The following is a 72,089-nucleotide window of genomic DNA, read 5'->3' as shown; positions in this document are numbered from 1 at the left end:
ACAGGCAGCGGGACAAAACTTATTCACAGTTACATTGTCATTTTCTTTCAGCCAAGTCTCTGTTAAAAATAAGAAATCAAGGTGATGAGAGTTAAAAAAGTCTCTTATGATGAAGGGCTTGTTACAGACTGACCTAGCGTTAATTAAAGCCATTTTAAAAGGAACAGACTTAATGGGAGGAGCTATAGGTAAGCAGTGAATGTGAGTGAGGTTTGATGGAGTGACTGTACGAGGGGTGATGTTGTTGAGTGAAGAGAGTCTGGTCCTGATAAGAACAGGGATGGACAAAGGGCAGAAGAGGGAAATGGAATCAGCATGACCAAAAAGGAGATGCTCATGGTTATTGCAATGTAAAGCTACAGTAGTGGGATCATGCTGGGGTGCATGTCACTTGGAGCTGCAAGCGATGAACTGGATGTAGTGAGTGATTAATAGATTGGTGCCTTTTGAATTAAGGTGCAGGCCATCACGTTTATACAGGTGGTTACTGGTCCAAAACCTGTCAAAATTACTGACAAAGCCAGCTCCAGTAGCGTGACAGAAGGCTTTTTGCCATTCATGCAGGCTCCAGAGTCTACTAAAGTGTTCAGGACTTTTTGAGGGGGCTGGGATGGGGCCAGAAAAGACACATGTTTTGCCCAGGCTCTGTACAGTGGTGGCAAGTGATTCGAGATCTTCCCTGAGTTTGACCGAAAGTCTGTTTAGAACATCATTCGAGCCAACATGAACAAAGAGAGTATGTGCAGTAGGATGACGATCTAGGACAACAGGGGCCAATTCAATGAGATTATGGATTTTGCCACCAGGGAGACAATAGGTGATGGCACCCGGAATAACAACAGCTCTGATGATAGAGTCACCAATAATAACAACTTCTGGGGGCCTGTCCTTGCATCCTCCCTTATAGATAGAGAGTTTGGACCAGATTGGATTGTCCTTAAAATTATTGGCAACGGTGGCGTTGGTGACGTCACGTTCCGCAGCAACTGTGTCCATCGCGTCGTTGGGGGAACCCCCATTAACGATACTGGCAGCTGGGACAGACACTGGAGTCTCTGCTGGGATTTCCTTGCCGATGGTGACGTCACTAGATTTCGTGACGTCACGATTGTCCACAGCTGTGTCCATCAGACCGTTGGGCAGTGGGGGAGAAAGCTGCACGACGCTAGTAGTAGGGACATGCTTGGACACACGGACAGCAGGAGGCGAGGGGGTTCTGCGACGAGAGCGTTTATGGTGGACTCGAGGGGTCGAGGGACAGGAACGCTTTTTGTTCGATTTGGAGAAGACCTGTTGCTGATAGTCAGCTGGCGGAAAAGGGTCTGGTAGCAACCCGTTACCCACGCATCGCCCGGTGGTAGATATTAGCATCCCATTTGCCACAGCTAGCTCGCTGCTAGCCGTTAGCTCCGGGGTAGCTTGTTGTGGCTCGGGTAAACTAGCCAGTGGAGTAAAGAAGTTGGTCAGTGGAATGGGGCTATCGGCACCCCCAGGAGAGAACCAGGGAAGAGAACGCTTTCTCCCATTCCTGACGACAGAGGTCCAGGAGCGGCCCGGAGTAGGACTCGAAAAGCGGGGTCCGTTCGGAACCAATTTGTCCAGCCTGGACTGCAGCAGCGTCTTCCTCCGGAGGACATCCTTCAGGACTCCCTCAATGGTCTGGAGCTCGGACCTTAAGGTGACCAGTTCGGATTCATCTGCGGTAAGTGGCGACATCTATGGAGAGAGAAATAACTGCCAGTACACAGTCCAATAGGTCGATAATGGTGTTGTTGTTAGCCACGGGCTAAGCAGTTTAGCAGCGGCTAGGAAGGCTACTTACACACCTGGACTCCAAAAGGAGTCCAGTGCGTTGATCAGATGTTATAGATGTTATAGTTGTACACAGGTAGGATGAGATCCAGAGCGGTACTTACACACAAGGGTCCCGAATAGGGACCCACTGCGTTGAACGAGTCTAGCAGGAGTACACAGTTGTACCGGTGTCGCAGGATAGTGAGTGATTTCAGTGGTTATTGATGGTGATCTTCGACCATAGTGCAGTATGGCCATCAAACAATCAAAGTTTAAAAGCGTTGTTAAAAACAATGCATAAAAATAGGATAAAACAGGCTAAAAAGTCATGAGACAGGACCTCTAAACGCCGAGACGCAACGTAGTGGCACGAAAGAAAACACTGGGCCTTAACCATCTGTGGGTGCCGACATCAAATGCATAAAGCATGTTGGAGTAGTCCCCCTGGACATATATGAAGTCGTCACGCTTCTCTATCTGAAAGTTCACTGCACCCCCCCAGATGTAGACGATATCTTCTATGAGCACAGCTGTGTGGAACACACAGTTGGAGGGAACCTCAGGTGGATGTTCTTCTCTTCCAGTTGCACTGCAATCTGGTCCCTGTCATTCAAGTTACAGTACCCTCCAAAGGAGTACAGATTGTGTTCCACTGCTACAGCAGCATCGTAGGATCTCTTTGTTCCTCTGTTCAGATGCAAGGTTCAGTGCAACATTTTGGACAACAACAACAAAATGTTTGAAAGGGAAGTCTTCAAGTCTCTGTAAAACAATGTAGTGCTGTTCCACACACTAACACTTATATTGGTACAGCCACACAAACACAACTCCATATTTGGGCAAAACTAATATCATATTGATGACATCAGTGTGGAAATACATATTTGGGCAAGACTGGGATCAGACGATGATGTCATATGCTGGATGGAAGGCGTGTCTGACTTTATTTTTTGCCAAAACAACAACAACATCATAGTCGCCATTGACAGATTTGAGTTCTTTGGCCTGCTGGCAGCATGCACAAGAAATCTTTATAGTGGTTTGTGAAACTAGCTGCAGAAGTAAGTAATAATATTATTACTTACGTAAGTAATAATATTATTACTTACTTGGGAACGATGCAAGTTGGAAATGCATGCCCCAACCAGAACCTTAGTATAATTGCCAAGAGGGTGGGTCGGTAATCCAATCTGCCATGACAATAGTCACAACAGGGGCCATGACCACCCAAGGGCCCCTGCTGCTATGTTCATGCACCTTATGTCTAACCTCATGTAGCCTACATACTGTACCAGCTAGATTATGCTGTGTATATGTTACAGTACGATGCCAGGTCAATTCATTGAACAGTTGTACGGCCCGACAAGCCTTTTTCGTGGCACTTGGACAATGTTGCAGTAACAGCATGTGAATCACTGTCAACTGGAATTCTCCTTTAAAAGGAAGATTTTCTTCTTTTTATACGTACATTATATGTTGTTTTTTGTATAACTCTGTATTGTATATAGGTGTATGTACTATGGATGTACCCACGCTACTTTGATGTTTTTCGGCATCTTCAGGAAAAAATATATTAAAAACTATGATAATAAATGAATACGTGCCAGAGCCTCCCCGAGTACCGGCAGAGTAGTTCCCGAGAAGCGGAGTGAGTGGCCCTGTCTTTCCCAATAGGACTGACCGTGGATAGCTATACTGGGACGTAAGTTGGGGCTTGATCAACCCCGGCTGGGTCACCTAGGCGAGGGTGTATGTTGTTGCGAGACCTGAAACACCCTATGACCCCAGGCTACAACACTGATGATACGTCCCAGGTGCATCCATGTGATGTTTTCTTTATAGATAAAAAAAATTGTTTAGATTAGAATAAAAGGTTCTAAACGGAGTAGTGAGAAACTGTATAGCTAAGTTGGTTGTATATATTTATTGTCAATAGCCGCTGTATCCAGGTGAATATGTTTTAAAAACCCTGTTATTGGAACGGAAATATACAGTAATACATGTCTTTCTTCATGGCAGAAAGAACTTAAAACTGTATACTTAAATATAAGTTTACCTGCGAGTCATAATGTCATCAAAATATTGTTAATATTTTGTTAGGCCAAGTCCTAATTGTGTAATTTGTGAAACAGTGAGAGGACCGGCACACACACACACACACACACACACACACACACACACACACACACACACACACACACACACACACACACACACACACACACACACGATGAATGTGACTTGTGTGTGCTAAGGCGCAACAAAATCAACCGGCTGTATGTAAGGCCGGACTTACCGTTGGGCTAGGGTGGGCTGCAGCCCAGAGGCCCCCAGCTGGGGGTCCTCCAAATTTTTGGTGAAATGATTTTTTGAATGATTTAATTGTAAAGTATTGCAATCCAATTCAAGTGAGATTTGTGTTTAGTTATAGTATATGTAGTTGTTTTATGGTTAAAACATTGAGAGCTTCTGCTCTGCTATCCACACTGCAGACAGTGCCTGTGGTGGCTGTCAAAGCCTGATCCGGTCTAAAGCCTGCCTACTGTATCCAGAAGGCGATGTTAACATACATTAGACGTGCATCAGATATTGGAGTAATTGACACTGAACTGAGAAAACAGCTGGAGTCGCATTATACATACTGAAATGACTTGGGTATCCTGGAGATAATAGGTGAGTTTGACCCATTTTTTAAGTCACACATAGAAAAATATGGTAATGCTGGATCAGGTACCCCGTCTTATCTTTCCTCGGCCATATGAGAAGAATTTATTCAGCTGATGGGTGATGTCAGCTGGGTGATGTCTGTGCTGTCAGATATTGTCAGTGAAGTTAAAATGGCCAAATACTTCTCAATTAGCGTTGATTCTCACGTTCATTTTACTAACGCTTCTTAAAATATCTTCCTATACAAAGCCACACAGGGGAGGCTCTGTGTGAGTCTGTGATCACTGTTTTACAGGAGATGGATATTGACATAGGCAATTGCAGGGGACAATGCTACGATAATGCTGCAAATATGTCCGGAATGTATAACGGTTTACAAGCTCGCATCAAAGAGATAAATCCACTAATTGAATGGGTCCTGTGCGCAGCGCACACACTGAATCTGGTTGGTGTCAACAGCGTCAACTGCTTAGAGACAGCTGATTTTTTTAACTTTGTGCAAACTTTGTACAACTTCTGTTCCAAGTCAACAGCTAGATGGACAGTTGTAACTGCAGGATTGCAGGCCAATGAAAACAAACGCATTGAAACACTGAAATCTCTCTCTGACACCAGATGGGCTGCACACGCACAAGCGACACAGACACTGTGCAGAAATTATGCAAATATTCAAGAGCATTGCTGATAACAACAACCAAAACCCTGCAACTCGAAATGAAGCAATATCAATTTACAAAAAGATGAACAAACTCAAGGTTGCTTTTCTGTCTAATATGTGGAATTGTATTCTCCAGCGTTTTCCCACTTCAAGTGAGGCTCTACAGGCTGTGCGTCTGGACCTGTGTAATGCAGTTGATTTAGTCAGATCGTTGAGGGGTTATGTCGCAGGCTTGCGAGATAACTTTGATGTGTTTGAGGCCCAAGCAAAAATGATGTCTAAACAATCTCACAACTTTACAAAGAAGACACAGAGAGACAAAGAAGACGTAGAATTCAGAGTTCACAGCACATGAGGTTAACTTATCAGACAGAGAAAAGTTCTACTCTAGTGTATATTTGACTGTTATGGATAGGTTAATTGCAGAACTGGATCGCAGGTATGAGTCATATAATGACCTCAACAACACTTTTGGCTTCCTGAACAAAATCGCTACTCTCTCTGCACATGAGCTGCGCAATAAAGCAGCTGACTTGGAGTTAGACTTTGTGGAAGAGGTTGTCCAATACAAAGAATACATCAGCAGTGATGATACTCCGTCTGCAAGAGAGCTTTTCCAGTCCCTGAGAAAAAAAAATCATCAGTCCTACTTCCCAAATGTGGCCATTGCTTTTAGGCTTTACCTGACATTACCTGTGACTAATGCAAGTGGTGAGCGCAGTTTCTCTAAGATGGCACTGTTACATGTGAGGGTTCTTTTTTAATTGTCTCCGCCAGGCCGAAAGGCATGGCGAGAGAGTATGTTTTACCCCCTGTCCGTCCGTTTGTTTGTTTGTGTGTCCGTTTGTCCATCTGTCTGTGAACAGCTAATCTCAGGCACCGTTGGCCCGGTCGCTGCGAAACTGTGCACGCACACTCCCTGGATGCCAATTCAGAACCTCTGCCCCATTTTTCACATGGGCCTGTTATAGCGCCACCAGGAGGCCGATTTGTGCAAAACCCTTTTACTCCTACAGATTTTATCCAAACGTCATGCAAATCGGTACACAGTATCTCTATAGTCATGTGATCAACACGGATATGTCCGATTGTCCATATTCCATCCTCATTGGCTAAGATTGGCTTCCAAAATTTGCAGGATTGGTCATGAACGCAGCTTGCGCTTTCCGTGCAATTTCACACACAAATTCCCATTAGGCCGAGGAAGAAATGCCAGCCTTTTCACATTGGCCTGTTATAGCGCCACCAGCAGGTCTAATTTAGCAAACACATTTTTGGAACAAAATGCCTCAAATCATGAATGCAAGGTCCGATTGCCGTGAAAGGCCTAAGAATAAATGGCACCCTTTTCACATTGGCTTATTATAGCGCCACCAGGAGGCCATAATAACCTACCTAACCTGGCGGAGACCTGTGCTCCTACAATAACTTTTTCTAGTTATTGTATGTATTACTATGGATTGCACAGTTATTTGGTAGTCCCACTGACTCTTGCTCATCCAGCTCAGGTCCTACGTGGGAGGAGACCTGGTTGAGGAGGAGACCATCTGTCAGACGATTGGACCAATCAGGAGGACGCCTGCCCATTATAAAAGAACTGTCATCAGCTGTGCTCAGTGGCAGTGTGTATAGCATGCAAGCAGTGCGGTCACACGCTGTCCTCATACATGTATCACAGTCAATACTCTGGGGGCTAAAAGTTTGGTACCCCAGGTATTTTGTATTACCCTGTTTAAGTGCACCCTGTTTGAATTGAGCTTGCTAAAGTAGCATTGGGTCAAAGATAAGTGATAATCTTCAAAGGAGTAAAGGTATCGTATTCACAACTCTGTTGTGTATTTGTGTTGACCGCCAGTGCCAGCTTTTTGTTCACCGTCCTCTTTTTGCTTAGTTTAGATTAGGGAAGTTAGATTAGATTAGGGATTTTATGTCATTTTGATTTGGTAGAGGTTAGGTAGATAGGGGTTTAAAAATAATAGGTTAGCGTGTTATATTTGTTTATTGGTTTTTGCACTGGGGGTCACTTTATAAAGTTTATATAATTTAACCCATTAAGACCGGGAACGCATCTGTGTCATTTTAGATTTCTTTGGCTATTCAAAAATAGCAGATATACAAGCTCATAGCGCGGCACTCGGTGCCGCGCTATGAGCTTGTATATCTGCTATTTTTGAAAAATTTTGAAAACATTTTTTGAATATTTTTTTCAAATATCTGTTAGGATTTAGATTTTTTTAAAGAATCGCCTCAGGTCACTCACCCGTATATCTGTATATCACTTTCTGTACCATAACCAAAAAAGGCTCAAAGCAATAAAGCGGCATTTCACTCACCAACCTTATGTCATGGTCCTTTACTCCTCCCTAGACCTGGATTGTAACAGGCACTAATAAAGAATAGACTGAGATCCACAATGGGACAGTACAGGCTAAATAGTCTGACTCTAATGTCATTCTGAGGAGTGACGTCCCCCGCAAATTGGATTTTACTGACCTGATTAAGGACTTTTCTGCCAAGAAATCCAGAAGACACAACATCTAAAATGTAAGCATCATGCAGAATACAGTTCATATTTCACAGGTGTCATGTTCATGTAGACTGTTTCTGTATTGCCTTTGTATGGGATATTATAGCGTACAGTTAACAATCCTTGGTCAGTGATGGTTTGTGTCCTGTATGCAAACAGAAAAAAATGAGAATGTACTGGATCACTTCTTGTTAGTGTTGAACACACAGCTTGCTTAAGCTTATACTGTAGAATGGATCACTTGTTATTGTGTTTGTAACACAGGTTGCTTGTGCTTACACTGGTCTGGATCACTAACTGTTATTGTGTTCTTGCTATTAAGAAGCATAAAATCAAGCTTTCACATTGCATAGTTGCGAACGCGGAAGGAGGCCCTCCGACCAAGTGGAGCTTACTATGTAACCCTGCTCAGGTTGTGTGTGTGTGATTCTGTCTGTGTTCATGCTCTCATTGGCTCAAGCCCCCATGTGACTCACATGCGTGCACTGCCTGTAAGCAGCCTCCAGAGTGCGCCAGAGTGCAGGAATTTAGACAATGCACACACACACACACACACACACACACACACACACACACACACACACACACACACACACACACACACACACACACACACACACACACACACACACACACACAGTCAATGTTCTCTCCCCATCACGGTGAAATAACACTGATTACAAGTCCGTAAATACACAATATTTTCGAGCTGCGTTCGCTTCCAGCGTTCGTGCGTCTTACTTGTGCATACTCTTTCTTTATTGCTCATCTCTGTTACAGTGATTTTTTTTATTAGAGCACATTGTGAAAAAAAAAGGTATTTTGCTGTAAAACACCAAGTGGCTGCATTCAGCACCATGGACAGCGACTCTCTGTCTGTCTGTCTGTCTGTCTGTCTGTCTGTCTGTCTGTCTGTCTGTCTGTCTGTCTGTCTGTCTGCCTCTCTCTGTCCCACCTTCATTCTCTCTCTCTCTCTCTCTCTCTCTCTCTCTCTCTCTCTCTCTCTCTCTCTCTCTCTCTCTCTCTCTCTCTCTGGGACTAAGAAAAAATAAAAACCTCCGACGAGCCATTCCACCATTCCGGGTGGAAAACGGAACCCTCGTCCTAAAACACACTGCCCCGTTTTTTGGGGGATTAGACCCGGGGCGAGGGTGTTTTAAGACGGCGGTTCTTCTTCAATTCCATTTCTGAATGGAGAGAGGTGCGCGATGGAGGGAAGAAAGACCGGCCGATGTTTCCTTTTTGCTTGATATTGTTTGATAGGGAAACAATCATGACTGATACACTTGAAAGAAGAGTAGACCCTTCACAGCTAATAGATTTTTTTATTTTAAACATCGGTTCAGAATTGAATGAGTATGGCTATAGTTAAATGTGAAGCTCTTTCTGCTATAAATATGCATCCATACTACAGACTACTCCACTTCATGGAGTACATTTTTTTGGACCGAATTAACCGAATTAAAGTAACAAAAACCCGAAATAAAAGGGGGGGAAAAATGCTGCGCGTGCGTGCATGCGTCACAGGGGGGCCTAAAAAATTACTCTAGCCCAGGGGCCTCAACTCCTATAAATCCGGCCCTGGCTGTATGAAGAGAACAGGGAACTGAAGGATGCACTTGCCAAGAGGAAGTGGGATGAACATTTCCTTGACGATGACAAAGCAAAGTACTACAGCGGACTTCCAAGCCTTGCGCTTGTAATGGGTTTGCTTGTCAGAGTTCAGCCCTTCTTATCTAAGAGAGCCACAGCATTGACACCTTTTCAGATGCTCTTCATAACTCTGACGCGTATGAGACTGAATATGCCAATCAATCACATGGCTCACCTTTCATGTAAGCCGAACAACTGTGTGTCCACTGTGTTTCTTTCCACCCTAAATATTTTGCATACACAACTAAAACCTTTTGTGTACTGGCCAAGCAGAGAAGCTTTGTGTGAGACTAAGCCGCATCAGTTTGAGGAGACTTTTTTTTTTTTTTTTTTTGCTGTAATCATAGACTGTTTTGAGTTCTTCACAGAGAGAGTGGGTGTGTTAGTAGGTGTCCGTATACCAGACCCTGCCCTGGTATCACAGTTCAGTGCTTTCTTCCGGGCAGCAGGAGAGGTAAAGATCATGTCACGTCCCTCCGCTGCATTGACCGTTTTGATGTTTGATGGGACAGGCCATTACGCAGACACATCTGTGACCGATGTCTTTATTTTTTTGAATTCCTATTCGGTTAACCTATGAATTTTGCCTAGTCCTGCACTGTAAATACTGCACAGGACTTTTGGTGTTTGTTGTTTGATAGAAATAAATATACCCAAACCTACATTCTGGACTTTTTGGAGCCTTGAGCCATTGGCCAACTTTCACAGTCAGGTAAGCCCGAATAGAGAGTCTTGGCCAGTCTAAGACGTCATGTTGATAACATCATTGTGCTCCATGTATGGGCGGGTTTATCATTATTTACTTTAGATCCGCTGATCTGTCGGGTCCACGCCGATACAGAGCTCAGTTTAGAGTCAGTCGGTGCCATATGGGCATGCCCATAAATGAGTATAGGGATCAGATTGGTGGGTTGTGGACAACCAAATCTCCAAATATGCCTATATATGGGCGTATCGGTCGGATTAGCGGTCGTGGACAACCACCTATCTAACCGAATCGACGCCGGGCACGGCACTCCTTCCGGTCGTCTGCAACACTCACCTCGAGATACGTGAACTACAGTTATACACACAAGACGAACAGCTAGAGATTTTGCACATTTATAGTAGGATTAGAAATGCAATTCCTAAAAAATATATATATATATGTTAAAGATACTTATTTTATAATGAAGATTTTCCTCTTTTTATGTAGTATGCATATATTTTTATTTGTATATCATATGTGTATGTATTGTATGTATATATATATATGTATATACCATGGATATACCCCATTCTACTTTGATGTTTCTGCATGTTTAAAAAAAAAAGAAGCAGAAAATCAACAATAAACACATTAATTCAATGTCAGTGTACTGGACAACGTGCTAGAAAAGTAAAATAACAATACATGGGTACAGTAAATGGAACCTGTTACAACTCATCTGATGGTTAGGTCCATAGGATCTGATCTGATCCTATAGTCTGAATGAACGAGGTGACATTCTGACTTTATAATTCAGAATAGACAACGTAGTTATCATTGGTGGATTTATTATTGTCTCCGCCGGAGGCGGAGAGTATGTTTTCGCTTTGTCCCGCCGTGTGTTCACCTCCCTCCTAGCCAAGCTAACATTGGTCAAGCTCCACGTGACATGTGTCAATATGTTGACACCAATGCCTTTGATTGGCTAGAGGGACGCATGACGAAATAAAATCCTATAAATAGGTGTGTCACTTCAAAAAGCCATTTATGTTCTTTGAAGTGAGGTAAGACAGGATCAATCAGTCTTGATTGGAACAGTACCTTCAAGTACAAATCACCCGTCCGTGCGTGTGTGTCCCTCTGAGAACACCTAACATTGGTCAAGCAAAGGCACAGAAGGCCAAAGCTAAGAAAGCATACTCATCTACAACAGTAACACAGAAGAGGACTATAGAGTTGAATTGATCCCACAACAAGGCCGAAGTCTTAATACTGTAACAATTGGCCACCTTGATCAAATACATTATGTAGCACTAGAGAAAACTGACATAGATCAAACACAACAATCAACTGCTGAAACTGTTCAAGACAATGAAGATGAAGAAGACAGACAAGCATTTGAACAAACCAGTCAATTACGACGACTCCCATATGACACATTGCTTCAAGAAGAACATTTTTTAGATGCAGACACTACATATTCAGTCGCCCCTGCAGAACACCAAAAACCACGCGCATTCTACCAAGACGACCCGTTCTACCAAGACGACCCGTGCTATTAAAATATCACGGGTCTGCTGGCGGAGACTTGTGCTCCGAGGAGCACATTTTCTAGTTTACTCTGTTGCTGTCATGGCTGCCAGTTCCCACCTGATGTCATGTGGGAGTTCTGACTGATCTAGACCATGCTGAATAACTGCTAGCTTACATAACATCTTCAAACCAGGATTCAAGTCTAGCATGCACAGGACACTGGGTTTGTCTCTGTATCCTCTAAAGAGGATGATACAATCTCCCACCATGCAACAGGACATACAACTCATCTGAAATGGGAATTTCCCCTTGGGCTCAACCTTCTTCCAGGAGAAGGTCTCTGGATTATATTTCCAAAGATCGTCTAATCTCTGCTTCAAATGACAGTTGTATCCACCAAATATGTACATCTCTCCATTGTAGGTAAAGGCTGAATGACCCCTGCGTCCTTCTGGAAGAAGCTGTGCAGAAGGCATGTTCAGCCAGCAGTTGGTCTCTGTGTCAAACACTCTGATGTTGTTGTCGTGGTCCGGATAGCCCCCAAATACAAACATCTTTGTCCCAATGATGGTGGCAGAGTGATGTGATGAAACAGGTGGTGGAGTGCCTGTGGTGTTAATTAAAGACCAGACCATTGTGGTGGTGTCCAACTTGTAGATGTCATTAGTGCGTCCAGTTAGCTGGTTGTATCCTCCATAGATATACATGACCTTCCCCAAGACACAGGCTGAGTGGTCGCTCCTCCCCTCTGGAACTGTCCCAGAAACACTGGGCCTTAACCATCTGTGGGTGTCGACATCAAATGCATAAAGAAGGTTGGAGTCGTCCCCCTGGACATATATGCCGTCGGCAGCCTCCTCCATCTGAAATTTCACTAGACCCCCCCAGATGTAGACGATATCTTCTATGAGCACAGCTGTGTGATCCACACAGTTGGAGGGAACCTCAGGTGGATGTTCTCCTCTTCCAGTTGTCACAGGAGGCAACTGAATCCATCTCAAAGACACTGTATTGAATACGTGCACTGCAATCTGGTCCCTGTCATTCAAGTTACAGTACCCTCCAAAGGAGTACAGATTGTGTTCCACTGCTACAGCAGCATCGAAGGATCTCTTTGTTCCTCTGTTCAGATCCAAGGTCCAGTGCAACATTATGGACAACAACAACAAAGTGGATGAAAGTGAAGTGTCCGTAAAACAATGCAGTGATGCTCCACATGCTAACACTTATATTGGTACAGCCACACAAACACAACTCCATATTTGGGCAAAACTAATATCATATTGATGTCATCAGTGCGGGACTCCTTATTTGGACAAGACAGGGATCAGACTGTCAGACATATTCTTATCTGATCTCATATGCTGGATGGAAGGCGTGTCTGAGGTTATAAATTCATCAAAACAACAACAACATAGTTGCAGTTGACAGTTATTTGGCCTGCTGGCAGCATGCACAAGAAATCTGACACGCATCATTATAGGTTTGTGAAACTAGCTGCAGGACGGACGGACGGACGGACAGACGGATGGACTGTTGGGTGGGTGTAAAGTTTAACATGATGTTTCATGTTGTCACATTTTGTACAGATGGACGGTTTAAAAAAAGCTATGATGATAATGATAATCCTACAATAACTGTGCAAAATCTCTTTCCGTCTGTCCATCCGTCCCAGGGGCGTGCTGGGACCAAAATTCAGCTCTGGGATTTTCCGAAATTTTTTCCAATAAATATTTTTTTTTTTTTTTGTATAAAATATATATTTTGGGTGGCCCACCGGCCGTTTGGCGGCCCGTAAATGGCGCGGCCGTTCTGGAATTTTCCCGAATTTCCCAGTGGCCAGCACGTCCCTGCGTCCATCTGTGTGTCTGTGAGAGTGCCGTGCCCGGAGTCGGGGCCAGGACCGCCTACCTGACAAATACACTTATCATATATTGGCGTATACAGAGATCTGGCATTCCAGAACTGCCGATCCGCGCTATGCCTATATATGGTCAGGTCCATATATGGGCATGTCCATATATGTCTCTGTATACCAAGAAGACCAACTGACTTCAAACTCGCCGTATCGGCAAGGACGCAAGGGAGTGATGAGCCAAGTGGGAAGTGGGTTGGATCATTAGAACTCCAGAAAATGTATAAAACCCCATAGAGTACAGTGATGTGATCAATATGATGTCATAGATACGCCTGTCACAATTATTACATAATCGTCTAATCGCAATTATTTGAGATAATCGCAATTATTTTTGCATAATCGTTTCCACGTTGAAAAATGTTCATACATTTTCAAATATAAAAACAAAACAGAAATAGCTGATCTACAAGCTTACATTTTTAAATATATAAAATTATTTGTATATTTAAGTTATTTGTCAAATCTGGTCTGTGCAATTTTTTATTACGAAGCCTAAAAGGCAAACAGATGTGTTCCAATGTTTGATGCCAAACACACAATCAAATCATTAATCGCAATTATTTTAGTGACAATTAATCGTCAACTTAAATTTGTATTGCATCCCCCCCCCACCCAAATAAGTAATACTAATATTATCACTTAGGCTACTTGGGAACGATGCAAGTTGGAAATACATGCCCCACCCAGAACCTTGGTATAATTGCCTAGAGGGTGGGTGGGTCGACCGTGGACCACGGACGTCATAAACGTAACGTGGACTTGCAACGCACAGCCTTCGACCCCAATCCGCCATGACAACAGTCACACCAGGGGCCACGTGTGGCTCCCAAGGGCCCCTGCTGCTGTGTTCATACACCTTATGTCTAACCTCATGTACATACTGTTCCAGCCGGATTATGCTGTGTATATATGCAGATTATCTTTGATTTTTGCCTCTCCTTGACATGTATCTGCCGTTTTCTTTTCTTTTCTCCTGGCTCTCCCTGTCCCCCATCCTTCTTTTCTTTTTCTCTTTTTGAAAAAAAACAACTAATTTGCACAAAATCAATTTTCACCTACTTCTTTACCAGTGGTGGAAAGTAAATAAGTACATGTACTCAAGTACTGTACTTAGGTACCATTTTGAGGATTTTTTTACTAACCTTTACTTCTACTCCACTACATCTCAGAGACAAATATTGTACTTTTAACTCCACTACAATTATTTGAAAACTTCAGTTACTAGTTACTTTGTAGATTTGTATTATTATTACAAAACATGCATTAACCACTCCAGCCCTATGTAAACTTTGACTATTTGAAAATAGCCGATCTACAAGCTCAAAACCTTTGTACTTTTACTTGAAGAAATTTTGAATTCCTTAATTTTTCTAGTCAAACCTTCTTTTTATTGTAATATCCGAACACATTTTCAAATATGGAATATTTGTTAACAGCTAGTGGTGTAAAGTACATTTACTCAAGTACTGTACTACAATTTTGAGGTATTTTTTACTTTACTGGAGTATTTCCAATTTTCAGTACTTTTACTTCTACTCCACTACATCTCAGAGGCAAATATTATACTTTTATTCAACTACAATTATTTAAAAACTTCAGTTACTAGTTACTTTATAGATCTACTTCAGCCCTATATTTCGGCCATTTGAAAATAGCCGATCTACAAGGTCACATTGCGTCGCGATGCGACGCATCTGCTATTTTCAAAATATTTTAATACTATCTATACTATCTATACTATCTATGCTACAATTGGCATACAGCGCATGCGCCGTTGACAATTTGGCTGTCGTGTGTCTGCCTGTGCCTGTGGTAGTGTGTGTGTCTGCTCGCGCGCGCACGAGCAACCCCCGTGCACGAGCAACCCCAGCGCACGAGCCTAGCCGCACGGGCGCCTCTGTGTGGCTGCGCGCCCTCATCGTACACACACACAGCATTAGCTGCTAATGTGGCCTGCAACTTGGATTCTGTTGCTGCTGGTTGTTAATGCAGCCTGCTAATAGTGTCTAAAGCATGTATGTGAATGTTTATGTCCATTACTGTGTTGCCGTTAGTTGGGTTACATGACTATTAGCCAAGCGCTGCCTATAATGAGCCGTTAGCGTGTAGCTAAGCTAACGAACGAGTGACGTTAGCATGCGTATTTCTACATGATATATGCATGTAGCAGAGTTTCTGCATTGTTTGCATTGGGCCAACCAGCGAAGAGGGAGCTATGATGAGAGAGGTAATGGAAGAGCTCCCCCCCTACAGTGAGCTGTCAGTGACCACCGAATATCTACAGATGTTATCTACAAACACACGTTTTTGGTATCGTCTTTTGGCAAATTTGCAGGTTCTGAACTAGCCTGGTAAACCCTCCCTCCGGAAATCTCATCAAATGGAAATGAGATTTTCCGGAGGGAGGGGCTTTACCAAGCTAGTTCTGAACTGCATTTAGAGAAAATGAAGAAATCTGGGTTGGTTGCTGGATATTTAGGCGAGAATAAATTGGTGGAATAAAGTGGCCAACTGACCCTGTAAAATCACTTGGTATTTATTTTGGGTACAACAAACATTCAAATGAGATAAACAAATGGAACGAGAAAATCAAGAATATAGAGAATATCTCTGCTGTCCGGCAGGAACCAGCTAACTCCAAAATGTTCATTTTTCAGGAAATGAAAAAAACAAAACTAAAGTGGAGTTAGGAGGTTTTGTTCATCATTGATAAGAACAGCTGAATGGACCTCCAAACTCACAATGAGGTTGGAGGTCAAAAGGGGGTGGAGCCCGGATCCAATTAAAAGATCAGATATCATTGTAGCTTATGAGACAGTGGATGTACACATGTTAGATATTTAATCTCACATAGAAGCACTTCATGCTGGTTGGATGATGCATTATGGACCAATCATCAGGAGACAGGACGTTTTACCTAAACCAGTGAGAGGATATTGCAAGTGGGTCCCCAAATAATTGGCAAAACACTACGATATTAATGATAGTATAACATTAATATAAAAAGAAATGGTATGGTAAATGGCATTTTCTCTTCATTGTGATACCGATAAATAAGAACTTCTATTCATCCCAGCCTGAACAAAACCATTTGTTTGATCGTTAAAATAAACATGTTCTGAAAATGCAAACGCTTTCAAGGTGGTCAAGTACCCAGACTGGGGAAAGACGTTCTTATATAAAACTAGAAAAAGTGCTCCTCGGAGCACAGGTCTCCGCCAGGTCAGGTACGTTATTGTGGCCTCCTGGTGGCGCTATAATAGGCCAATGTGAAAAGGGTGCCATTTATTCTTAGGTCTTTCACGGCAATCAGACACTGCATTCATGATTTGAGGCATTTTGTTCCAAAAATGAGTTTTGCTAAATTAGACCTGCTGGTGGCGCTATAACAGGCCAATGTGAAAAGTGTGGCATTTCTTCCTCGGCCTAGTGGGAATGTGCGTGTGAAAATTCACGGAAATCACAAGCTGCGTGCATAGTTTGAGGCTGTTTGTTCAAAACGGACCAATCCTGCAAACTTTGGAAGCCAACCATAGGCAATGAGGATGGAATATGGGAAATCGGACAGATTTGTGTTGATCACATGACTATAGAGATACTGTGAACCGATTTGCATGACGTTTGGATAAAATCTGTAGGAGTAATGTAAAAAAAAAGGGTTTTGCACAAATCGGCCTCCTGGTGGCGCTATAACAGGCCCATGTGAAAATTGGGGTAGAGGTTCTGAATTGGCATCCAGGGAGTGTGTGTGCACAGTTTCGGAGCGACCGGGCCAACGGTGCCAGAGATTAGCTAACACACAGACAGGACACACGGACGGACACACACACGGACGGACGGACAGGGGTGAAAACATACTCTCTCGCCATGCCTTTCGGCCTGGCGGAGACAACAAATAATAATAGCGACATAAAGCAGACTTAAGCATAGAGTGTTTAAGTGAAAACTGAGGAGTGGATCAGGTCAGTTGAAGGTGTATTTCTATCTAAGTTCCCTTATTTAGTAATTTTTTCTTTGGGCTATTCAAAAATAGCAGATATACAAGCTCATAGTGTGGCACCGTGCGTATGAGCTTATGATCTGCTATTTCTTTGCAAAATCGTGAAAATGTGTGCAAATCTTTGAATATATATATTTTAAGCAAAAATATGTAATTGTCAAATGTCTCAACAAATGTCTTAATTTTTCTGAAAAACTATTGTTGCTATATCAGTGGTGCTCAAACTTTTTCTTGTCAAAGACCCACAAAATGATGTTTTTGGCCGCCCGATCCTCATCAAAATATGTTGTTCCAGGGACCCCCAGAAGCAAAGATTTGAGTTAAAAAAGCTGATCTACAAGCTCATAGCGCGGCACTCAGTACCGTGCTATGAGCTTGTATATCTGCTATTTTTGAATAGCCAAAGTATAACATAATGGTGGTTACACAGATGTGTTCCCGGTCTCAAAGGGTTAATCTGCAACATACCGGGAGGGACAACAATTAAGCGACAAGGCGAACAGCACTCGTTGATTTTCGCTGGCTAATGGCTACACCTAGGCGGAACAAACGAGACGCCTTTCGACAACATCACCGACATTTCACGACCAAAAAATAATAATTTTGTTTTACTTTATGCAAATGAGCAGCAACCAGATTCGAGCGACCCCAAATCAATGGCCAATCAGATGACAGAAGTGTTTATGAAGTTGATCTTATTTATTCATACTGAATCTAGATACTCGTACGAGTCGCGACTTGATTAAAATGGACTGACAGCTCCCCACGATGATCCCCAGGGGTCCATGGGGGGGGGGGGGGGGTTCCCCTGCAAAAGTAGTTAATACAGCGTCACAATCATTTTAACCACTTTATGCATTTATATGTTGGCTATTAAAAAATAACAGATGTACAAGCTCACAGCGAGTCACTTTGTGCCGCGCTGCGAGCTTGTACTATTTTTGATCATTTCAGAAAGATATCGAAAATGTTTGGAATGTTTTTTATAATCTTTCATTTTATTTTTCATAAATCTTCTCTTCTGGGGGTCCCTGGCATAAAACCTTTTCAGGTAGGGGTCTGTGGCCAAATACATATCAATTTGGGGGTCCTTGACATGAAAAAGTTTGAGAAGCAGTGAAATAGAGAAACTGTCATTGTCCTCAGAACCACCAGTAGGACACGACTGCGCCGCACTACACCCTATCAGCACACCTGTCACAATTATTACATCATCACCTGGTCACAATTAGTAGAGATAATTGTTGTTTTGCATAATCATCAGAAGCCGTTTCCATTCACATGTATGAATTCATCTGTTTAAAATGTTATCATACATTTAAAAAAATAACGTAAATGGATCTACAGGTCACAATGAGACACAATTAAGAAATATGGACTAGTTTGGCCATTTATTTTGTTTATTGGCAGCCGGTCATTGTCAGAAAATATATTAGTATTAGTATATTTAAGTTACTAGAGGTTCGGCCCACTACGCGGCCTTCACACCTTTATCACACCGCCGATTCGACTGATATGGCCATATGGAGATCTCAGTATCTGTCAGTCCTTGTCCCTTTTAAGCCCATATATATATGGAGATCCCCGATGTCATCAGTATATGCCCATATATGGGCATGCCCCCTTTTGTGCCCATATATCTCTGTCGGGCAGAAACCAGCCAACTCCAAAATGTACATTTTTCAGGAAATTGAGGAGGTTTTGTTCATCATTGATAAGAACAGCTGAATGGACCTCCAAGCTCACGATGAGGTTGAAGGTCAAAAGGGGGTGGAACCTGGAGTCAGCAAAACCAGCTAACTCCACCCCCCTTTGGTGGGGTTAGCTGGTTTAGCAGAACGTTTGAGGATCCAATGGAGTTAGCTGGTTTTGTCAGAAGCGCTTTTTAATACTTTTCATTTGTACATTATTTTTTTAATCAACACACAGACGTAAAGGCTGTTCAATGGCCCTGATTTATGGAAAACAAATGAAATAGCGTCAAAATGGAGTTAGTTAGTTTCTGCCTGAGAGCAGCGATATGGAGCTGACTGAATTGTTGGTGTCTGATGCCATGACGACACATTGAGGTTAGACGACACACTAAACATTTGGGCGTAACTGCATTGGGAACTCCTTATATGGTATTGGCTGAGTCATGGTGACGTGAGCCGGTCAGAGGTCCGCCCGCCTGCCGGAAAGTCCTCCCTTAAAGGGATAGTTCACCTCAAAAAAATACTTTTTTTCTATCGATTAGTCACCCCATGGAGACTTGAATTCATGGACTCAAATTGTTTTGGTTGCATTCCTAAGCCAATAATGTGATGACCAGCGGATCGGTAGGCAGCGGTTCCGGTAGGAGATACAAAGGAGACTCTTTGTGTCTCCTACCGGAACCACTGCCGGTCATCAAATTATCATCCTCCCACAGGTCACAGACAAGGTCAGAGAGAGAAGGATGAGGCTGGCTGGCGAGTCAAACACTGTGGGAGGCCCAACCCAAGACACAGCTAGGAAGGGAAAGAGCAGTGGTGGAAAAAGTACTCACATTTTTTATTTAAGTAAAAGTATCAATACGGCAATATAGAAATACTCTGTTACAAGTGAAAGTCCGGAATTCAAAATGTACTTTTATAAAAGTACAAAGGTGTTGTAAAAAAATGTACTTTAAGTACCAAAAGTAAAAGTACTCATTATGCAGAACGTCCCGTTTCAAGTTTTCAAATGTATAGAAATCTTTTGAAAATAGCTGATCTACAAGCTCACAATGTGTTGCGAGTGTGTTGTGAGCTTGTAGATCGGCTATTTTCAAAAGCCCAAAATGCATATAAGGCTGAAGTGGTTAATGTATGTTTTGAAATAATAATCAAAATCTACAAAGTAACTAGTAACTCAAGTTTTCAAATAATTGTAGTGGAGTAAAAGTACAACATTTGCCTCTGAGATGTAGTGGAGTAGAAGTGAAAGTATTGGAAATAAGAAATCCTCAAGTAAAGTACAAATACCTCAAAATTGTACTTAAGTGCATGTACTTAGTTACTTTCCACCACTGGGAAAGAGGTGCACCTACGTAGACACACTGCGGTTAAAAAACTGACCCCCCAAGTCAGCAAATCACCAGAGTGAGTTTATTATTTTAGACAGAATGTTTTATATTAGAACATCTTTTACAGCTTAGCTACAAATATGAAAATACAGTGTGAGGATTTGATATGAACCATATAATACATGTGACTTCAGTTCATAACAGTTCTGTGAAACCGAGACCCTTCTGTCTCATTGCATGGATTCAAACCCGCAACCTCTCAGTTACGGGCCACATGTTGAGCCTCACCTGGGAAGCCAGATGTTACTCGTGAAAACCTAAATAAACGGAAATAATGCTGCCTTGCCCAAGAGTTGTACGTGCTGCTGTGGGGTTTCATTCCCCAGACCGTAGCTGTAGTGACGCGGGTCAAAGTTCACAGGAAGTGACACTTCTGGGTTTTTCCCGCCGGGATACACTGGACAGGAAGTGAGCCTGTGGCTGGGTCCAGTCGAACCGTATGAGAACTTCCAGTTTTTCAAATTAAAAGCTGCCGATCTTGCGGGTGCTGCATGATAACGTCCTGTTTTCAAATTAAAAGCCGTCGATCTTCTTCTGCAGGTACTTGAGGATGGAGTCCGTTCCCTGGGAAGAACCCCAGATTCTTTTTAGGGCTTCGCACTCTCGCTCGTTGGCTTGCTCGAGGGCACTTCGGCTGGTGTTTCGCATCAGAGCTTTGGACTCTCGCAGCACCTGAAGGACAAGAAGTACAACCATTTTTTAAATGAAGTATACACTTAAATATAGCCTAGGTATTTCCCTCTAAAATACTTAGGCGGTAATTTTAAAGTCTACTCAGGCTTTTGTGTGCGCCCCAGACAGTTTTTAAGTTGATTGGTTCAATAGATATTTGGTATTCATTTTACCAGACAAACCCATTGTAACTTCAATCTATATTTTAAACATATGTCCCTGCTGCTGGTGGCAGATATTGTCCTTCTAATGAACGTTAGACTCATTGAAAACGCATGTCTCGTCAAAAACTTCAAATAATGACCCATATATAGACCACAATGGACCCTTTGCTAAGCCCCACCCACTCCACTCTGTGACTGGTGGTGCGAAGTTAGTCACACTCAGGCCTGGCAGCGCCTGGCAAGCTCTGCTTCTCACCCATTGACTTGCATGTTAAATGATGGCTTTTCCCCTTAAAAATAATCGATCATTTCAGGAGCAAGAGCTTCAAAATCTCTTCTAAATCTAGTCAACAAGGCCTGCAGTAGGCTATGCACTGGACAAATGTGCATGACATTATTTCAATAAACTAAAAACATGGGAAATGTTAGAGGGAGTAATAGCCATGGATACACGACGGTCGACTGTCACGACCGTCATGGATGAACTTCAACCTGGTGTTTGCACTTTCTCCATTTATGGCCCATACATCTACATAAACGTTCATATTTCAAATATAAAGTGCTTATCCCATGGCCATGGATGTTACATTTATGTGCGGGCTCTCAGAAGTACCCGTATCATCCGTATTGTTCAATAAAAAGCATTTTAATCTGATCGGTGGCCATTTTCTCCATTATGCTTTCAACAGCGTGACCCTATGGTTGGTAGGTGTATTATACTCTGATACATTATAACTCTATGAGAAAATGTCCACCGATCGGATTAAAATGCTTTTTATTGAACATTACAGAATATACGGGTACTTTTGAGAGTCCCGTGCATAATTGTAACATCCGTGGCCATAGGGTAAGCAATTTTTATTTGAAATCTGAACGTTTATATAGATGTACGGACCGTAAATGGAGAAAGTACAAACACCAGGTTGAAGTTGATCCATGACTGTAATAGGAGTTGTCATGCACCGCAGGGTAAGACTACAGTAGCAGTTAATAAATAGACGAACAAATGAATTAATATACTTTAACGTGCGGAATCCGAAACAGGCAGCGCTGTGATTCTGCATTTTGTTACGATTACGGTGATTAGTATTATTGACACCACCTGGGCAAGTGAGTCGTGTAACTTTCCCGACGTTAAGCTGTGTGTGTGTTCAACAACACAGCCATGCAGACTTGCAGTTTAATCGCAGATTTCAGCTTGGGAAAAGAACCCTCCAACGGTTTTGGGTACGTGGAATCGGTTGCTGGTTCATAGTCACCATTGCGTTATCGTGGTATTCCTATTCTTGCTATTATGTTGCAAATGATTGTGTGTGTGCGGGCGAAATAACATTGACAGCTATGGCAGGTGACGAAAGCTTGCCAGACCTATGCCAGGCTAATAGCGATTGCTAAACTGGCATTGGACAATCGCTTTTGGGGTGGGGTTTAGCGAAGGGTCCATTGCCCGTGTTTGGGGGAGGGAAGCTAGACGGGGAGGGTGATAATGGTTATTGCATGTAATCCTATGGGTTAGGGTTAGGAAAAAAGGAGTGAAAAGCAAAAAAAAAAGGAAATCTACTATTCTATAAACACTGGATTGACTCAGGTTCTCAGAGTAACCATTGTACCCGTTTGTCTGTCTGTCTGCGTTCTTTTAAGCCCATATATGGAGTTCCGTGTCTAAGACGTCAAATTGATAACATCAGTGTACTCCATGTATGGTCAGGTTTATCAATATTTATTTTAGATCCGCTGATCTGTCGTGTCCACGCCGATACAGAGCTGAGTTTAGAGTCAGTCGGTGCCATTATGGGCATGCCCATAAATGAGTATAGGGATAGGATTGGTGGGTTGTGGACAACCAAATCTCCAAATATGCATATATATGGGCGTATCGGTTGGATCAGCAGACGTGGACAACCAACTATCTCACCGAATCGATTTTGCACATTTATAGTAGGATTAGAAATGCAATTCCTAAAAATATACTTGTGGTAAAAAACGTGCCGGGATACTTCCAAAAATGTCAAATCTGTACAAATGGAAGCTGGTCCCGACTCCTCTATGTGCTGTTTGTTTGGTCGGAGAGGACACAGAATTTATGTTAGTTTCATGTAAAGGTTTGGACAACTTTTCATGTCTCAGTTCAATGTGGAATCTATAGTGAAATTGTCAAATATCATTGTGGGTCTCAACACGCGCTACAGAGGAAGATATGTGTAAATCTAATACTAACAATAGCAAAACTGTCCATCTTTAAAACTTGAATGAGAAAAAAAGATGACCACTAAAGGTTTTATACAGACAGGTTGTCTATTTTTGAACGGATCTTCTGTTTTATGAGATTGATGGAAATGAAACCTGGGCAGATATTTTGTGGTTACTGGACTAAATATTTTTTTATAATGAAGATTTTCCTATTTTTCTATGTATATATTTCTATTTGTACAATGTGTATGTAGGTAGGCTATTGTATGTATATGTATGTAACATGAATATACCCCATGCTACTTTGATGTCTCTGCGTTGATGTTTCTGCTTTACAAAAGACATTTTGTAAAGAAAAAAGAAAAGCTGAAAAAAAATACAGTATGTCTGCATGTTATTGTAAAGATTTTGATGTAGGCCTGGCTTAAAATACACTAAATGTATTTAGTAATGAATAAATAAACTGTGTTTATTTTTGGTGGTAGCAGAAATCAATAATACACATGTTAATTCAATGTCAGTGTACAGGACAATGTGCTAGACAAGTAACGTAACAATACATGAGTACAGTAAATGGAACAACTCATCTGATGGTTAGGTCCATAGGATCTGATCTGATCCTATAGTCTTGATGGACGAGGTAACATTCTGAGTTTCTAACTCAGAATAGACAACCTAGTTGTCATTGGTGGATTTATTATTTACTCTGTTGCTGTCATGGCTGCCAGTTCCCACCTGATGTCGTGTGGGAGTTCTGACTGCTCCAGACCATACTGAATAACTGCTAGCTTACATAACATCTTCAAACCAGGATTCAAGTCTAGCATGTAAAGGTCACTGGGTTTGTTTCTGTATCCTCTAAAGAGGATGATACGATCTCCCACCATGCAACAGGACATAAAACTCATCCGAAATGGGAGTTTCCCCTTGGGCTCAACCTTCTTCCAGGAGAAGGTCTCTGGATTAAATTTCCACAGATTGTTTAATCTCTGCTTCAAATGACTATTGTATCCACCAAATATGTACAGCTCTCCATTGTAGGTAAAGGCTGAATGACCCCAGCGTCCTTCTGGAAGAAGCTGTGCAGAAGGTCTGCTCTGCCAGCAGTTGGTCTCTGTGTAAAACACTCTGATGCTGTTGTCGTGGTGCGGATAGCCCCCAAATACACACATCTTTGTCCCAATGATGGTGGCAGAGTGATGTGATGAAACAGGTGGTGGAGTGCCTGTGGTGTTAATTAAAGACCAGACCATTGTGGCGGTGTCCAACTTGTAGATGTCATTAGTGTATCCAGTCAGCTGGTTGTATCCTCCATAGATATACATGACCTTCCCCAAGACACAGGCTGAGTGTTTCCTCCTCCCCTCTGGAACTGTCCCAGAAACACTGGGCCTTAACCATCTGTGGGTGTCGACATCAAATGCATAAAGTATGTTGGAGTCGTGCCCCCGGATTTTAACAAAGCCGCCACCTATCTCTACCTGAAAATTCACTACACCGCCCCAGATGTAGACGATATCTTCTATGAGCACAGCTGTGTGATCTACACAGTTGGAGGGAACCTCAGGTGGATGTTCTCCTCTTCCAGTTGTCACAGGAGGCAACTGAATCCAATGCAAAGACACTGTATTGAAGACATGCACTGCAATCTGGTCCCTGTCATTCAAGTTACAGTACCCTCCAAAGGAGTACAGATTGTGTTCCACTGCTACAGCAGCATCGTAGGATCTCTTTGTTCCTCTGTTCAGATCCAAGGTCCAGTGAAACATTATAGACAACAGCAACAAAGTGGATGAAAGTGAATTCTTCAAGTCTCCGTAAAACAATGCAGTGATGTTCCACATGCTAACACTTATATCGGTACAGCCACACAAACACAACTCCATATTTGGGCAAAACTAATATCATATTGATGTCATCAGTGCGGGACTCTTTATTTGGACAAGACAGGGATCTGACTGTCAGACATACTCTTATCTGATCTCATATTCTGGACGGAAGGCGTGTCTGAGGTTATAAATTCATCAAAACAACAACAACATAGTTGCAGTTGACAGTTATTTGGCCTGCTGGCAGCATGCACAAGAAATCTGACACGCATCATTATAGTGGTTTGGAAACTAGCTGCAGGACGGACGGACGGACAGACGGATGGACTGTTGGGTGGGTGTAAAGTTTAACATGATGTTTCATGTTGTCACAATCTGTACACTTCAAACTCGCCGTATCGGCAAGGACCCAAGGGAGTGATGAGCCAAGTGGGAAGTGGGTTGGATCATTGGAACTCCAGAACATGTATAAAACCCCATATATGGAGTACAGTGATGTGATCAATATGATGTCATAGATAGGCCTGTTACAATTATTACATAATCATCTAATCGCAATTATTTGAGATAATCGCAATTATTTTTGCATAATCGTCATAATCGTTTCCCCGTTGAAAAATGTTCAAACATTTTCAAATATAAAAAAAACAGAAATAGCTGATCTACAAGCTTACAACGCGTCAATCTTTAAATGTATAAAATTATTTGTATATTTAAGTTATTTGTCAAATCTGGTCTGTTTAATTCTTTATTACGAAGCCTAAAAGGCAAACAGATGTGTTCCAATGTTCGATGCCAAACACACAATGAAATCATTAATCGCAATTATTTTAGTGACAATTAATCGTTAACTTAAATTTGTATTGCATTTCCCCCCCCCCCCAAATAAGTAATACTAATATTATCACTTAGGCTACTTGGGAACGATGCAAGTTGGAAATGCATGCCCCACCCAGAACCTTGGTATAATTGCCTAGAGGGTGGGTGGGTCGACCGTGGACCACGGACGTCACAAACGTAACGTGAACTTGCGACGCACAGCCTTCGACCCCAATCCGCCATGACAACAGTCACACCAGGGGCCACGTGTGGCCCCCAAGGGCCCCTGCTGCTATGTTCCTGCACCTTATGTCTAACCTCATGTACATACTGTACCAGCCGGAGTATGCTGTGTGTGTATATGCAGATTATCTTTTATTTTTGCATCTCCTTGACATGTATCTTTCTCTGCCGTTTTCTTTTCTTTTCTCCTGGCTCTCCCTGTTCCCCATCCTTCTTTTCTTTTCTCTTTTTGAAAAAAACAAAAAGCGATGGAGCTTGCACGAAAACAAATTTCACCTACTTCTTTACCAGTGGTGGAAAGTAACTAAGTACATGTACTCAAGTACTGTACTTAAGTACCATTTTGAGGAATTTTTACTTTACTGGAGTATTTCCATTTGTCTATACCTTTACTTCTACTCCACTACATCTCAGAGACAAATATTGTACTTTTAACTCCACTACAATTATTTGAAAACTTCAGTTACTAGTTACTTTGTAGATTTTGATTATTATTACAAAACATGCATTAACCACTTCAGCCCTATGTAAACTTTGACTATTTGAAGATAGCCGATCACAAGCTCAAAACTTTTGTACTTTTACTTGAGGACATTTTGAAATTTTGAATTCCTTAATTTTTCTAGTCAAACCTTCTTTTAATTGTAATATCCGAACACATTTTCTAATATGGAATATTTGTTACCAGCTAGTGGTGTAAAGTACATTTACTCAAGTACTGTACTACAATTTTGAGGTATTTTTTACTTTACTGGAGTATTTCCAATTTTCAGTACTTTTACTTCTACTCCACTACATCTCAGAGGCAAATATTATACTTTTATTCCACTACAATTATTTAAAAACTTTAGTTACTAGTTACTTTATAGATCTACTTCAACCCTATATTTCGGCCATTTGAAAATAGCCGATCTACAAGGTCACAATGCGTCGTGATGCGACGCATTGTGAACTTGTAGATCGGCTATTTTCAAAATATTTTAATACATTTTATACATTTGAAAGCTTGTGAAATGGGACATTCTGCATAATGAGTACTTTCTACTTTTGGTACTTTAAGTACATTTTGATACCAATACTTTTGTACTTTTACTCAAGTAAATTTAACATTTCCGGACTTTTACTTGTAACAGAGTATTTCTACATGATATAAATGCATGTAGCAGAGTTTCAGCATCTGCATTGTTTGCATTGGGCCAACCAGCGAAGAGGGAGCTATGATGAGAGAGGTAATGGGAGAGCGCCCCCCCTACAGTGAGCTGTCAGTGACCACCGAATATCTACAGATGTTATCTACAAACACACGTTTTTGGTATCGTCTTTTGGCAAATTTGCAGGTTCTGAACTGAATTTAGAGAAAATGAAGCAATCTGTGTTGGTTGCTGGATATTTAGGTGAGAATAAATTGGTGGAATAAAGTGGCCAACTGACCCTGTAAAATCACTTGGTATTTATTTTGAGTACAACAAACATTCAAATGAGATAAACAAATGGAACGAGAAAATCAAGAATATAGAGAATATGCTAAATTTATGGAAACAAGACATCTCACTTTAAATGGTAAAGTAACTATTCTGAAACAGCTGATTACAGCAAAAATAAATATGTACTGAGCAATTAATTGTGAGTGATTTGCCACAGTGAGATTGAAAACTTATTTTTTCCTTTCTTTGGTCTGAAAGAGGGATCCAATTAAAAGATCAGATATCATTGTAGCTTATGAGACAGTGGATATACACATGTTAGATATTCAATCTCACATAGAAGCACTTCATGCTGGTTGGATGATGCATTATGGACCAATCATCAGGAGACAGGACGTTTTTACCTAAACCAGTGAGAGGATATTGCAAGTGGGTCCCCAAATAATTGGCAAAACACTACGATATTAATGATAGTATAACATTAATATAAAAAATAAATGGTATGGTAAATGGCATTTTCACTTCATTGTGATACCGATAAATAAGAACTTAAAAGTATACTATGTTCTATTGATCCCAGCCTGAACACAACCATTTGTTTAAATCGTTAAAATAAACATGTTCTGAAAATGCAAACGCTTTCAAGGTGGTCAAGTAAAGTTCCCAGACTGGGGAAAGACGTTCTTATATAAAACAAATAATAATAAAAAAAAACAGCGGCCGGATTTAACAGGAATTCCTACTTTCTATCAAGGTGTCAATCTTGGCTGGCCCCCTGTTGAATACCCATAGAGCGAAAACATAAAGTGGATCAGGTCAGTTGAAGGTGTACGCATCATTGTGTCATTTTTAGATATCTTTGGGCTATTCAAAAATAGCAGATATACAAGCTCATAGTGTGGCACCGCGTGCCGCGCTATGAGCTTGTAGATCTGCTATTTTTTTTGAAAAACAGTGAAAATGTGTCCAAATCTTATATATATATATTTTAAGCGAAAATATGTAACTGTCAAATGTCTCAACAAATGTCTTCATTATACTGAAAAACTACTGTTCAGTGGTGCTCAAACCTTTTCTTGTCAAGGACCCACAAAATTATATTTTTGGCCGCCGATCCTCATCAAAATATGTTGTTCCAGGGACCCCCAGAAGCAAACATTTGAGTTAAAATGTTCGCTTAAAAAAAAAGAAAAAAAGAATAGATCTTCACAAAATGTTCAAGCTCATAGCGGAACAAACGAGACGCCTTTCGACAACGCCACCGACATTTCACGACCAAAAAAGAGGTTGAAAACATTTTGACTTCATGGAAATGAGCAGCGACCAGATTCGAGCGACCCCAAATCGATGGCCAGTCAGATGGCATAAGTGTTTATGAAGTTGATCTTATTTATTTATACTGAATATAGATACTCGTACGAGTCGCGACTTGATTAAAATGGACTGACAGCTCCCCGCGATGACCCCCAGGGGTCCTTGAGGGGGGGGGGGTTCCCCAGCAAAAGTAGTTCATACACCATCACAATCATTTTAACCACTTTATGCATTTGTTGGCTATTAAAAAAATAGCAGATGTACAAGCTCACAGCAAGTCACTTTGTGCCGCGCTGCGAGCTTGTACTATTTTTGATCATTTCAGAAAAATATCGAAAATGTTTGGAAAGTTTTTAATAATCTTGCATTTTATTTTTCATACATCTTCTCTTCTGGGGGTCCCTGGCATAAAACCTTTTCAGATAGGGGTCTGTGGCCAAATACATATCAATTTGGGGGTCCTTGACATGAAAAGGTTTGAGAAACAGTGAAATAGAGAAACTGTCATTGTCCTCAGAACCACCAGTAGAACACGACTGCACCGCACTACACCCTATCAGCACACCTGTCACAATTATTACATCACCTGGTCACAATTAGTAGAGATAATTGCAGTTATTGCGGTTTTGCATAATCAACAGAAGCCGTTTCCATTCACATGTATGAATTCATCTGTTGAAAATGTTATCATACATTTTCAAATATAACGGAAATGGATCTACAGGTCACGATGAGACACAATTAAGAAATATGGACTAGTTTGGCCATTTATTTTGATTATTGGCAGCCGGTCATTGTCAGACATTTTTAAAGTATTTTTAAGTTACTAGAGGTTCGGGCCACTACCCTCACACCTTTATCACACCGCCGGTCCGACTGATAGCCATATGGAGATCTCTGCATCTGTCAGTCCTTGTCCCTTTTAACACATTGACTGCCAGAGTTTATTCATAATGTACTCACCCCTGTGCCAGCAATTTGCGTGTTTTTTAATTTTGTAATTTTTCATTCAAATAAATTCTCTGATTATGGTGTTAAGCACATACGACAGTTCCACCAGTAGAGAGCAGCAAATCCACACATTGATCACCTCGCTCGCCCCCTCCCAAACAGGTCCACGTCATATCCGGTCATTCACAGGATGTTATGTTTTCGACAGTCCCTGATCCGCTGATCGGCCTGAAAACGATGTGATACACTACGACGATGACTGTTAGTCACCCGGACCAAAGAAAATAGAAGTTGAGCTGTCAGTTCGTTTTTCATACCGTGTGAAAAACCGTGTTTTTCCTTATTCTGGCCGAAAATGCCCGGAGAAAAACAATGTGACCCGGATTTTTTTTTTTTTTTTTACATCCGGCTCCGGGTGAGTGCGACGTAAGTGGAAAACGAAAGTGTTGATGAGAAATAAACAGAGCCGTGCGATCACAGATTAAACAATGAAAATTCAAAAGAACGCATCAATGCGTTCTTTTGAATGCTGGCACTCAAGCGATGGATTTGAAAGAACGCATCGATGAGATCTTGGCAATCAATGTGTTAAGTCCATATATATGGAGATCCCTGATGTCATCAGTATATGCCCATATATGGGCATGCCCCCTTTTGTGCCCATATATCTCTGCTCTCGGGCAGAAACCAGCCAACTCCAAAATGTACATTTTTCAGGAAATAAACAACAAAAAACAAAAAGCGGAGTTAGGTTTTGTTCATCATTGATAAGAACAGCTGAAAGGACCTCCAAGCTCACAATGAGGTAGGAGGTCAAAAGGGGGTGGAGCCTCGAGTTAGCAAAACCAGCTAACTCCACCCCCCTTTGGTGGAGTTAGCTGGTTTAGCAGAACGTTTGATAGAATGGAGTTAGCTGGTTTTGTCAGAAGCACTTTTTAATACTTTTCATTGGTACAATATTCTTTTTTACCAACACTAGGACGTAAAGGGTGTTCAATGTCATTCACATGGAAAAAAATGCAAAAGCGTCAAAATGGTTTCTGCCCGAGAGCAGCGATATGGAGCTGACTGATTTGTTGGTGCCTGATGCCATGACGACACATTGAGGTTAGACGACACAATCAACATGTGGGCGTAACTGCATTGGAAACTCCTTTGGTATTGGCTGTTAGTGCTGCACGATTCTTGCTCAAATGTGAATCACGATTTTCCTCCATAAGAATTGAGATCACGATTCTCACACGATTCTCACACAATTATCTTATAATATAAAAAATATTAAAGCAAAAATAAATAAAAATAAAATGTAATTGAAAAAAAAAATCGTCATAATTTAAAATCGAGATCGCATAGGTGTCTGAATCGAGATCACGATCTTTTTTCGATTAATCGTGCAGCACTAATTGGCTGAGTCATGGTGACGTGAGCCGGTCAGAGGTCCGCCCGCCTGCCGGCCTGTCCTCCCTTAAAGGGATAGTTCACCCCAAAAAAATACGTTTTTTCTATCGATTAGTCACCCCATGGAGACTTGAAATCATGGACTCAATTTTTTTTGGTTGCATTCCTAAGCCAATAATTTGATGACCAGCGGATCGGTAGGCAGCGGTTCCGGTAGGAGACACAAAGGAGACTCTTTGTGTCTCCTACCGGAACCACTGCCGGTCATCAAATTATCATGCTCCCACAGGTCACAGACAAGGTCAGAGAGAGAAGGATGAGGCTGACTGGAGAGTCAAACTGACACTGTGGGAGGCCCAACCCAAGACACAGCTAGGAAGGGAAAGAGCAGTGGTGGAAAAAGTACTAACATTTTTTATTTAAGTAAAAGTATCAATACGGCAATATAGAAATACTCTGTTACAAGTGAAAGTCCGGAATTCAAAATGTACTTGAATAAAAGTACAAAGGTGTTGGTGTCAAAATGTACTTTAAGTACCAAAAGTAAAAGTACTCATTATGCAGAACGTCCCGTTTCAAGTTTTCAAATGTATACAAATCTTTTGAAAATAGCCGATCTACAAGCTCACAATGTGTTGCGAGTGTGTTACATCGCAACGCATCAAAATGTATATAGGGCTGAAGTGGTTAATGTATGTTTTGAAATAATAATCAAAATCTACAGTAACTAGTAACTCAAGTTTTCAAATAATTGTAGTGGAGTAAAAGTACAATATTTGCCTCTGAGATGTAGTGGAGTAGAAGTGAAAGTATCGGAAATAAAATACTCAAGTAAAGTACAAATACCTCAAAATTGTATTTAAGTACATACTTAGTTACTTTCCACCACTGGGAAAGAGGTGCACCTACGTAGACACACTGCGGTTAAGAAACTGACCCCCCAAGTCAGCAAATCACCAGAGTGAGTTTATTATTTTAGACAGAATGTTCTATATTAGAAAATCTTTTACAGCTTAGCTACAAATATGAAAATACAGTGTGAGGTTTTGATATGAACCATATAATACATGTGACTTCAGTTCATAACAGTTCTGTGAAACCGAGACCCTTCTGTCTCATTCAAACCCGCAACCTTTCAGTTACGGGCCACATGTTGAGCCTCACCTGGGAAGCCAGATGTTACTTGTGAAAACCTAAATAAACCGAAATAAAATGAACTTGCGACAAGCAGTGATTCAGAAACTAAGAAACGTTTGAAAACGCACAGTCAGTTTTCTACATGTGGAAGAGAAATTAAATCTGTACTAAAAGTCACTTTTGCCTCCGTTGTTGTGAGTCAGCAACTTGTCTTCAGCCAAGTTTGCTGCCTTGCCCAACAGTTGTACGTGCTGCTGTGGGGTTTCATTCCCCAGACTGTAGCTGTAGTGACGCGGGTCAAAGTTCACAGGAAGTGACACTTCTGGGTTTGTCCCTGGACAGGAAGTGAGCCTGTGGCTGGGTCCAGTCGAACCGCATGAGAACTTCCCGTTTTCAAATTAAAAGCCGTCGATCTTGCGGGTGCTGCAACGTCCTGTTTTCAAATTAAAAGCCGTCGATCTTCTTCTGCAGGTACTTGAGGATGGAGTCCGTTCCCTGGGAAGAACCCCAGATTCTTTTTAGGGCTTCGCACTCTCGCTCGTTTGCTTGCTCGAGGGCACTTCGGCTGGTGTTTCGCATCAGAGCTTTGGACTCTCGCAGCACCTGGAGGACAAGAAGTAGAACCATTTTTTAAATGAAGTATACACTTAAATATAGCCTAGGTATTTCCCTCTAAAACACTTAGGCGGTCATTTTAATGTCTACTCAGGCTTTTGTGTGCGCCCCGGACAGTTTTTAAGTTGATTGGTTCAATAGATATTTGGTATTCATTATACCAGACAAACCCATTGTAACTTCAATCTAGATTTTAAACATATGTCCCTGCTGCTGGTGACAGATATTGTCCTTCTAATGAATGTTAGACATTGAAAATACGCGTCCCTGCTTCTGATGACTGATATTGTCCTTCTAATGAATGTTAGACTCATTGAAAACGCATGTCTCGTCAAAAAACGTCAAATAATGACCCATATATCGACCACAATTAGAAGCCTTTCGGTCTGTAGCTCCCAGACCTTCACAGGTGCTGAGAGCTGCAGCGTCCGTGGGCATTTTTAAGAACCACTTAAAAACACTTCTGTTTAGACGAGCATTTGCGGAGTGTCCTTGGATTGTATCTTCTTTGTGTGTAATGTGTCTGCTGTTTCTGTTTCTGAGTTTAACTGTAGTTTGTGTGTCTGTTGTTTTTAATTCTTTGAATTGCTGTGCTTTTATCCCCATTGTATGTACAGCACTTTGTGAGTTCCTATAAGTGCTATATAAATAAAATGTACTTACTTACACACCAATACATGGGTCATGCTTAGGCCTGTCACAATTATTACATAAATCGCCTAATTACAATTATTATTATTTGAGATAATCGCAAATATATGCGATATATATATATATATATATATATATATATATATATATATATATATATTAATATATAGCAGATCTAAAAGCTCACAACGCGTCAGAACGCAACGTGTTGTGAGCTTGTAGATCTGTTATTTCCACTATTTAAAAAGAATAAGTTATTTATCATATCTGCCCTGTCCAATTTTTGTTTACAAATCCTAAATGTAAATCCTAAATGTAATTTGTATTCATATGTTTCAATGTTCAATGCCAAAATTAAATCATTAATCGCAATTATTTGCATGACAATTAATCGTCAAGTAAAATGTTATGATGGTGTTGCGCTCTAAAGAATGTAATAAAATGGATGGATGGATGGATGACTTACGAGTGAGTTACAGGCGCAAAGTTCTCGGATGCGGAGCATGACCTCCTGTGTGAAGGTGGCGGGCCACAGAACCTGCGACACCAGGCCCTTAAGACACGCCTCCTGAGCCGTCAACTTCCTGCCGCTCAGCAGCATCTCATTAGCCTGCAGAGGTAATGTGTACAAGTGGTTTTCAAAGTGGGGTCCGGGGACCCCCAGGGGTCCTTGAGGGGGTTCCAGGGGGTCCCCAGCTAAATGTGTTAATATATCAAAATGAGTTTAACCACTTTGAACACTAGATACATCTACAAGCTCACAACGCGTCGCAATGAGACCCACTTTGAGCTTGTAGATCTGCAATTTCCGGAAAATGGCAGATCTAGATTTTTAGACAACACAAATGCATGGGGGGTCCCTGACGCAAAATCTTCAGATCGGGGTCAGCGGCCAAATACACATTCATTTGGGGGTCTTTGATCTGAAAAAGTTATAGGTATAAGTGATAGTTCTTGTTTGACCCATTAAAACCGGGAACGCATCTGTGTAACCACTTTAACCATTATTTTATACTTTGGCTATTTAAAAATAGCAGATCTACAAGCTCGCGCTATGAGCTTGTAGATCTGCTATTTTTTTTTAATCTTGAAGATTGACTATACATATTTTTAAAACGAACATTTTTAACTCAAATCTTTGCTTCTGGGAACAACATATTTTGAGATGGGGGTCCGCGGCCAAATACATATACTTTTGGGTGTCCTTGACATGCAAACGTTTGAAAACCACTAATCATAGCAACATAAAGTTTTTTTTCAAAAAACATAGGATTTAGAAGACATTTGTAGAATCCCCAGAAGCAAAGATTTCAGTTAAAAATGTTCGCTTTAAAAAAATATATATTCAAAGATTTGCACAACTTTTCAAGATAAAAAAAAAATATCCAAATAAATCTAAAATGACTCGGATGCGTTCCCGGTCTTAATGGGTTAAAGATTAAAGTTGTATTTTGTCATAGTAATCGTGTGTCGGCAATGGGCGGCAGACCTAAGAACCGGAACCGGCTGCGCGGCAATAATATCTATCAGTAATAGCTGTGGAACTCACCGAGGCGAGGCCCATGATTTTGGGGAAGGTGAAGGTCGAACAGGCGTCGGGGGTCTGTCCGTACGTAGTGTAAGGAGTCTGGAACCAAGCCTTCTCATTGGCCCACACCACGTCACACAGAGGCAAGATGGCCGCCCCCAGGCCCACCGCTGGCCCGTTGACCGCCGCTATGATGGGCTTCTTAAACTGGATGAACGTGTTGACAAACGTCCTGAGAGAGAGAACACACACACACACACGCACACACACACACACTCTCATATGAGTTATTAACGTCTTAAAGTGTCTATAGAATAATCACATAACCATGAGTCCAAATATGAGACGTGTTTTGTTATAATTTGATTTGAGTGAAACGTCAACAATTGTGTCTCTGTATGGAATCCGAGCTAGATGTGTTTTTCTCATAACATAGATTTTTTAGAAATTACACTAGAGGGCACTCTTCCCTAAACTATGGATGATCCCTCGTCTCTGAGAGAATCATAGAAGCAGAGATGACGTCATCTCAAAACCAAAACTATTAAGTACAAATCAGGCTTTTGTCTGATTTATGGCTCACTTGGGTAACCGATCTACAAGTTCACAACGCGTTAGATCGTGATCCATTGTGAGCTTCACCTGAGCTTGTAAATCGAATGGCTATTCGGTGCGGGCAGAAATTGAGAACTCTAATATGGGCATACAATAGACACAGACTGACACACTGATAAAGACATTTGGGGATTTAGGGCTGAGGGAACATAAGGCTGAGGGAACTTGAGTACGCTCTCATTTATAGCACACACGCGCACACACACACGGTACCTGATGGTTTCAGCCATTTTCAGTCCCTCTCTCTTCCTGTCGTCAGTGAGTCGTCTGATGAAATAGAGGAAGTCCAGCCCGTGGCAGAAATAGGAGCCCACAGCTCCCAGTACGACCAGTTTACTGTCGTCGCTGGCTGCTGTGGCCATGGCACTCTGGATCTCCTTCATCACCTGAAACAAACATGTACACATGCATACAGTTTGTATGTGTAGCTTCATCACCTATAGCAGTGGTTTTCAACCTTTTTCATGCCAAGGACCCCTAAATTGATATACATTTGGCCGCTGACCCCCATCTGAAAATGTTGTGAGCCAGGGACCCCCCAGAAGCAAAGAGTTAAAAATGTTCGCTTTAAAAAATATCGATATATTGAAAGATTTGCACATATTTTCAAGATTTTTGAATAGCCAAAGCTAAGTGGTTACAATGATTGTGACACTATGTTAACTAATTTAGCTGGGGACCCCCTGGATTTGCATACGTTTTCACGATTTTTCAAAAATAGCAGATCTACAAGCTCATTGAGCTTGTAGATCTGCTATTTTTGAAAAGCCAAAATAAAAAATATGGTTAAAGTGATTGTGACACTATATTAACTAATTTTGCCGGGGACCCCCTGGTATCCCTCCATGGACCCCTGGGGGTCCCCGGACCCCACTTTGAGAACCAAGGCTCTAGGGACTCAACCTTTTCTGGATCAGGGCCCGCTTGAAAATCTGGAAAGCATTCGCGGGGGTGGGCCCCAGAGCACGTTTATTTTAATGATAAATCAATCGATTGTGTTCCAGCTTGGATCACTGGAACTGGACGTAGTATAGTACATTGGTTCTCAAAGTGGGGTCTGGGGACCCCCAGGGGTCCTAGGGGGGGTTCCAGGGGGTCCCCAGCCAAATTTGTTAATATAGCATCATAATAATTTTAACCACTTTAACCGTTTATATTTTGGCTATTCAAAAATAGCAGATATACAAGCTCATAGCGCGGCCGAGCTATGAGCTTGTAGATCTGCTATTTTTGAAAAATCGTGAAAATTTGTGCAAACCTTTGAATATATATATATATATATATATATATATATATATATATTATTATTTTTTTAAGCGAACATTTGTAACTCCAATATTTGCTTCTGGGGGTCCTTGGAACAAAATATTTTGAGATGGGGGTCCGGCCAAATGACATTTTGGGGGTCCTTGACATGAAAAGGTTTGATGTCAAGGTTTACTTTGAGTAGGGGTACCACAATGAAAAGCTCATTTCCAAGGTTTCAAGGATTTAAAGTAAAACGATTGCATGACCTTTGAGTAAATTACGTCAGACTTCGGGTGCTCTATAGAAACAATACAACAGTACGTACAGTACAGGATGGCACTCTGAACCTCCTACATCACCCAAGACATGACAAACACACTTCTTACTACTTTTTTTAATAATGTGTGTTAGCACTACTACTGCACTTTGTTAAGTACTGTACAATACACTATGTTTTACTACTGCCTGATTGATTGAGTGAGTTGTATTTGTCTTGTTCCAAAAAGCTAAAGTACAAGGCAAAACAAATGACACAGGCCCCTTTTCCACCTAAAGAACTTTGGTTCTAGACCTCGTTCCGTTCTAGATTCTTGAAACCTTGGTGCTTTCACGGGAACTGGCCGCGAACCAGCTTGCGTTTCCACCAGTTTTAAGCAGCACCATTGTAATTGGGGGCCGACATAGCTGAATGGTTAGAGAGCCCCCCTGGGGAGCAGGGGTCCCCATGGGTTGGATTGAAGTCCTGGCCAGCAATGTGTGGAATATGACCGGTGTCCATTTGATTTCAAAGGGGAAATTCAATTGTAAATGGCAGCTAATGGCAAAAGTCTCCCTTTTCTTTTATAAAATTATTTTTCGCTTGCTTTTACGATTGTTTATATCTCATCTGCATCATCCAACCTGTAGAATAGCGACATGCCCACTTTGGTCAGGGCAAGAAAAAACGAGTAAAAAACAAGTATTTTTTGGTTTCAGTTCCAAACCAACTTTTAGGGTTCTGAAGTAATCTGAACCAATTCATTTTCAGTGGAAACACTCTGAACTGGTTCAAAATCATGCAGGGGAAAAAATAGAACGGAACCGGTTCAGCCCTGGTGGAACAGGGGCCATAGAGTGCAGAGAACCCTAACCCTAAGAAACTAGTATACCAGGTAAACAATGAACCTACAGTAGGTAGGTGGCCAGTGACTTTGACCAGTTTCTAGGGGTGTCACGATACGCCTAATCCACGATTCGATTTGACTTTCGATATTAAGGTCACGATTCGATTCGATTTTCGATACGATATATATTTTTAAAACGTATTTTTTTTCAGCTTTGAGGGCTATATGATTATTAATTTAGGCTATTGTCTTGATTTGTAAAGAAAAACAAATGTTTCTCAATAAGTCCCTTTTATTTGAATAATATCACATTTTCAGATTCTTCTTTAAGATGAGTTAACAACAAGAAGCTCTATAACAAAATAAAATCTAAATACAAAGATGAACATGTAAGAAAAAAGGATCCAAAGACAACTGTTATTTGGCTACATGTTCTTAAACATCTTAAAGTATGTTCACATTGTTTGAACAGGTAAGAGCTTTAACAAACAAGAAATGTGAATAATAAGCTAAGCCAGGGGTCTTCAACAGGTTTTTTTATTTTTTACCTTAACCCCATCCCTTTTCTGAGGTGAACTTTAGACAAAAATAGCAGATCTACAAGCTCACAACGCCTCGCGCTGTGAGCTTGTAGATCGGCGATGTTTGGCCGTGAGGTATAGGTGTAGAGGGGGAAAAGAGAAGACGGAGGAACTATCAATGTGGAGCATAATCGACAAACGGTAGCCGTTTTGTCAACAACGCGTCGGGTGCCCTCATAATTCACTGGGAAGCCAAAATATAGCCAGACTTTTCACTTAAAGGAAGCGGGAGGGTTTTCCAATTCTTCCGTTTACTTTGTGTATCATCATTACTAGCCTGGGCATCATTCCTTTTCGGGTATATGATCCGGTCGGGAGCGGAAGTAAAAAAAAAGAAAAGTGGCCGGATGGGCAGAACCGGAAACACGTCTCACCACAAAATAGGTCCGTGCTAATAAAATCCTTGATTCGGCATAGTTTAGCTTATTTTTTAAATATAAATGTGCGTGCACTATCCGGAGACTATTTAGCGTCTGTATTATCCCACAGGGAAATTCTATTCCATTTAAATAGGGATTGGGGGATTGGGGGACCAAAACAAAGCGGCACCGCAAAAACCGGATGGGCAGAATCCGGAAACAGGATTCTTTTCTCTTTTTTTTTTTTCAGTAGACCGGATCATATGGGTCTTTAGTAACGAACACCAGGCTTTCCTCCGAGGTGGAAAGACTGGTGATGCGAGGTTACATCATTACCATCGCTGGCTTCAGCTAGCCTGGGATCCAGCCTGCTTCGCTACGTTCGGTGGAATTTTTTTTCTCTCTGCGAAGCAAAGAGAGAAAAAAAATCCGCCGAACGTAGCGAAGCAGGCTGGATCCCAGGCTAGGCTTCAGCAGTGGCCATGGTGAAATGTAAAGTAGTAGCCTAGTACAGACGCAACGCTACAGCGGTGTCTCTCTTATCTCTGTCTACTCCAAACTCCTCTGTGGTGTGTGTGTGGGTTGGTCATGTCGTCTTTTTTTTTCTGCTCGCAGCATGGCTTCACCCGGACGTGCAATCGGATGTGCGCATGCGCGGGAGTATTTTTTTAAATTAACCCTTGAATCGCGATACGGCTTTTGATTTCGATACACTGTATCGAACGACATTTTCGGTTCGATTTCGATACGTATCGAGTATCGTGACACCCCTACCAGTTTCGCTTTCAAAACCTTTGCATCATGCATGTCACACAAACAGAATGCGGCACACAACACCAATGGTTTTGATAATGTGGATTGTGGAAGTTAAATGGTGGATTTGTGGATAAGACTCTATATGAAAAAAATTATGTTATATCAACAAAACGCATTGCATTCTGTTTGTGTGACATGCATGATGCAAAGGTTTTGAAAGTGAAACTGCTCAAAGTCACTGGCCACCTACTGTAGCATCTGTCTAAACAACGTGCTATCTAAAAAATTCTACACACATTCTGTATATTGGAAACTATAGGATACCAGGTTAATAATGAACCTAGCATCTTTGCCTTCTACTATAGCCTGGTAAACCCTCCCTCCGGAAATCTAATTTCTATTTGATTCCTGGAGTGAGTCTGGCATGAACCGCCTCTCTGCAATATTGGCTGTATATGCCAAACGGCCGTGCCTATCAGCGTCGTCGCACATCGTTCTGTGATTGACAGCGACAGTTGGCCAATCAGGTGGCGAGTTCGAGTGAGCCCAAAACACGAACGGCAGCCATCTTTTTCTGTGGGCAGTTTTCTCCGCTATTTTTTTACTTCAAAAAGCTCTCTAACTTCTATTTTGAGGCACGGAATTTACTTATAAGATATCGTTTGGATAGAATGTAGTTGTTTAACTTCATATATGTGGTCAATTAATCATGACAAAGCCTATTTAAAAAAAAATAATTAGAGAACCGGTAGGGGCGGGCAGTGACACCATTGTACCCGAAAAAGGCAACCCATTTTGGGTATGGCTGTCTCAAAAGTCCCGTCGCGTCACATTAAGATTGGTGAACTGCTGATTGGCTGAAGGGGAAAAATTATCATTGGCTGAAGGGGTTGTCAGTCAACGGTATTACTCCCGCCCAACTCCAGCACAGCCAATATTGCAGACAGGCGGATCAGGCCAGACTCACTCCTGAAATGAAATGGAATTGAGATTTCCGGAGGGAGGGTTTACCAGGCTACTTCTACTATGCTTATCACACTTTTATAGAACATGAGTCTAGGACATGTGGAGCGTTGTCCAGGGTGTTTTAGCGAAGGCAATAAAGGGATTAGGGGGAAAAAAAGGGGGGGGGGGACTTTTTGGCTGGTTGAAGACCAGGCATGCTGCAGCATTCTGGATTATTTGGAGGGGCTTCAGTGAGCATGCTGGGAGGCCAATAAGGAGGGAGTTACAGTAGTCAAGCTTTGAGATGACCTGAGGCCTGGATAAGGAGCTAGGCTGACTATTGGGTGAGGAAGGGTCTCGCATGATAGTATATAGGCCTACTGAACAACATAAGAAACATACAAACACATCTTCTATGATAATAATTCTATCTTCTATGATATTAACACATTGTGTGCCAGAGGTTTATTAAAATAGGGTACATCTAGTGCCAGCATATCTTCCATCCACTTACGTTGATATGTTTCGTGCTGTAGAAGCCCCGTCGAGGACGCGCATGTAAACAAAGCGTGCGTGCGAGACGCACGCTTGTGTTAACACATTCCCTGCCATTGATGGAGATCTCCGTCATTTAAAAAAAAATCACACCCTGTGTGAAGTGGGCGGTGTCTTGCTAGCTAATCACAATACTGAATGGAGTCAACCAATCATGTACAAATAATAAATACATTTATGATGGACGAAACCATAACTTGAGAAAAACAATTTTATGGTTTTTCTCAAGTTATGGTTTCTTATATAGGGCTATGCACATGTGTCATGTGACACTGGCCAATCACAGTCCTGAATAGACTGTGATTGGCCAATCACAGTCCTGAATAGACTGTGATTGGCCAATCACAGCGCAGGATAATTGTACAAATTTCCAAACCTCACTTATAGGGGCGGTTTCACAGCGCAGGATAAATGTACAAATTTCCAAACCTCACTTATAGGGGCGGTTTCACCGCCCAAAAAAAAGTCACACAGAACCAGGAGATAACGCGATCCAAAGATATACTGCTCCATTCACTTCCTGGTTAAAGTATTTGGGAAATATTCTGTATCTCGGCTCCTGTGTTTTACTATGTATTTTTGGCTAAACATGCCATTTTCAACCGCGTATAACAAGCGAACGGGAGGTCACAATGATTTTTTTTTCTCACAGAAGCACAGTGAAACCCTCCGTGATTAGCAACCATCAGGGGATCGATCATACTGGAGATAAATATTCTGTGGTTCTTGAAAGATTAGTCAGAATGCTTAAAAATGCTGGCAGAAGCTACAGCCTGTTTTAGAAAACCCCTGGCAGTGAATGTGTTAATTACCTCTGGGTTGAGCGAGTTGTTCTCAGAGGTTTTGGTGGACAGCAGTATGTGCGTGAAGCCGTCTTGTTTCTTCACCACGATGTCCCGGTAGCGGTACGCGCTCTCCGTCTGCCGCACGCTGAAGCGCAGGCGCTTGTCGAACGCGGCGGAGCGCTCCTCCAGCCGACGCTTCCCCGACGACGAGCCGCTGATCCCGCCCACCGGTCCGGCAACTCCGCCCATGGCGCCGTGAGAGCGGCCGGTGCCGTTGGCGGCCATGTTGGCGGCCATGGCCTCCATCAATACAGACGTACCTAACAAAAACATTATTTTTATTAGAATATGTATTATTATTATCAACCCATTAAGACCGGGAAAGCATCTGTCATTTTAGATTTTAACCACTTTAATCTTATACTTTGGGTTATTCAAAAATAGCAGATATACAAGCTCATAGCGCGGCTATGAGCTTGTAGATCTGCATTTTTTTTTTAAAAATCATGAAAATGTGTGCAAATCTTTGAATGTATATTTTTTTAAGTGAACATTTGTAACTCTAATCTTTGCTTCTGGGGGATTCTACAAGTGTCTTCTAAACAGTTTTTTTGAAAAAGCTTGTGTTTCTATATCAGTGGCTTTTTCATGTCAAGGACCCCCAAAATTATATGTATTTGACCAAGGACCCCTATCTCAAAATATGTTGTTCCAGGGACCCCCCAGAAGCAACGATTTGAGTTAAAATGTTCGCTAAATATATATATACAGAGATGCTGCTAGCCCTGCGTCCTGCGTCTCTGACGCACATTTTTAATAAAGGACGCATTAAACCAACCATCACAGCGTCCACGGGACGCATACAACCAAAGCGAGCCGCTAGCCACGCAGCCGTGCTCCAAACCAAGCCACGCAGCCGTGCACCACACCGAGCCGCGCCCAAAGTGAGCCGCAAGCCGCGCACCAAACCGAACCGCGAGCCGTGCACCAAACCGAGCCGCGCAGCAAAGTGAGCCGCGAGCCGCGCACCAAAGCGACCCGCGAGCGCACACCAAACCGCGAGCAGCAAAGTGACCCGCGAGCCGAAACACCGACGCGCGACACGTCGTTTTCAGTATCGTTATTTTCGGTGCGACACAAGCATAAATCATTTGAAGGGAATCCCACTTTTTAAGAAGAAAACACCAGAGCAATAAATACTGCCGCAAACATCTACTTTTCTTAAACAAATATCTCTGCTCCGTTTACATTCTCTTCCACAAAGTGTTGTTGTTCTTTAGTTCCTATCTATCTCTGCTCCTATGAAGTGTACATTATCTTTTTCATATTATTATTATGAACTTTATATTGTAGTTTGTACCCTGTATTCTGAGTTTGTGACTACAACAAGTAGCAAAATAGAATGTACATTAGGACAGTGGTTCTCAACCTGTGGGTCAGGACCCCCAGGGCTCCCCACATGATTTGGGGGGGGGGGGGGGGGGTCCCCAGATGACAGTGAAGTCACAATTTAAGGACTTTTAAGATATTTTTAATACCTCAAGAAAGAAAAGAAAAAAGACTATTACTGCATCCAAACTAATCAACAAACTATACTATAAATACGGTCAAAATTGTGAAATAATATAAGAAAGAGGCGATCTACAAGCAAGGCGTTGTGAGCTTGTAGATAAAAAATAAAAAAAACGACCTTGTAGATCTGCTATTTTGACTATGTATCTGTGGAACTGAGTTAACTAAATTAAATGCCTCAACTCCTAATTCCAAGCGCTTCTCAGGGTGGGGGGTCCCCAGTTCAAATATGATTATTTTGGGGGGTCGCTGCCTGAAAAGATTGAGATCCACTGCATTAGGATATAATGTACACAGTCACACACACATAGAAGATATGGAGATTGGAGATCAAAGAAAACGATAGAAGGGGGGGGGGGGGACGTGTAATTGGGGACCCATGTTTCTGGGACCCATTTGAATGACCACCTGTGGGTCCCGGGACCCATTACATTGAAAACCTAGCAACATCACTGTATATATTCAAAGATTTGCACACATTTTCAAGATTTTTCAAAAATAGCAGATCTACAAGCTCATAGCGGTGCCGAGCTATGAGCTTGTAGATCTGCTATTTTTGAATAGCCAAAGTAAAATAATGGTTTACACAGATGCGTTCCCGGTTTTAATGGGTTAACCACCTGGACACAACCAAACATAGTACAGATATGGTCCTGAGGATTGATGGCTACATTATCACAGATAAGAACAACAAACACAGACTATCACATGTTATAATTCATTACGATATGGAGCATGTGTGATGTCATGTGTGTTCTCACCGGTGTCGTTGAGCGTACGCATGGCGGCCGGTGTGATGGGAACTTGTAGAGGTGTGTGCAGGCTCATCTGGCTGTGTGGGCGGGGCCTGATCCCCATGCGAGCCCTCTTCTCTCCGGGGCCCAGTGACATCGCTGTGGGCGGGGCAGGGTTATAATTTATACTTAAGTTGTGGTTAACTACACTAACGAAATGACTAAAACTAGAATTGAAAACAAAAACTAGGCTTTCCAAAACAAATGTATACTAATAACGGTTATTGTCTTCACAAAACTACCTAAAACTAACTAAAATCATAGAGAAAATGTCTTTATCAATTTCAAAAATCATTAAAAAAAAATAGTATATATATATACACAAGCTCTCAATCATAAGTCACATCGACACGTTGTGAGCTTGTAGATCGGCTATTTTTACTATTTTTTCAAATACCCCACATCACAATAAAAAACTGAAAGTAACACTAAGCCTTTTACAAAACTAAACACGAAAACCCGCTAATCTAAACTAATCAAAACTTAACGGCTCTATGCACAGCAGCCATATTGGAAAGGAATTGGACCTCTTCCTTACTTGCTTCACAGGTGTTACCAAATATACTAATAAAAGGACAAAGGGATTCTACCTGTGCGCCTCAGCCTTAAACAGCCAGTCCGGTGCGTCACAGGGGTGGGGACAACAGATGCAGAAGAGATCAACGCTGGACATTTTAAGCCTTTTATTATTTAGGTGAAAGTATACTGACGTTTCGGTCTTTCGACCTTCCTCAGAGGAAAATGATGACTCTGAGGAAGGTCAAAAGACCAAAACTCAGTCACTCTGTATACTTGCACCTAAATAATAAAAGGCTTAAAATGTCCGTGTTGCTCCAGCGTTGATCTCTTCTGATACTAATAAAGGCTCTGTTCCATTCTGGTCAAACAGAGTCAGGGTGCTGATATCGTGCATGTTGGCTCACTGGAAACACTCGGCTACACCAGTGGGTCTCAGGGTGTGGTCCAGGTGGCCCCTTACGGGTGTGTAGCTCTAAGAGTGTACAAATGGAACCAAATGGACCCGCAATGAGTCCATTTGGTTCCATTTGTACACTGTCAAGAGTTATGGGGGTCCTTGAAATTAAAAAGTTTGAGAACAACTGCGCTACACTAAATGGAACAGAGCCTTTAAGGTCTTAACAGATGGGGAGCGGTGGACGCGGGCGTTACCGCTCGGATCAGCGTCGGCCGCTTTCCGTCTGAAATGACCTTTAATTGGTATAATTGGTAAGACCTGTGAAGGAAGTAAGGAAGAGGCCCAATTTCTTTCCAAAATGGCTGCTGTGCATAGAGCCTAATGAAAACAAAAAGTCAAAACAAACAAGAATAATAAGAAGAACATTTCTGAACTATAATAACCTTGGGGCAAGGCCCTCTTCTCTCCAGGAGCCAGGGGGGACATGGGCGTGGGGGTGGTGGGCGGCGGTTTCTCCAACAGCGCCACCTCCGGGGGCTCCAGGTGGTCGCCCTGCCCCCCCGCCTCGCTGGGAGAGCCCTCGGCGTCGGGGCGGCTGTTGTTCATGGGACTCTTGGGAACCAGGATCTTGATCCCGCTCCTGGCCAGATCCACGCTGCGGCGGGACGCAGTGCTGGCAGCAAAGGGCACCGCTGTGCTGAACTGTGGTTTACCTGAAAAAACAGGACAAACACACTTATTATAATCTAAGTCAGTGGTTCTCAAAGTTGTGGTCCAGGGACCCCCCAGGGGTCCTTGGGGGGGATAGCGTCACAATCATTTTAACCACTTTGTCCGTATTTAATACTTTGGCTGTTCAAAGATAGCAGATGTTCAAGCAAATAGCAGATGTTCAAGCAAATAGCAGATGTACAAGCTCACAAAGTAAGCTTGTACATCTGCTATTTTGCTCCCTCGCTCTTTTCTCTTTGAAAAAAATGTTCTCTTCTGGGCACAAAATCTTTACAGTTGGGGGTCTGCGTCCTACATATCATACATCCATATTTGAACTTGCTTAGTTTTTCGTAAATTAATGCCATACTCTGTCATTCTACAGTGTCACAAAAGTAGCAAAAATAGTGAAAGTGATTAAAGCTGCAACTTTCCTCTTCTACCCCGGATTTGAACCCTGTTTCCTGCGCAAGTGCTGAAATATTTACCATTGAGCTAATAGAGCCTGCCTGTTGGTCGGGGGATAAATTGAATCTTTTTTTTTGTCAGATTCTGTGTCTAGGTCCACGGTTCTCAAAGTGGGGTCCGCGGACGCATAGCCAGGGGGTCCACGAAATATTTCACAGATACAAAAAAAAATAACGTTTTTTTTGATTAAAAATATTTTTTGATTAAAAATATTTTTGTATCATTTTTTTTATGGGGGGGGCTAGTGAAAGTTGCATAAGTTCTTACTGTAATGGTGTGTGTGATATGAAATGTGAGCTTACAATAATCACAGTAATCCTTAATCATATTCCATCATATTCAAAGGCTTTTGCAGAGAAATTAGACTTTCAAATTAGAGCATTGCAGAAGGCAGGTGTGTGCGTCTGTTTCCTGCTCGTTGACGCTCGTTAATGTTATAGGCATCAGAGGCAATTATGCTTTTGCACTGTCAAATAGGCCAACATCTAATCTAAGATTAGTGGGACTCATTCAAATGACCACCAGTGAGTCCCGGAACTCACTTCATTGAAAACCTAATACCCATATTAGATGTATTAGATATTTATTAGATATTACATTGATATTATAACTATTTTATTTTATTAGATATGTGATGTTGTTACCTGAACCTGACAATTAGTTGACTTTTGATGAAAAGATATGGTACCGCATATGTCGGTATCGGTTGATATCGGAATCGGAAATTAAGAGTTGGACAATATCGGAATATCGGATATTGGCATAAAAGTCAATATCGAATATCCCTAACGATACATTTATTATTTTTAAATTGAAGCACCTACTAAAAGTCACATTTAGACTGGTCATTTTACATGATGTTTTTATTATGACTATTCTGAAGTCTGAACCATTAAGATCAGTTACTTGAAAAGTGTGCTGTCAGGTTTTGCACAAAAGCAATCTTAATAAAATTACTATATAGTAGTAGTGGTTTCTGTCTATGGCTATGAAATGGGTCTGAAAGATTTTGATTGAAACGTTGTTTAATATAAATAGTTCCAATGGCATCTAAATGTACACATGTGGTTGTAAGTATATGCTTATCGGTGCTGCGAGGATGGAGCACCTGGAAAAAAGTCTCCCCTCCAAGGGGTACCTGGGCAAAAAAGTTTGAGATCCCCTGGTCTAGGTGAGACATGACCTTTGACAAACTCTCTCGGTCTCAATAGAAGAGCAGGGAGACAAAATACAACCACCCCAATGGTATAAGTTATATTGTATTAACATACTCTACCATGCGAAATTAAATGTTATTGATTAAAACAAAGGTGCCGCTTTAAGTGACCAACAGCAACGCTATGTGTTAGTACTACTACTTTACTTTGTAAAGTACTGTACATAGGCACCTATGTATGTATTACTACTGCCTGATTGATCGATGGATAATCTATCAATCAACTGGTTGATTGAGTTGTATTAATGTGTCTCGAAAAATGTCTAGCCCTTATGATAATAAACTAAAAAAAAAAAAAAACTCTGTCAATTATTTCTCCCCTTCAATGATAATTATTGGCATTGTATTTTATATCATTGTTATCGTTGATTAGTCACTTTTACAAGGTATAATTTAGGATTAGGATGCAACGATCGTGCAATTGTGGAATGAGCAACACAGCTAAACGTGTGGGTAGCGCCCCCAAAGAATTTGCCAAAATTCCCCAGTATGCTTCTGTTGGTATTCGTTCTTGTTTTGAGCGACCTGCCAGTCACAGGTGTGTGACTCGCACCTAAGCATGTGTCCTGCAACTTTGATGAGTTTGTTCCAAGCAGCAACACTAGCCCCATGGAAAGATGCCAAATTTGTCCCTTCAGGATAAGGCCCGTGCAGGGGGAGTGGAAGCTGGTGTTCCGTTACGCAGAGTGGCAGCATTATTTGGTGTCAGCCCTGGTACCATTTCCAAACTTTGGACCAAGTTCTGTGAGACTGGTGAAATCAAAGACAGACCGCAAAGAGGCCGTCCCAGGAATACAACACCCCCAGGAGACCGGTTTCTCCCCCTTTCTTCACTGAGGAACCATAGGCTTTCATCCAGATGTATAGGCAAGTTTTGCATTCCGGTACCACAGACAAGTCTCTGTCAAAGTTGCAGGACCCATGCTCGGGTGCCAGTCACACACCTGTGACTTGTGCTAATGTCGCTCACAACGAGAGAGAATACCAACTGAAGCATATTGGGGGATTTTAGCAATGTGTTGCTCATTCCACGATCCTTACAAGTTATACCTCGTTGAAAAGGTGACTAATCAATGATAACAATGATATAACATACAATTGACATTATTGAAGGGGAATAATAATCGACCGAAAAAAATAGTTTTGAGTTGAGTTTTTATTGATTACCGTAATGTTGAATACCTATTACTTCTTAGTAAAGTGTTGAGTAGTGGTACTTTGTGTATCGATTGCGTTGATTACCTGGAGTCATCTCTGTAGTTTTAGTGTCTGCAGGGGTGATGCGAGGAGATGCTGGAGGTTTGAGAGGAACTCGCTGGTCAGTGTGGACGTCGGCAGAAGGTCTGGAGGCTCTCTGGTCACTGTGGACGTCGTGCTGAAGAGCAGCAGAAGATCTGGAGGCTCTCAGCTCCGTGTGCTCCGTGTGAACATCGGGCAAAAGAGCAGCAGACGACCTGGAGACTCTCAGCTCCGTGTGGTCAGTGTGAACATCGGGTAGAAGAGCAGCAGACGACCTGGAGGCTCTCAGCTCCGTGTGCTCCGTGGGAACATCGGGCAGAAGAGCAGCAGACGATCTGGAGGAGACGACTTGTTTTCTGGCGTTGCTTCCTGGACTGCTGGGCTCCTGCATGTATGGCTGTCACCACCATGGAAGGATGTTTGAGCATTAATTGTCATTCAAATAACTGCGATTCATTATTTTCTTGTCTTTTTTTTCGGCTTTGAACGTTTGGAACATATAAATGAAAAATTCCGTTTGCCTTTTAGGCTTTGTGAGCTGTAAGACAATATCACTTACTAAGGCAGCCTGAGGAAGAAATGCGTTGCCAAGTAGTCTGCCTGTTTTTAAACCATTTTTGTGTTCAAGTGGCTAGATAAACGTAAAGGAATAGTACGTATTTGAAGGCATAAAACTATTTTTTGTATTTTACACTGGTCTCCCTCCTAGTCTGTTTCACATCGGATTTGTGCCTTCTTGGGAACCCCAGGACTCTCCACTTTTTTGCGTAGGCTTTGAAAACAAAAGTGTGTGGAGCAGTAAGGTGCTGGTTTCTCTCATAAGTACCTGGATGTAGGCCTGTCACAATTATTACATAATCGTTTAATCGCAATTATTTATGCATTATCGTTTCCATGTTGAAAATTTTCAAATATAAAAAAACAGAAACATTGTATTTTTTTTAACATATTTTTTAAAGTAAAGAAATATTAAATATATCGGAAATGTCTTTGTATATTTAAGTTATTTGTCATATCTGCACAATAATTTGTTTGTGATTACGAAGCCTAAAAGGCAAAATTTACATTTTTATTCATATGTAAGAGTTCAATGCCTAAAACACAATTAAATCGCAATTATTTGAACGACAATTAATCGTCAACTTAAATTTGTAAGAGCGTGACTGCCCTACCTGGAATCATGACAGCCCTAACTAGGATTCTAACAATTCCGGTTCCTTAAAGGGGAATTTTGGACCATGGTTTTCTTACCTTTTCTATGACGTTATGATATCTTAGGATGAATGATACAGTAGAAAAATGTCATAACTCCATCCCGGGTCCGCCACAGCTTAAACCCGGGATGGAGTTTTCTACTGTACCATTCATCCTAAGATATCATAACATCATAGAAAAGGTAAGAAAACCGTGGTCCAAAATTCCCCTTTAACACACTGGTTCTCAAAGTGGGGTCCGGGGACCCCCAGGGGTTCTTGGGTGGGGGGGTAACAGGGGGTCCCCAGCTAAATGTGTTAATAAAGCGTCACAATCGTTTAAACCCTTTATCCATATTTCATACTTTGGCGATTCAAAAATAGCACATCTACAAGAGCTTGTAGATCTCCTATTTTTGAAAAATCTTGAACATTTTTGCAATTCTTTGAATATATATATTTTTAAAGCAAACATTTGTAACTCAAATCTTTGCTTCTGGGGTGGTCCCTGGAACTAAATATTTTGAGATGGGGGTCCGCAGCCAAATACATATAATTTTGGGGGTCCTTGACATGAAAAAGTTTGAGAACCACTGCTCGAACGGTCTCATTTACGTACCTGGATGGTGGTGATGGTGTTGGAGCTTCGGGTGGAGCGCAGTAGGGAGGAGGTGTTGAACTGGTGGATGAACACCATGCAGCTGGACAGGTGCCCCTCCGGCTCCCACGTGTCCTCCTCGTGTCCGTAGCCACGCCAACGCACCAGGTACTCCATCTTGCCCTTCTTGTTCCTCCGCCTGTCCACGATCTTCTCCACCTGGTAACGACATTAACGTTATTCGATATTAACGGTGTTAACTGTTTTATTAACGATCTTCCCCACCTGGTAACGACATTAACATTATTTGATATTAACGATGTTAACTGCTTATTAACGATCTTCTCCACCTGGTAACGTTAAAATTAATTAATATTAACAATCTTTTCAAACAATCTTCTCCACCTGGTAACAACGTTAACATCATTAAAGGGGAATACCACTCATTTTCAACATTTAACTATGTCTTTAATACACCTTAGAGCTGTTGTGTGGAAATAAGAAGAAAAGTATTATTAAAGACATAGTTCAATGTTGAAAATGAGTGGTATTCCCCTTTAAGTCCCCTTAAGTGTTCTGACCCCGTCTGTCCGTCCGTCCACTAGGACACGAGTATTCGAATATTCAACTATCAAACCACTATTCGACCACTGTACATTAAAGTCGATTATTCGGAAAAAAATATTAAACAATATATATATATATATAGAGATTTTTTTTTCCAGTGGCTTTTCTACAGCAGACACACAGCTGTGAGCTCTGGTGTTGGTAGTTTTCCTAATCATTCATGGTTGATTGTTGTCAAATAATTTCATACTGTATGTGAGGTTGTGCCTAGGGCTGTCCCCTAAAAGTCGACGCGACGGGCGAGGAGCCTGGCGTCGACTCGCATTCCTTGAGTCGAGTCGTCAATGCCATTGGCCAAAAAAAAGAAAAGTTGTGTTCGATTCAACGATCGGTGTGAAACTGAACGCGGACTCCTAGAGGCCAAGGAAAAACCTCTGCCCTGCATTTTTCACATCAGCCTTTTATAGCACCACGAAAAATTTATAGCATTGCGAAAAAAAACAAATGATATTACAGATTTTGTCAAAATATTGTGCAAATCAGAACACATCATTGTAATGTGGTCCACACAAATCTGTCAGGTTTTTCATATTCCACCTTGATTGGCATCTAAAGATTGAAGGACGGGCTCTTTCTGAACAAAATGCAGCGTTCGATTGCCGTGAGACTTTGCACACACATTCGTGTTTGACATTTCCGCTAGGCCGAGGAAGAAAGGCCACCCTTAACATTGTCCAGTTATAGCGCCACCAGGAGGCCGATTTTTGCTAAACAAATATTTTGATTTTGGTCCAAACATCACACAAATCGGTACACGTTATCTCTATAGTCATGTGATCAAGAAGGATCTGTCAAATGTTTCATATTCCATGCTATTTGGCGCATTCTGAACATTGCTGGCCCACAATAACCCACTTGACCTGGAGGAGACCTGTGCTCCGAGGAGCACTTTTCTAATTAATGCTCTATTGATGAATTGAATACATAGGACCACAATGGAAAATGGATCCCCAGGACTTTTTTGTGCTATCCTTTTAGTCTAAATGTTTTACTGTACTCCATGCTTGTTTAAATTTTTGACTAAAAGTATTTAATAAAATTAATATTAACGATCTTTAATAACCATCTTCTCCACCTGGTAACGAGACCATTTGTTAATTATCTTCTCCACGAGACCAGATATTAACTAATTGACTTTCCGTGACTCATGTGATGGGAGGAAGAACCAGCGCATGTCATGGATTGGTCTATACATTTTTATTATTACACGGCTTGGTTGAAAGCTTGATTTTGACAGCTAAACGTTGCTCTCAAGAATGTAATAAGCGGGATAATCAACGGGGAGTGGGTCATTATTGAGAAATAAACCCCTTCAGGGTGATTAACAGTTAAGGTCCTCATGGGTGCTGTCCTTCACCGCAGACAACCTGTACCCAGAGGACTCGCTGTGTATACCTGATTACCACAATAAACCACACCTCGGACCAAAGCCCAACAGTGATTTTTATGTCTGAGAGGAACAACATCTTCAAAGTCTTGTCGTCTTCTAGGGATGGCTCTCCCAAGTGCAAACGTGTGCCAAGCACAATCTTTGTTTCATTAGAAGTCAATCACCAAAGATGGTCCTTTAGTTTAGAGGTTTATCAAACTTTTCTACTTCCACGGTTCACTTAAATTTTGAAGGAAATGTTCAAGTAAAGTCTCTCACATTACATAACTTCCAACTATTCATACAAACATATGCATCCCTCCCTCTAACCACAGGCATCATCTCCAACAAAACATTTGTCACTTAAGACGTTATGTGTGTAACTTAAACCTAAGATGTCAACAAACTCCATCCACAAATACAACGCTTTAGAATATGATCTAGACTACATTTGACAGGGACATACAAAGTGATGCTAACAACAGAAATGACTGAAGCTTGGTTTTCATACAACTAGAATCCACAATCAGACAGATGTGGAAACATCTGCAGTGACGAAATATAACGCGTCTGTGTTTACATCCACCCGAGGGCTGACGCAGGGGCAGCGTGTGAGACGCTAGACTCAACTGTTGCTAGGCTACAGACACAGCACCCAGATTCCTTTATTGTCATATCGGGAGACTTTAATCACGTGACCCTGGACTCAACACTTACTGCCTTCCATCAGTTTGTGGACTGTCCAACCAGGAAAAACCGGATTATTGACCTGCTGTATGCTAATATCAAAAAGGCATACACGGCCACCCCCCTCGCCCAATTGGGTAAGTCCGACCACAACATGGTCTATCTACAGCCCCAGTACATTCCACTAGTTCAAAGGCAGCCCGTCAAAACACGGTCCTTCAGGAAGTGGACCCCAGAAGCGGAGGAGTCCCTCAGAGACTGCTTCGAGTCCACTGAATGGAGTGTACTGCAGGATCCACATAGTGAGGACATTGAGGGCTTAACACACTGCCTGACGGGCTACATGAACTTTTGTCTGGATGTGGTTGTTCCGGTCAGGACAGTGCGCTGCTTCGCCAACAACAACAAGCCCTGGGTAACCAGTGAGGTGAAGGCTGTTCTGAACAGGAAAAAGAGGGCTTTCAAAAACAAGGACCAGGAGGAGATGAAGTGCGCACAGCAGGAGCTTAGGCACTGTATTAAGAAGGCTAAGGACATCTACAGGAGGAAGGTGGAGAGGAAGCTGAGGGAGAACAACATGAGGGAAGTGTGGAAAGGCATGAAGACCATCACAGGCCTCAAACAGGGGAATGGGGGTGCAGTGGAGGGGAGCAGAGAGAGGGCAAATGAATTTAACACCTTCTTTAACCGGTTTGACTCCGGGGTTGTCCCCCCTCCTGTCCCTCCCGCCCCCCATCAAGTCCCCAATTCCACACCCGCTCCTCCCCCCCTCTCCTCCCAAACTGAACATGGACTGTTCACCCCCCCTCCCCCCACCCCCCCGTCTCATCACAGCAGACCAGGTCAGAGGAGAGCTGCGGAGAATCCGTCCCAGGAAAGCGGCTGGCCCCGACAAGGTGTGTCCAAGGCTACTGAAGGCCTGTGCCACTGAGCTTGGAGACCCTCTTCAGCACATCTTCAACATGAGCCTGAGGCTGGGGAAGGTTCCCACACTGTGGAAAACATCATGCATCGTTCCGGTGCCTAAGAAGGGGCGCCATGGTGAACTAAATGATTTCAGACCTGTAGCGCTGACCTCTCACCTGATGAAGACTCTGGAGAGGCTGATTCTCCACTTTATCAGACCCCAGGTGCAACATGCCCAGGATCCCCTGCAATTTGCATATCGGGAGAGGGTGGGGGTGGAGGACGCCATTCTCTACCTACTTCATCGGGCCTCCACATTCCTGGACAGGGAAAGTGGTGCGGTGAGGATACTATTTTTCGATTTCTCAAGCGCCTTTAATACCATACAGCCCCCCCTATTACGAGATAAACTGACCAGCATGCATGTTGACCCACAACTTGTGTCCTGGATCATGGACTACCTCACCGACAGACCACAATATGTCAGGTTGAGGGACTGTACATCCGACACTATCATCTGCAGCACAGGAGTCCCACAGGGGACTGTGCTGGCCCCCCTTCTCTTCACCCTGTACACAGCAGAGTTCAGACACTGCTCGGAGATGTGCCACCTGCAGAAGTTCTCCGACGACACAGCCATCGTCGGGTGTATTAAGGGGGGGAGGAGGGGGAGTACAGGAAAGTGATAGAGGACTTTGTGGGCTGGAGCCAGCTGAACAAGCTACAGCTAAACATCGCCAAGACCAAGGAGATCGTTATTGACTTCAGGAGAACCCGCCCCACCCCACAACCAGTTTCCATCGGGGGGGTGGAGGTTGAGGTGGTCGAGTCCTATAAGTTCCTGGGAGTAGAGCTTGATCATAAACTGGACTGGTCAGCAAACACGAACAGTCTCTATAAGAAGGGTCAGAGCAGGCTGTATTTCCTGAGGAGAATGGCCTCTTTTAACATCTGCAGGAAGCTCCTGCAGATGTTTTACCAGTCAGTGGTTTCCAGCGTCGTCTTCTATGCTGTGGTGTGTTGGGGAGGTAATGCCAGACAGAGAGATACAGTCAGACTGGACAGACTGATTAGGCGGGCCGGCAAGGTCATAGGGACTGAGCTAGAGTCAGTGGTGGCTATGGCAGAGAGGAGGACCCTGGCCAAGGCAGTGTCCATTCTTGATGATGCCAGCCACCCACTGCACACAGCACTTTATGCACAGAAGAGCAATTTTAGCAATAGGCTCCGATCACTGCAGTGTAGCACGGACAGATTCAGGAACTCTTTTATCCCAAGGGCCATTAGGCTGCATAATGATGCACTGGGGGAAAGAGGAGGGAGGGGGAGGGGGTTGACCAGCTGATCTATATTTATTTGTTTTTAGCTGTGCTCTTTTAACTGCTTTTACCTAGGTCTTTTAACTGCTTATAACTGATAGTTTTTTATTATTGCATTCATTCATTCCCATTGGTGTAATGTTTTTTAAATGTTTACCATGCTTCTTTTTTATTGGCCTCTGTATGAATGTATTGCACTGGAGCCGTTGAGCAAAGCGAATTTCCTTCGGGATCAATAAAGTATATATCTATCTATCTATCTATCTGATCACCCTGTCTGGGTTTATTTCTCAATAATGACCTGCTACCCACTGATTAACCCTTGCCTTGGAACTCATCAGGCATGCCAGCCCAGAGTCCCCCCAACACGTTTCCCACAGTTACAGAATATACCAGTGTTGATTTTGTCAACAAAAACCATGACGAAAAATTGTCGACTACCTTTTTTCACTGACGAAAACGAAATAAAAACTATGCTACGATGACTAAGACTAAGACTAAATATATTGACAATTTCGTCAACAAATACAAACTAGACTAAAATGTTAGTGAGGGATCCAGTAGAACTAAGACAAGTCATTTGATGTTTGGTTTCGCTCCGGTGTTGTGCTCTGAAAATAGCAGATTAACAAGCTCGTCAAGCTCGTCAACGCGTCGCGCTGCAACACGTTGTGGGCTTGTAGATCGGCTATTTTCAGCATGCAACCAAGTGTAAAATCAGCTATTATGACGCCATCAAGGCACCGCCAAAATACATTTTAGTCGACTAAATCAACTGTAGATTTAGTCAAATATAATCTTATGATATTTAGTCGACTAAAACTAGACAAAAACTAAAACATTTCATATGACAAAAATATGACTAAAAGTAAATGGAATTGTATTCAAAAGACTGATAAATCAAAGTTTGCTGCCAAAATCAACACTGGCACTTTTTCAAAGTCACATGTGAACACACAGGAACAACTGGGCCGTCCTCTTTATATGGCTACTTTATACCACATCACACCCAAAGCTGACTAAACAGCAGGACAGTTGAAAATAGGTTACATGAGTCAGCTGTTCGCCGACGGGGTTTGTCACAGCACTGTACTCTCAACAAAGAAGGACAGGTGACAACTTCACACCACAGGGGAAAGATATGTGGTGACAGCTGCATCTCTGCAGGAATTATCTAACTGAAGCAACCGAAACTTCCTCCAGCCTACCAAAGTTTTCGGAAAAACATACGTTTTTAAAAATTCTAAAATAGCAAAGTAGCAGATCTACAAGCTCGGTTTTGAGCTTGTAGATCTGCTACTTTCTATGCTTTTGAGCGACGCTGTAGTATGATCAAGTAGGGCGTTAATTTACGGAAAGAAACGCAGCGTTCCCAGCTTGAAAGGTATAACAACGTATAGGTGTAACAGGTCTAAATTGGTTAAGTATGATCAACACCACAACAGGGGTTGACACTATGGTCTCAGTGGCACTACAGTACAGGTCAAGTTCTACTTGACCTGTACTACCATGCTCACTTGCCCGAAAAGTACATTTAATTAATGTTAAATCCAATCGATAACTGCCGAGTGGAGACAGTCACTTTGAAAATTTGAATGAGTGTAACATTATTTGTTCTTCATGAATAACCAATACTATTTAATGAAGATGGTTGCTTCATTGCGTAGAAAAAACAGTGCAGATAGATTAAAATCAGGAGGAAAAGGCATCAAAGGCTAAACTATAAAAGTTTTACGGAGGGATTTCAAACTCAGCGAGTCTAGCAAACTCTCAGGTAATGTTACATATCGTCTGTCGTCGGGTGGAGATGTCCAAAACTGTTACTTTTCAGGATTCAAATTAAAAAATATCAAAAAAAGGAGCAGATCAACAAGCTCAAGCTCAGATCTGCTACTTGTGATGTTTTTGTGACGCTGTAGTATGATCAAGCAGGGCGTTAATTTACGTATAAACTCAACAAGTTAAATAAATCATTTTCTGTGCGACAGCAGCGATGTAACAAGTCACAACATTTAGGAAAATTATTCATGCCATTTAAAGACGTTTCCTAGAGCAGCAGATACCATGTGACTACTGACTATACTGGACAGCACACTGTTTGACCAGTTGATCACATTGATCACAACATTGATTAACAAGGGTTGATCACACAGCTTCTATTAGAGATGTGATCACATTCTTCTTACATTCTTCCACCAATATTCATCATGTGACAGCTGTTTACCAGACAAACATCTAGTAGGTTAAGGTTCAATCCAACTTCAACCACTCATTCATTATAACCTGTTATTACTGTTGCCTAGCATGAGGAGGACCCTCAGTTTGAAATGCATTAGAACACGGAACCCCATTTGATAACATCTTTCATCACTGTGTTTATTTAACTATGACAAATGGAACCAAATGGACCGTTACAGGTCTGTAACTCTGAGTTTACAAATGGAGCCAAATGGGTAAGTGTCCATTTGGTCTATAACTCTGAAAGTTTACAAACATATGGACCCTTAGTTTGTACACTTTCAGAGTTACAGCCCAGTAAAAGGGTCCATTTTGGTTCCATTTGTACACTCAGGGCAGTGGTGTAAAGTAACAAAGTACATTTACTCAAGTACTGTACTTAAATATAACATCTTACAAGTACAATTTGGAGGTACTTTTACTTTACTGGACTACATCTCAGAGGCAAATATTGTACTTTTACGCCACTACAATTATTTGAAAACTTCAGTTACTAGTTACTTTGCAGATATAAATGATTACACTATAAAACATAAATTAACCACTTTAGCCCTATTTTATACATAGGCTATTTTCAAACATTTTAATACCTTTACTTGTGATACTTTAAGTATATTTTGATACCAATACTTTTGTACTTTTACTCAAGAAAATGTGGAATTCGGGACTTTTACTTGTAACAGACTACTTCTACATTACAGTATTGATACTTTTACTTAAGTCAAACATTTGAGTACTTTCTCCACCACTGTCTCAGAGTAAGGGACCCCGGACCTCAGGTTGGGGAACCCCAGTGCATTAACATGACGTTATGTTCACCTGCAAATTACGTCATGTTGTGGCCAGGCTCGTGCAAAATAAAGTATTGTATTAAACATTATCACCACGTTTTGTTCTCAGCTCGTTACGTGCTTCACCAACAACTTTTTAATTCAACTTAACAATTGTTTATCTACTAGTTAGCAACTTAGCATCCCTTATAGTTACCTCGTAGAGCTCTTCCGTAGCCATGGCGGCGCCTTTTATCTTCTTATAAAAAAAAGTGCGTAGTTAGTTCGCGTTCCCGCCTAGTCACGCTCAAGATGATTAATTGACGAACATAAACATAAACAACATTAGAGCTAATCAACGAGTCTCCTAAATGAACTACAAACGCTCCACCGCTTCACGTCACTTCGCCCGCTAGCATGCTAACCATTAGCATCCGAACGGAAACTTTATGTTCTTCCACTTCCGCCCTCGTCAAAATAAAAGTTCTTTAGGGGGCGGAACTGCGTGTTTAAAATAGAATGGGAACGATTCACTTTGTGGTGTGAGGAACTGGTCTGGAGCGGATACGGAAGTATGTATGTTTGTTCGTGAGGTAACTGCAGAAATGTTCCGGATACAGAAGGCGGGCTCTAAACAGGATGTTAGCACTGGACGCAAAATAGGAACAAAGCTTTCCTCGGGTGCTGTAGAAACCCAGAGAGACAAAGAAAATAACATTAGTCAGTGGTGGAAAAAGTACTCAAATGTGTTACTTAAGTAAAAGTATCGATACTGCAATGTAGAAGTACTCAGTTACAAGTAAAAGTCCAGAATTCAAAATTGACTAAAAGTACAAAAGTATTGGTGTCAAAATGTACTTAAAATACCAAAAGTAAAAGTATGTTAAAAATAGTGTAGATCTGCTATTTTCAAATAGCCTAGGTATAAAATAGGGCTAAAGTGGTTAATGTATGTTTTATAATGTAATATATTTATATCTGCAAAGTAACTTGTAGCTAAAGTTTACAAATAATTGTAGTGGAGTAAAAGTACAATATTTGCCTCTGAGATGTAGTGGAGTAGCAGTAAAAAAGACAATTGGAAATACTCCGGTAAAGTAAAAGTACCTCAAAATTGTACTTAACACTGTACTTGGGTAAATGTACTTTACCACTGATACTAATAATTATAATAATTATACATATAATATATAAATATAATATAAACATAACGAAACCTAACCTAACGTGGAAACCTTGTATATCCAAAACCGTTCCTTTTTTATAGTTTTTAAAACATTTTAAAATAGTGAAAATAGCCAATCTACAAGCTCAGAACGCGTTACGATGCAACACCGTAAGCTTGTAGATCGGCTGTTCTCGCTACTTTTGAGTACTCTTGTATGATGAAGTAGGGCAGTAATTTACAGAAGAAAAACTTAGCACAAAAAGTTGAAATATGGAGATACAAGGTTTCCAACTGCATTAGGCCTACTAACAGAATGGCAAATAGTCATTTATCAGTCACTCTTATCCAGAGTGACTTACAGGTTTGAGTAAACATGAACTCTAGTCAATACAGTTTATTGAACAGAGTTCATGTTTATTCTGCTTATTAAACAACAAGGTAAATAGCAGTGGTGGTACAAGTACTCACATTTCTTGCTTGAGTAAAAGTATCAATACTGCAATTTAGATATACTCTGTTACAAGTAAAAGTCTGGAATCTAAATTTACTTGAGTAAAAGTACAAAGGTATTGGTATCAAAATATACTTAAAGTACAAATAAAGTAAAAAAAGGTATTGATTGATTGATTTTATTTGTTAGGACATGTATACAAGTAGTACAAACAATATAAATCAGCATAAATTATAACGAAATACTGGTCTTGTCGTAGTGTAAAAATGCTAGGTGGCAAGGCACCAGAAAAATAAATAACTAAGAACTAAAACTGTAGATCTGCTATTATTTTTGAATAGTCAGATAATGAAATAGGGCCTAGTTAGTTAATGCATGTTTAATAATAAATCTAAGTCTACAAAGGTACGAGCAAGTAAAAAACAAAATGCAGTGGAGTAAAAAGTACAACATTTGCGCCTGAGATGTAGTCAAGTAGAAGTATTAAACCATTGCAAAATCAGCATATTAAGTAAAGTAAAAGTATCAAACGTATAGTACTTGAATACATTTACATTTTCACAGAATGTTGGCCCCAGAGTAGGATGCTGCTAGGTTTCGTGTAGTTAATGGACGCTATAGGTGTCACATGGGCCTTCAGCACCCTGGAGAGCACCTGTTCTTACAACACTGGCCACCAGGGGGAGCAGCGGATACAAGTGGGAGACTGTTGGAATAATGTTGGCTTTGTGTGTTGTAGTAGAACAGTGGTTCCCAAAACCGGGGGTCGGGACCCCCAAGCGGGTCCCCCGAATCATTTTGGGGGGGGTCCCTAGATGATTAGCTTGATGTGCAACATTGTTTTCTCACTCAACAAACCGACATACAGTATGAGTGTATACACTGTATCTGTACATTGCTAAAGTGACAATTTAATGACTTTTAAGACCTTTTTAATACCGAATTGGCTAAATTGACAAATATTACGTTAGAAAGAGGTACATTTGGGGAAATAGCCGATCTACAAGCTCACAAGCTCATAGTTTGGCTATTTTCACAATATGTATCTGTGGAACAGGGTCAAGCTAAATGCAATGCAATCCCAAGTGCTTGTCAGGGTGGGGGGGTCCCCAGTTCAAATATGATTATTTTGGGGGGTGAACAGCCTGAACAGCTTGGGAACCCTTGCTGTAGGATAGTTACCTAATCATCAAGAAGACCTGATAACTACGACTGATTTCAACTTCGACATTGATCACTGCTGTTTATAGATGGGTAATTACACATTTACCAAACTACAAACTCTATGGAGACAAACGTGTCTGTCTGTCTGTCTGTCTGTCTGTCTGTCTGTCTGTCTGTCTGTCTGTCTGTCTGTCTGTCTGTCTGTCTGTCTGTCTGTCTGTCTGTCTGTCTGTCCTATATAGCAAAATAAATACTGAGTAGTGAAAGTGTTTTGCTAGGAGTATTGTTGTATAGAGGGATATATTAAATGACTTTGTATGATATATTATATGACGAGGAAAGCTTTGTTATATGACCTTTTACGTTGACTTTACATTCATGGCATTGCTTTGACTGCGGCACGACAGTGGTTCTCAAACTTTTCCCCAAAATAATCATATTTGAACTGGGGACCCCCCACTCCGATAAGCAGTTGGAATGTAGGAGTTGAGGCATTACATTTTCTTTGACTCGGTTCCACAGATATTTTGTGAAAATAGCAGATCTACAAGCTCACAACGCCTCGCAGCATGTAGATCGGCTACTTTCAAAACTTTCGTCTTATCATTTTTTCACAATTTGGCCAATGTTTGACCAGTTTCTATAGCATAGTTTGTTGATTACTTTTGATGCAATAATGGACTTTTTCTCTTCTTCTTTTTTAATTTTAGGTATTACAAAGGTCTTAAAGTCCTTAAATTGTCACTTTACTGTCATCTGGGACCCCCCCCCCCCCCCGACCACAGGTTGAGAACCACTGCTGTACAGTACAGTACTCTTTTCTTATCGCATCTCATCTTAGTCTTCCTGTGTAATTGGTTTCTTATGTCATTGGCCCCTGATCTTCTTGCTGTTGTTAATGAGGGGGAAATGAACTAGTCGGTCTTCTTTCCAACTGGTCTCCTGGGCCCCGCTTGGCCCCTGCTCTTTGGGGGCGATGATGAGGGTGGTGTGGGTTGGTCGTCGCCCTCCATCTCCCGGTGGTTCCTCCTGATTTTCAAGCAGATCCGAACCACCAGGATGACGATGCCTGTTGGGATACTGAACAGCGCAGCGGTCGCCACCGGAGCTGCTTCAACCATAGTCTGAACAGGAAAGACGGAGAGACGGACGGAGAGACAGACAGACAGACAGACAGGAAGATTGATTAACAGTGGTGTAAAGTAACTAATTACATGTACGCATGCACTGTACTTAAGTACAATTTTTAGGTACTTTTACTTTACTGGAGTATTTCCAATTGTCTATACTTTTACTTCTACTCCGCTACATCTCAAAGGCAAATATTGTACTTTTACTCCACTACAATTATTTGAAAACTTTAGTTACTAGTTACTTAGGAGATATAAATTATTATCATTATAAAACATGCATTAACCACTTTAGCCCTATTTTATGCATAGGCTATTTGAAACTAGCCGATCTACAAGCTCACAACGCGTCGCATCGCAACATGTTGTGAACTTGTAGATCTGCTATATTCAAACATTTTTGTACTTTTACTTTACTTTAAGCAAATTTTGATACCAATACCTTTGTACTTTTTACTCAAGTAAATTTTGAATTCCAGACTTTTACTTACGTAACAGAGTACTTCTACATTGCAGTAGTGCTACCTTTACTTAAGTAAAACATTTGAGTACTTTTTCCACCACTGCTGATTAATGAATGTCCCTCGTTAACCAGCAGGACCAGAAGGAAGGCAAAAAAACAATTACAAAGAAGACTAATGACCACATGTGTGTATTGTAAAGGTCACAGGTCATTATGGAATATATCCTTCTATACAACGATACTTCTAGTAAAACACTTTTTGTTGTCACTGTAGGACAGACCGATTTTTATGGGTCACAAGTATCCCTTATGTATTGTTTCCTATATGTTGTTTTTAATTATTATTTTAAAAACATTTTCAAACATTTCCACCCAAAGCAACATTTTTGAAAATAATTTCATGAATAAAAATTCTAAAAATCTAAGAAATTCCATACATTTGCGGAATGCGTTGTGAGCTTGTAAGATCTGCCATTTTCACTAGTTTGGGTCCCGGGGAGACATTCTCTTTTGGGTATTGAGCTAAAAGGTTAGGGAACCAGTGGTCTATATGCCAGTGGTTCCCAAAGTGATGGTCCATTTGGTTCCATCCGTACACTCTCAGAGTAACGGGGGCCTTGAAATGAAAAGGTTGAGAACCACTGCTCTATAGCAGTGGTTCTCAATCTTTTCAGGCCTCGACCCCCCAAAATAATCATATTTGAACTGGGCCCCCCCCCCCCCCCCACCCTGACAAGCACTTGGATTTTTCACAATCTTTCTTTACAATTTGACCAATGTTTGACCAGTTTTTATAGTAGATTACTTTTGATGCAGTAGTGGTCTTTTTTCATTTAATTTACTTTCTTTTTTTGGCATTAAAAGGGTCTTAAAAGTCCTTAAATTGTCACTTTACTGTCACCTGGGGACCCCCCAAAAATCATGTGGGGACCCCCCTGGGGGTCTCGACCCACAGGTTGAGAACCACTGCTCTATAAGACCCGCTGAGACAGCCCAGAGCATCAGTAGATGTGAGCTTCCCTCCATGCAGGACATTGTTGCTGTCAGGCAGAAACCTCTTATCTCTCATTTTTTCGTAAATTAACGCCCTACTTGATCATACTACAGCGTCACACAAAAACATCAAAAATAGGAGATCCACAAGCTCGAAACGCGGCGCAAAGCGACGTGTTTTGAGCTTGTAGATTTGCTATTTTATTCTTATTTGTTTTTATATATTGTTTTGGACATAAGGTTTCCACCCGACAGAGATGACATGATGGTTGTTGTGTCAGTAAAACTCACAGACTTTCACACTTTTAGAGCTATCAGTGGTCATGATATGGACATACCTAACTACTTCAAATAAAATGACCCAAACAAAGCCATTTCCCCACATCTTTAAAGACTCTAGACACCCCAACCACACACTGCAGTTTATAACTTACTTTAACGGTGTCGATGAATCCATTATACAACCTCTTGATGCGCTGGATGGCGCCATTCCCCCCTTGACACTGAATTAAAAAAAGAAAAACATTATACATGACAGCTAACATTAATAAGCTAGTATCCTAAGTGTTCTTCATTATTCTACCTATATGCTCACTCTATCCCTCCTCTGTACATGTCCAAACTATCTCAGTCTGGCCTCTAGATGTTTAGAAAATCTCAACATCTACATGGGCTGTCCCTCTGATGTACTCGTTCCTGATCCTATCCATCCTTGTTACTCCTAGAGAACCTCAACGTTTTAGTCTCTGCTACCTCCAGCTCTGCTTCCTGTTTCATTGCGACTGTCTCTAAACCATACATATTGAAATGACACTCCATAACAAGACCATAATCATGAGCTGAGAAACACAACATAAAATAACTTGTCAGATATCAAATGTCAGCAGTATGGCAGTTATTACTAATCTAATGAATACATTTTAATATGTTTGCATAATGATAATGACCTCTGACCTCGACAGTATCGTTCAGGACTCCATTCAGGAAGTTGAGCAGCTGTTCCTGATTGGCCACACCCTCTGGAGGCAGGTAGTAGCCGTCATTGGACAGATTGAGTACGATGATGGACGGCATTGGTACGTCTCTGTTAGACAGTAAGGAACGTTAATAATGATGTCATAACCAATGAATTACATAAATGATGTAACTAATACACCATTGTGTATTGCATGTATGGGACACACAAATTGACAGGTGTGTGTGTGTGTGTGTGTGTGTGTGTGTGTGTGTGTGTGTGTGTGTGTGTGTGTGTGTGTGTGTGTGTGTGTGTGTGTGTGTGTGTGTGTGTGTGTGTGTGTGTGATCCAGTATAACTAAAAGAAAAGTCATTTTGTGTTTGGTTGCGCTCGGGTGTTGCGCTATGAAAATAGCAGATCTACAAGCTCTCAACGCGTCACAGCGCAACGCGTTGTGAGCTTGTATATCGGCTATTTTCAGCACGCAACCAAATGTAAAATCAATCATTACGAAGGCATCAAGGCCTGCCAAAATACTTTTTTGAAGACAAAATCAACTGTACAGTACATTTAGTCGGCAAAAATCGTATGATATTTAGTCGACTAAAACTAGACTAAAACTAAAACTTTATTCAAAAGACAGTGACTGAACTAAAACAAAATTTGCTGTCAAAATCAACACTGTGAGCATGTGTGTGTGTGTGTGTGTATGTGTGGGAGTTAGTGATGTGTCGTTCATGATCGATTCGAAGTAGCTCATTAACATGAACGTGAACGAGCTCGTTCACTTTCTGAAACTGTTACGTTCACGCTATCGTTCATGCCCCCTATCCCCACCCCCCGTACACAGGACGGGAGGGCGGGCTGTACGCGCGACGTAATAATAACGCTCCCGCAATGGTGTTTTTCACTAGAAAATAGCGCTACTGAACAAGAACGTGAACGAATCATTGCCGTGAGCGAAATCGTTCATTCACTAAAATGAACGTTTTTTCCCACCACTAGTGTGTGTGTGTGTGTGTGTGTGTGTGTGTGTGTGTGTGTGTGTGTGTGTGATCCAGTATAACTAAAAGAAAAGTCATTTTGTGTTTGGTTGCGCTCGGGTGTTAAGCTATGAAAATAGCAGATCTACAAGCTCTCAACGCGTCACAGCGCAACGCGTTGTGAGCTTGTATATCGGCTATTTTCAGCACGCAACCAAATGTAAAATCAATCATTACGAAGGCATCAAGGCCTGCCAAAATACTTTTTTGAAGACAAAATCAACTGTACAGTACATTTAGTCGGCAAAAATCGTATGATATTTAGTCGACTAAAACTAGACTAAAACTAAAACTTTATTCAAAAGACTGTGACTGAACTAAAACAAAATTTGCTGTCAAAATCAACACTGTGAGCATGTGTGTGTGTGTGTGTGTATGTGTGGGAGTTAGTGATGTGTGTGTGTGTGTGTGTGTGTGTGTGTGTGTGTGTGTGTGTGTGTGTGTGTGTGTGTGTGTGTGTGTGTGTGTGTGTGTGTGCGTGTGCGTGTGTGTTCTCACCCCATCACCAGACCCTTGACATACTCGTTTCCCTCCATGAAGCCAAAATGAAAATCCCTGGGAGACACAAGAGGCGGGACAATCACTGAGTCAGCCAATAGAAACACAGCACAGTCAGACAGCCAATACTACTAGGGGCGTTGGTTAGGGGCAGTGGTTCTCAAAGTGGGGTCCGGGGACCCCCAGGGGTCCTTGAGGGGGGATTCCACGAGTTCCCCAGCAAAATGAGCTAATACAGCATCACAATCAGTTTAACCACTTTAAGCCCTAAAGTACTGTGTACTGTGATTGGCAGATGAATGTCAAAAGACCAGCAAAAAAAACATCCATCATTTCCTCCACTCAGTAAACATCAAAGTAACATAATTACGCATTAAGTCGGAATTGTGAGACTTCAGGACTGTGTGTGTGTGTGTGTGTGTGTGTGTGTGTGTGTGTGTGTGTGTGTGTGTGTGTGTGTGTGTGTGTGTGTGTGTGTGTGTGTGTGTGTGTGTGTGTGTGTGTGTGCGCGTGTGTTGTTACCTGCTGTAGAATTCTCTATAATCTGTAGCCACCGTCTCCAACACACGTTTATACCTGAGGAAGAAACAGGACATCACATTATAATTATATTATACAAAATGTGTTGTTATTATTATTATTATTATTAAGGGGCCAAGGCCGTATAGGGCCTCTGAACCCTTACCCTTATCGCCGTATTATCTATACCGTGCAGTCGCTTTTTACGAAACTCTGCAATATGGTAGAGGGCTATGCCAAACACGAAACTCACTATTGGCCAAAGGGTGGCGCTATAGCACTCAATTGAAAAATGCAAACTTTGAACATGTACAGTAAAACTCATGATTGAGCTATCGCCATGAAACTTCAATTTGTGTGTGTGTGTGCGCGCGCGCTCACTTGCTACACGTGACAAGGTCACAAGTTGACACGGAACCAGTAGATTAGCACCACAGTATTATGGTGCTAGTTAAGGCTGGGAGAGTGTGTTGTTTTATGGTCGTTTGATTAATTAATTAATTTAGAATTTCCGCCATTTTGAACAGTTTGAAAAATACTTAAACCTGTTTTTCTCCTGCGACTTTTGCGCAATTTACGTGAAACGTTCTACACACGATCTATGGACGATTATCTAAACTCCCATTTGTTGAGAGGTTTGTCCGTGGATAAATGAAGCCTCCATGAGCCAATGGATATTGTAGAGGCCGGCTTCATTAAGAAAAATCATCTGTGTGTGCTCCTTTCTCACTAGTGTAGGTCTGTGGCACCACGGTGCCTCTTAAATGGAAGGGACAGATGGATCACTGTGCCAAAAAACCTGGCTTCCGTCCGCTCCCATTCCTCCCATCTCCTTGATAAAAACCTCTGGATCTCCTTAACTTTTTACAGTGGTGAAAACGAGCCATTTTCGGTGCGCGATCACTCCGCAATGGCGGCTCGCGTGAGAGATGTTATTGTTCCAGGCGTTAGCCTGGACCATCCACCATCGTACACGCATCCATTGTTTGCATTCGGGTGCTCGCCGTGGAGTCTACAGCTCTAAACAGCGCAGCGTCACAAACGGTAAGATCGCTGGCACTAAACGTACCCTGTTTTAAAGGGACTACACCATGAATTTTAACTTTTTCTTCTTTTTTGTGTGTTTTTGGTCTCCCCTACCTCTCTTCTATCCCCAAAAATACCCCAGTTTGAACACTCAGGCTTTCACAGCAAATCTGGGGTTTTCTGTAAATAGGTCTCAAAACAAGCCAAACTGATTTGCACCCTGACGTGACGTCACGTCAGGGTACAATCCCTCCCATTTTTCAGTTCCAACCAAAAAATAAAAAATAAAACATATTTTTTAACTTTTTCCACACAGAACCAGGAGATAACATGCATTGTTAAGAAGATTCCCCAAACTCTACGTTTAGTATTATTGTTTCTGTTTTTCCTCCAAAATGGACCCTTTGTTTTCACTTCATTGTGTGCTGAGTGCACAGCAGTTAATTGGCCATTTAGTGGCACCTGCTGTTGATTTGATTTCCAATCCCCTGCACCTTTAAAAGCAAGTGTTTGGCCAGTGTGTCAGGTCTGGTGCAGAGAGCAGCAGCAGAGGCTGCAGTGTGTGCGTCCATTATAAGTACGTTTTGTTTTGAGTTTGGATGTTTGATGTGCAGTATACCCGAATTATGTTTATGTTACTTTGTTTACATGTGGGTAACTTTTCTCCTTCTGTATTTTGTCTGATATACAGAAACCACACACTACTAAACTGCATATGCTGTAACCCCCTGCACAGTGTGAAAAATAAAAACAAACAAAGGAAAGAAGTGCGTCCTAATGCGCACCACGGTGATCACACCTGACAACCAACACCTTCCACTATTGAAAAGCTTTTACATGGTCCTTCGAAGCGGATAAGGTGGTTTCCGTGGAAGTACTGTAAGATGTCTTCATCACCAAGTAGGGATGTGCGTCCCAAGCGCCTTGTGCGACCTCCAGGCTGGCTGGAGGAGTACGAACACACCCTGCCTGTACAAAGACTACCTCCACCACCTAATCCCCAAAGTCGCACTGTGCAGCATCGAGCACCAGTAGAGCCATTATTCCGTCAAATGGAGGGATATGCCGAGATGACACCCCTCCCCCAACGACGACAAATGGAGGGATACGCCGAGATGACACCCCTCAACCAACGACAGCAAATGGAGGGATACGCCGAGAGGGCGCCCCTCACTCAACGACAGAGGTACAGCGAATGGAGCACGGTTTCGCATGAGCCAAGTACTCAGTATGTAACTATAGATGGAACTGGGTCAAGTCCTGGGTGCATGGACGATTCCGACACCACCTATGGCAGATCACAGCCGTGCCCCCCGCCTAATACCCCTAATACAGCTGCCTCATCAGAAGTGTTCAGAGCTATCTGGCGGCTCCAAGAGGAGAACCGCCAGTTACGGATGACTGTGCTGGATGTGCAACGACAAATGGCCGTTAGCCCCCCTCTACCTTTCCCAATTGCCCCTCTGCCTGTCCAAATGGCCGCTAGCCCCCCTCTACCTTTCCCAATTGCCCCTCTGCCTGTCCGAACAATACCGGTCAGGCCCCCCTCACAACCTGAGCAGTGGTCCCGGCCCAACACACAGTTGACCCCAACCACCATTTCTGGCTCTGCCCTTCCACCACTGAGCCACAACCCACCTCCAGGTGGGCATCGCCGGGCAGTTCAGCCAGAGGAGGGAGACTGGCCGCTGCCACCACCACCAGTCGTGGATGACGTTCCACCATCGACTCAAGGGCTACCGGTGGACATGGTAAATTAACTCATAGCCCACATGAGGAGATTAGGGGAGCCGCCACCACGGCCACCTACCCCTGATTATTGTGAACCAGATGGGGGTTCAGTAGCATCAGACGAGTGGAGCACTGAGGAAGGTGACAGACCATACCATAGGCTACCCCCTCACCAACTTCGCCTCCAGGAGTACTCACGAATGCAGCAGGTCCCTGCCCCCCCTCCTCACCACTCCCCTTCACCCCCTCGACAGGAAAGGACCTACCGAGGACCGAAGCCCACGATCCCCAAGTTCACTTGAGAGGATACGAGGGAGTTTGCGAGACTGAAGATTGCTCTGGAGAATCTTCTACCACGAGATGCAACAGAGAGATTAAAATTTCAGGTGCTTACAGACCACTTAAAATTTGAAGAAGCCCTGTTAATAGCAGACTCCTACAGCAACTCCCGCTACACCATGGCGTCTCTCAGTGCCCACTACGGTCAGCCGCACCAGCTGGCCTTGCAACGAATTGCAGAACTGATGGATGGGCCTACTATCCGCAGTGGGGATACAGCGAGCTTAGGAGGTTTGCTTTGCACATCAGAGCTCTGGTAGGCATGCTAGACCAGCTGGGTGACGATGGCCACATAGAGCTACAGTGTGGTTCACACGTCGCAAGACTCTCAGCCAAACTGCCCCATGACATGTATGCCAACTTCAAGAGGTATGTTCATCCATTGAAGATCAAAGTCCCGACCCTTATGGACTTTGCTAACTGGCTGGAGTATGAGCTTGAGATCCAACAGAGTGGACTCAAGTTTAGCCGTGGTGAAGGGAAGGAGAGCACAGAATCGAGGAAGGATCGACACAAAGATCAGAAATCACGTAAGGTGACGACCATCCTACATGGCACCGAGCCAACCTCCACCACCCCTAAAGAGCCTGCGCTCTCCACGAACCCAGCCCCGGAAAAGTCAAAACCCTTTTGTCCATATATAACAACTCCCTGCATTACCTAGACCAGTGCTCAAACTTCACCCAACTTAACAAAGAGCAGAAGAGTATGTGGATCAGGTCTAACAAGAAATGCTGGAGATGTGGCCGTGGTCATCAGGCGGCACAGTGCCGGCTCAGAGCGATCTGTAAGATATGCAAAGGCAAGCATGCTGAAGCTCTGCATGACCTCAACACGAGACCTGTGGAGGAGGATGCCAGCCTGGGGAGTGCTGCAAGTGATGTTTACTACCTGGATCGCAGGGCTCGCTGTAGTCAGATCTTGCTGAAGATCACCAAAGTCATTCTCCGCCATGGCGGTCATACAGTAGAGACTTATGCAATATTAGATGATGGGTCCCAGAGGACCATCCTCCTCGCAGCCGCAGCCAAGCAGCTGGGCATCAAAGGGACGCCAGAAGAACTAGCTCTGGGAACAGTACGGCAAGACATTAAAGTTCTCCGAGGTTCAACCGTATCGTTCACAATCTCCCCCGCCAGCCAGCCGCACAACCGATTCAAAATCAATGGTGCATTCACTGCAGGGGAATTGGGTTTGGCAGAGCATACTCAGTCAGTGGCAATACAAGCATCTCCAGGGATTGCCACTTCAACAACTTGACTGTGTCCACCCGCTCCTGTTGATTGGCTCGGATTATCCACATCTGATCACCCCAATAGAGCCAGTTCGTTTAGGGCCCCCGGGGGGTCCCGCAGCGGTCAACACAAGGCTAGGATGGACCCTCCAGGGTCCAACCAAGTTCATCAAACGACCCCTTGCCCCTTCACAATGCTTGCTGATGTCCACGCTTTCCCCGAATGAAGAGCTGCTCAGACAGGTGGAAAGGCTCTGGCAGCTAGACACACTGCCATATCGGAGTGAGAAACTGGTGACTAGGTCAAAGCGAGATCAGGAAGCAGTGAACCTACTGGACGCCAAGAC

The 72,089-nt window shown here is 42.2% G+C and overlaps 1 protein-coding gene across 3 annotated transcripts; it reads right to left on the bottom strand.

Annotated features, from left to right (window-relative positions):
* Positions 1-20,233: 20,233 nt before the first annotated feature.
* Positions 20,234-59,452, bottom strand: cdyl (chromodomain protein, Y-like). Of its 3 annotated transcripts, XR_013933946.1 has the most exons (11): positions 59,246-59,452; positions 51,134-51,331; positions 49,325-49,718; positions 46,131-46,400; positions 44,739-44,870; positions 42,433-42,725; positions 36,287-36,459; positions 35,480-35,690; positions 34,397-34,540; positions 32,692-33,267; positions 20,234-20,751 (listed from the first exon to the last, which is right to left on the bottom strand). XR_013933946.1 is itself a non-coding variant. In XM_080441028.1 (10 exons), exons 1-10 carry the CDS (start codon positions 59,267-59,269, stop codon positions 21,037-21,039), a joined length of 1,998 nt encoding a protein of 665 aa, XP_080297154.1. In that variant the 5' UTR covers positions 59,270-59,452; the 3' UTR covers positions 20,807-21,036. The 3 variants fall into 3 exon arrangements, 2 of the variants coding, with proteins under 2 accessions (XP_080297154.1, XP_080297153.1); XM_080441028.1 differs by lacking the exons at positions 20,234-20,751; positions 32,692-33,267 and adding an exon at positions 20,807-21,195; XM_080441027.1 differs by lacking the exon at positions 20,234-20,751 and having other exon boundaries at positions 31,922-33,267.
* Positions 59,453-72,089: the final 12,637 nt, after the last annotated feature.

This window comes from Gymnoscopelus braueri (genome assembly GCF_963280865.1).
Source record: "Gymnoscopelus braueri genome assembly, chromosome: 10".
Lineage (NCBI taxonomy): Eukaryota > Metazoa > Chordata > Actinopteri > Myctophiformes > Myctophidae > Gymnoscopelus > Gymnoscopelus braueri.
This window is presented reverse-complemented; position numbering and strand designations above follow the sequence as displayed.

Excerpts from the sequence above, each read along its gene's own strand:
- cdyl (XM_080441028.1), bottom strand. The coding sequence starts at position 59,269 with ATGGCTACGGAAGAGCTCTACGAG. Across the intron at positions 46,401-49,324 it reads AACTACAGAGATGACTCCAG|GTAAACCACAGTTCAGCACA; the intron begins GTAATCAACGCA and ends CTGTTTTTTCAG. Across the intron at positions 35,691-36,286 it reads AAAATGGCTGAAACCATCAG|GACGTTTGTCAACACGTTCA; the intron begins GTACCGTGTGTG and ends TCTCTCTCTCAG.